Raw genomic sequence first — 71,337 nt, forward strand, 5'->3', positions numbered from 1 at the left:
GTGTCCTGTCTCTCTGTTAATCAGTTAATTTGTCCAACTCACTGCTTGAGATGTAAAATCAGTTGGTAAATTTAGCACCAGCAACTCTTTTTTGTATTTCACACTTGCTATTTTAGATTATTAGTCAAATATTTGTCACACTAAATCAGACAAGTTGAATTGTTTGTGTGCAGGTAGGACATGTTAGAGCACACGGGCCTCTTCATAGAAGAAGACTTGCAGGACACAAACTGGACTGACCCCAGCTGTGCATTTAGCTAAACTGCATCCACCTGAACCGTAGATTCATCCTATCCTATAGTTATTGTCCTGAAGCAGGTTAGACAAAATAAAGCGCACACCACACGCTTGCATCGTGTGTGTGTGTGTGCTTATTTGTGCCTACAGAGGACTCGGCTGAGTTCCAGAGCAGGATGTCTTCCAGACCACACCACTCACTGCTCCCTTTCTGCTCCCCGCTGGGTTTCTTTCCACTACTTTTTCTACGACGATTCCTGTTTGAGGCCGGGTGTCAGTGACAGCGCAGCTCACACACTCAGCGTCTGTGCAACAGCAGCGCAACACAGGCCAACCTTGCCTCCAGCTGATAGCATTGTAATAATTAAAACTAGATGCTGGGGGTCGTGCATGCCTGGCTGCTTGTTTGAGTGTGCAGGTATGCATGTACATGTTTCTTCCACGTTAATGAGGATATAACAGTTTCCCATCCCTGCAAGGTCGTGCAGAATGTAGGCGTGCTGTAGGGATTTACTTCCCGCTGTGTACTCATTCCATATGCTCTGAATACGACACCCAGATCAGACTGACCTTGTCACACAGGTGGGTTTCTGTCTGTGCAAGCATACTCACTGTAATCCACGCGTGGTTGCTCAAGGTGCGTCTTTCCCTCTCAACCATATCAGCTGATTTTACAACAGGAAATACATGTAGATAGATATTATTCCAAAAAGACACCTAGTTCAGATATCTGTCCTGTTTGGATGCACACTGTCAATCGCAGATATGATTGACAGGTCGCATTTTTGTTGTATTTTTCAATTTTCTTCTTTTTTTCTACAATTTAAGCTCATTTTGTTACCATAAAAAAGTGTTTCAACTATGTGGATGGATTCAGTTTCAAGAATTCATGGGAAAATACCTCAAATGTAAGGCATGTTGAGGAATTTGATGTGACAAAACTATTTTAGTATCAACAAATGTGACTATTCAGTTAAAAAAAATTAAATTGAGCTGTTTTGAACTGACAACAAGGCGATACTTCACCAAGTTACATTACAGGTCATTTAGCAGACGCTTTTATCCAAAGCGACTTACACTACACATTAAACCCATGCGCCACGATGACCCGTCGTTCACCCTCTAGGCCGGATTGCGTGGATGTCTTATTGGTTGTCTCCCCAACAGGTCACATTCAGTGATTGTGTTTTTTTGTGTGTGTGTGTGTGTGTGTGTGTGTGGAGTTGAGACTATTCCACACTAACGGCTAATAAGATAAAAACATAAAGTGACACGTTGTACAGACATGGAAGTAAACCGCAACATGCCACGGCGTACATCTCATACACGTACATCTCATGCGTGTGAGGCCGTCATTGCTTGTTTTCATATGTGATTAAATAGGTGAATGACAGGAATGTGAATTGTTAACGGTTCAGTTCTTCTCCACTTGAAGCAACTTGAAGCACCAGACAACAATCATACAATATTGACACAATTCAGCATTCAGTTACAGAAAAGAAAACCCAGCAATCCTGGCACGGCTCTGTCCTTTCAACAGTTGTGTTGCTGCTCTATGGCTGCCTCTTTAAGCCCTCCAGAATGGTTCCAAGGAGAGATTGCCATGCATGAGCTAATCTCAAAACCCAGAACCAAATCCCGCTCCGCGGCAAGCTACTGGTTGTCTGTCAGGAGAGATTCTTCTCCCTCTACCTCCACAACAAAGCCAACCGAGCTCGACCTCCTCTCCTCCAATGGAAGAATCGGATATATGCCAACACTTGCTTGTGTCCGTCCATGTCATTGCGTCTCTTCGAAGACTCTGTAATCCATATTTGTGAGGAGAGGGGATGAGGGATGCATCACAGGTCATAACTGCTCAAAAAAGCTCAAAAGCTGTTCCAGCTTTAGAATTGTCTTTGTGCTGAGCTCTCTCGGTTTCTTGTGGCTGGAATAGAAGCTGCTCCGTGGGTCAAAGTGTCCAACGTGCAGACCGTGTGTTCCTGCTGCACGTTCATTCTCTGTTCCACCGGATGTCTTGGGGATTCATTGCATTGCTCAAGGACACTTCAGCGGAACAAACTCCATGTTGTAGCTACAATCTATGCGCGTCGGCGTTGAAGGGTGATTTCCCTCGCCGGTGTGATTGATTAGGAAGAACTGGCTGTAGTAGATCGTGAGCTGTATCCAACACGAGCTGTCGGTTCATCCTGGTGGTGGCGGCGCGGGGTTAGCTCCGCTGCAGGGGGGGAACCGAGCGAGGGGGCGGTTCTAATCAGCCTCAGCTGTGATTAATCTGTGTGTGTGTGTGTGTGTCTCCCCCCAATAAAGGGCTGTAGTGTTTGCTTCATGTGGATGCAACAACAAAAGAACTAGTCCTAAAATTTCGTATTATTGACTCTTAATAATCAAAGAACTATTAAATTTCTAGGTTCCAGGTGCACTCATTCATATGTTTGCAGCACGCAGGCAGCAGGAGAAGGAAGGCAGAGACGTTATGTGGGAAGTTCACAGTCTGTTTCAGAAGAAGCAGACCTGCGGTAGCAAACTGGAGGCTTTGACGCATCCCGTCCCCCAAGTGTCTCCGCACGCTCAGGCGATGCACACGCTGCCCTGCGATACCCCAGCATTTGTTTTTCTGTCCATCCCACACGACTCCAGCAGGGCTCACTCTTTCTTGCCTTCCTCCCCCGTTTGCCCTGTCATCAGTGTAAAATTCCTCACCCCTGCAGACAGAGACAGATGGAGAGAGCAGCACCAGCCCCCTGCTCAGCTGCAGTGATTTATGCCACAGTAGCAAAGACACACACACACACACACACACATATGCATTCGGGCATGCAGCACGCACAAGATCATATATCAACGGATGAGATTGCATAAATACGCAGGAGCTCGTTGGTGAGACAGAGCTGAATGCGTGACGCCACCTGTCTTGTGCTAATGTTAAATGCCACAGCTCCAGGGCTTTTTAAAAGGACATGTGCATCTTTGAAGCAGCGGCAACAGAGTCTGACATAATTTGTCCCTTTTCTATGACAGTTAAAAAGGAACAGGCTGCGGGCACATTCCTCCTCCTTACTCCACCTGACTGAGGTGTCAGGCTTAAAAAAGCCGTTCTCCTCAGCTGCACTTTGCTACAAGCGTGGACTGTTGGGGAAGGAAATGCATATAAAGCAAGCTGTGGGGATTTTTGAGGGAACCTAATGAGCACATAGAAATGCTGCGCATAGAGCGAGAGTCAGTGGACCTGCTTGTGTGTTTGTTTATGTCGCGCTGTTCTGGAGTTGCAACAAGGACATGCTTAGTGTACACAAGGCAGCCATTTGTGTAAGGTCCTTGTACACAATGTCACCCCCTCCATTTAACCACAGACACACGCACGCACGCACGCACGCACACACACTCATCCATCTTCCTAATATTAATTATGTTGTGTTGGGGGATTGGAAGGTGGAAGGGAGGACGGGGCGCAGAGATGGGGTTGGGATTGGGAGTTGGGTGGTGGAGGGCGGGCGGTAAAGCGGGCGGAGGATGGAAAAGATGGCAGACGGGTAGAAGAGAGGAGGGCTGATGGAGTGAGTGGAGGGATGAAGGTAGAAGAAAGAAGGAGAGAAAATAATGGGGGTTGAGCAGTGGTGGAGGGGAAATCGTTTATCCTGCAGCCCAGGTAAGGGTGACCTGTTTGTCTCTGTCGGCCTCTGTTACTCCCCTGATGTCTCTATAATAGGACTGTGCAGCAGGTAGACACGGCGGCACAAAGCGGAGGCCCACAGTAACAGAGGCTCACCGGCGTGCTGAAGCTCCATTCCAACCTGGTCAATTTCAGTTGATGTGTAAAATAGCAGCATTTGTTAACTTGTTGTTAAAGGAGTCGTATTTCACATTCGGAACGTTGATATAGCAGCAAACAAGCTTTTGCGATAGAAAAAGTGGATTACAACGAACATCCGAACAAACGACAGGAAGTCGCTCTCCGTCCGTGTGTAATCCAAGCTTCTGCATCCGGGCCGGATGTCGGTGCTTTAAGGCCGGTGCATGCTTCTGCGTCTGCGTCTGCCTCGTTGCGTCAACGCACTTGTTTCAATTCATGGTTCTAAAAGTCTTGCGTGTGTTGCAGAGCAATTCACCGCCAGAACAACAGGCGGAGTGACGTGTTTCTGTTGAAGACGACCTAGAGAGTCACGTCTATTTATTTATTTGTTTATTTATCATAGACTTTATTGTCCCGTGCATCGCCACTGCTGCTTTTCATCGCGGACACATTTTTCCCGTATTTTCCTCCACAACTTTGTGCACCTCTCGACCGGCAAACCGGCGTTTGCGACGATCTCCCTCCGTGAATCCAACCCGCTTCTACAACCCGCCAATGACGGCTTGTATAAGTGGTCATATTTACGCATTTCTTCTGACAAAAGTTCTTCAATCTGATCCGTTCTCTTCGTTTTAATAATGGCGGTATCGGGCTGTGAAAGTGGAAATGTGAGACTCCGTGAAGGATGTAGTTAGCGGACCAATCACAGCCCGGTGCGCTGTGGAAGGCTTGCGTCGACGCAAGCCTAGAAAAATGGGTCGACGCACGCAAGGACGCAAGGAGGTGTGAAAAGACACGCAAGGGACACGCAAGGGGGGCTTGCGTCTGCGTCGCTCTGAAAACGCAGAAGCATAAACTAGGCTTAAGTGCACGTAAGCAGGTCCTACTTGTTAGCTCGCGGACGCCGCTGTGCACTACCTTGCAGACGGGCCGGTTGACCCTCCCGTGAAAAGAGCACTTTTCCAATTTTTGGTTCCCGCGCTTTTACCTCAGTGCGGCATGTTTGTACGAACCTCGCCATGCTTTTACGCGCATGCAGCAAAACAAATACGTCGAAAGTGGGCGCAAAAGCATTAGTACACGAGTCCCTGAAATGCTCCAAATCTCGGCACCCTAATGGTGCCATCATCGGGTCTCAATTTAAGACTAAATACCTGCAGTAACATCAGCCAGAGAAATCTCCTAGCCACAGTTGGTGTGGTCAAGAGGTCATTGATCAGATTTAAATGCTAGTTCAATAGAAGATAGAGGTGTTTTTTCTAAAACATCAGTGTTAGATTTTGGGGGAAAAAGACCTGAACAGAGCAGCTTCTTCCTAGATGTGCAGTTTTGCACCACTGGTCTACAATCACACAGGGAGGAATCCGATGGATGGTAAATATGTCAACATTTCATGAAAAACAAACTCCTGCACTCCGCTGAACCACACAGATTGATGACTTATAAACAGTGGAAGAGTATTCAAGGAGGAATTCTTTCTTAAGGCAGTAGCTATAGATCTAGCTGGCACTTGGAATAAAAGTAAGCCAGGCAGCCGGGTCTCTTTGATTTGTCTCTGCTCTCTTCCTCCTCCTGTTTTTTGTCATTGTCCCGTCCGCATGATTCAGTAATGACAGCCGCCTCTTCGCTTCAGTTACCTTCAATCAACTCAGTGAAGAAGATTTTTTTTATTACTTTGATTTTGGAAAAAACAAAACAATGGCGTGTGGTGGCAAAGTGGAAAATGAGCACAGATGAGAGGGAGAGACAGAGGGCGTGAACAAAGGGAGAGGAAAGCTTGGCCCACAGCGATGGAAAGTTGTAATAGATGTTGTGAGAGCAGCAGGAGAATAAAACGCATGTGGGCGTTTTTATGGAATTAAGACTTGGGTAGTCATGAGCATATTGTCTGAGACTTGCAGTTTTTCAAGGGGCTGCGTTGGTTTTTCTCAAATGACATCCCCAAATAATACCGTAGACACGCAGATGCACATATTTTTAGGCAGTTAATGCACAGATGTTGTTGTGCAACAAAATGCAGTTGTAGCATTGAGCTAAATGAGAGACATGATTAACAACAAAACAAAATCAGCAGTGCACTGCAGTATAAACGTCACAAACAAACTGTTTTCCAGGCAGATATAATGTCCGACCATCTGACCATCGACTCTCGACTCTCGACTCTTGTCCCCTCCGCCCGTCATGTGCATTTGGATCCGGTGATCCGGCCCCGACGGAGCCAGATCTCAGTCACCGACCTCCTGTTGCTGGGTTAGCCGGGTTACCGAGGAGCTGATTAGGTGGGAGACTAACCTTAGGGACTAGCGCCGTTAGCTTAGCTTCCATCCCGATTCTCTAAAGTCCACCAACCTCACGTGAATCTCCAATCACCACTTCCTGCTATGATGAGTGATTTATTAACATATACTTGAAGTGCTCCAGAGACAAAAACACGTTCAGACTGAAAGGTAGCAGCGTGTCATGAGCCGGTGATTCCATGTGCCGGCCATCATAAAATGATACTATAGAGGACACATCTAACAGTCCTGCCAAATGCAGACAAACCGTTTGGAGAGGAATCCGGCTCGCCTTTTAAAAGGAAACGAAAAGTGCATCAGCCGGCCCAAAAAGGCCAAAGTGAACAGAAAGGTCACCAACAAAAAAAAAAGTAGTATTAAGCCCCGGTTTGTGAATGGATCCCTCTGCTCCAGTGTGCTGCTCCCTGTCATCCTGAGCCGTCACTGAAGACACGTGTCCCACCTAACAGTCTGTCAGGAGCCTCCTGTCAATTTAAACTGACAGTTCTAGTCTCTGAGGGAGAAAAGTCTTTAGTGAGGTCACTGGGTAACACACAGTAGGAGGCTTACAGTTTAAGTTGTTGTTACTATTGATAAAATAAGTGTATTAAACAAACTTTCACTGGCTTTGTGCAGAGACGCAACCACATTCCTGTAACCTTGACTGTAAAGTTTTGGAAGAAAGTTTGTTGGTCGAAAACGTTGGTCGATTATGGAAATAATTGAAATCAGAACCTGCAAAAATCTGCAGTTCAAAAATGTGAAAATCAGCCAAAACAATTGCCATCGGTGGATTGTGTTCACACGATCGAATACGGTGAATTAATTTATCCTTATTGGGTTTGTTTACATGCCAGGATCAGGCTGCTACTCCTCACTGAACAAATAAAACAAAACATCAGTCACACGTGGGAAACATTTAGTGTGCATTTCGGTGATGGCCTCGCCGTCCAACCGGGAATCCCCGCGGAGAGCGAGACGTAAAGGAGACATCGGTGAGTGACGTGTAAGCGTTGTGTCATCCGAACCAAACTCACTCCATCTTCCGTCCAAACACCTCCGCCTGTCCGTCAGCGGCGGCTCCAGGGAGCAGCTGAGTGGGCGGCGGCTCGCTAACCTTCCTCCACCAGGCTGACTGACAGCAGACGTTCACTGAGCCAGAATAGTTTTCACTGGAACAGGTTGAGGAAATGAGCCTGTAGTGAAACAAGCGTGCTCATCGGTCAATGTAAGCAAGAAGAACAAAAAACGCTGCGCTCAAGAAATGTCTGGAGAAACCTCATGGTAGTACAGTTTCTACAAAACCAAACCTGGAAGGTTATACCTTTACACGCAACGCAGGAAATCCAGCTGTAGCCACTGGCTGAGCTGCTAAAAACAATTCATTTATTGGTTCTCATCCCAGAAATGACTAATTTGAATATTTTGCCATCACTCTACCTATTCGCTCGCGTGGTTGGTAGAGTATGTAGATGCACCCCAGGAAGGATCGCACAAGACACATGTGAGTTGAAACTGGCTACCAATGAAACGAGCTGCATTTTTGTAACCTTCACACTTTCTTTGATCGCGTTGGCCATGTTGGTGTAAGAGCAGCAAACGGACGGCGAACTGACGTCGTCAGCGGATAGAGGTTGCTAAATTAGCCCTGAAGTTGATGTACAGTCGAGCCTCTGAAATGGACCGGGACCTCTGCAGGCTGGTGCCTTAGGGATCGCTAGTCATATTTTAAAGATCTAATGATTTATGAACAGATTCCACCACATTCAAATGAAGAATGTTGTGAAAATAAAAAAATGTATTCTTTAAATCCAGCTGTACAGCTTTGTGCTTACAGCTGTGATGTTGTGTCCGATAGCAAACTTCTAATGGAGCTTTTTTTTTAAAATAAAGCAGCCTTTTTTCCTTTCAGCCTTTATGTCGTTCATTGTGGTTTGTACAAAATGAATGCTGTTGTTTGTGTGCACATCCTTGGGGGAACATAAAGCTACCTTTTGTAAATCAATAAAAAACCATTGTATTTTAATATATTCCACTAATCATGCTAATCCATCCTCTCCTATTAGCAAACATGCGTCCATGCTGGATGCGATGGCTCTTACGTAATTAATAGACACGGTGGGGCATTTAAAATCGGGAGGTTTGGCTTGCTGATTAGGATATTTCATGTACCCAAGGCTCTTATTTTTGTGCATGTTTCTGGCTATCTTCTTTGTTTGTACTTTGTTTCTTTTGGCTTCCTCCAGGAAAATGGATGAAAAATAAGCCTGGCTTTTGTGTTTTGAGTGCGATTTTGAGAGCGCGTACAAGACAAGGAACAGTTTCCACACTTATCCTTGACTTTTCCTTTACCGGCATGCAATTAATTACTCCCCCCGAATAGCAGCCCCGGGATCAGCTGCTGAGGAAATTAAAACACATCAGGGTAAACGCAAAGCCGGCCCACCGGGAGCGTTGTTGTGCGGCACGCTGAGACCCTGCACCGCCATCCATTGCAATGCAATCATTATCGCGTGAAAGCAGTGGTCTCTGACTCTATTCCAGAGGGGATGTGTGTGTTCACAGTGCCACAGTAATCCATATTCCCTCACTTAATTGGTTCAATTAGTTCTCTCAGATACTTTATGAATTTTACACTCTGCCTGTCCCCAGATAAAGTCCAGTTAACGTATTGCTGGGAAGAGGTTACAAATTGGTTTCCCAGTGGTGAGGCTTAATACGCAGAGGATTTGAAGTCATTTATGTGGTTGAGTGGGCTAAAAACTGTATTGCTCACACTGTGATAAGGAGACACAGGCATCTTGGCCTCATCATGCAGCCTTACGCAACATTAACCCTCGTGGGAATTCATACACGGACACACACGCGTCCGATATCAGACACAGATAACTAAGCACACAACGGGAGGTAGATGTTCGTACAACGCTGTCTCGCTCTCAGCCCTCAATGCGCTTAACATTTATTCTGTGAGGGATGTGTCTACAAGGGCACCGGTTGGCCGCCATTGTTGAAGTGTAACGTCAAAGTACATTAACCAAGGACATAGACTTCCCCTGTGACGATATCACTGAACAAGATTTAATTGTCAACACAAAGAGAAAATCAAATGAACAAGCAGCGTGTTTACCGCTTTATATCTTCATGTCAACTGTAACATACGAATGTGAAAGCACATTCACATTATTGAACGTTTCATGTCAGCCTCTAGACCTGGCAGCGCAATTAAGCGTAACAAGCTGCGCAAGCGACATTCCTGTTCTATTTTCTCTTATTTAAATTAGGCAATGATAATGTGTAATATCCTCTAGCTGCTAAACCTGCAACAAAAACAAAAGCTGTGCTGCATTTGAATGTTTATTTGGAATATGAATGTCAGCGTTATGAAGCTTTTGAGCTTAGAACCAGATGCTTAGACGTGGTCCTTGATACGGGACGCTTGACAACTCATCATATGTTGTCAACTGTCATGTTGAGACTGGTTACATCGGCTGGTGGTACCTGCGGTTGAACACCATTCCCACTGCGGAGGATCTCGAAAAGAGGATGTTTGTAAGTCCTTAAAATCCCTCAACACCACATTGCATGATTTAAATCCTAACCAACAGTAGAACTCTTAACTATTCGCTTCACCAACACCAAGGTCCCCTGGTGGACAGGTATGCAAGGCCAAACCCACACAAACAGTTAATAAACCTTTATTAAATCAATGTTGGCGTGTGGAGTAAGCGATTACGTCAGTGGCATGCTAAACTATGTGGCTTAATGGCCGCTCTCCTTTAACGATGAGTAAAAGCCCGGAAGTGGGGACCAGTTCTAAAGACACAAACACGCACTGGCGTGCGCACGTCGTCCGGCAAATGAGGCCGTTGCATTAGTGCCTTTCCAGTGAATGGAGATCGCATATCGATCTGGGGAAGGAGCTCGTACATCAGTGTTTTGGACGAATGCCAGGAAGCCGGAGAAGGAATGATGTAAACAGACGTTCCCACAGCTACTCTTTATTATTTCTTTCCCAGAATAAACTGGCTCAACTGCAATAACAATCTAAAATAATATTTAGATAGATGGACATGTTTTAACAGGCAAACTTGTCCTTTTCTCCAAAATATCATTATTTATCACACGTTTTGCTTTTCCTCCTTCTCTTTTTCCAGTTTTATTCACTTACCTTCCTTTCGTTGTATTACTTAGAACCTTTATTCCTGTTTTTCTGAACTGGTAGGTGTCCAACTGAAGCTCTTGCGTGGAAGTGGCCGTAAGGGCCGGTGACGGCGTTGCAGGCGGCTGGTTGCGGCTCCCTGCAGAACGTCTTATTTGTGCTATTTGTGGGGTCTCAGGGGGGAGCTGGGAATAGCAGGGTGATTCGGCACTACGGGGTCAGTATCTATGATTATGTACCATGGGGAACATTTCCATATAATGAACACTAGATCTTCTTCGGAGGCCCTCTTGAGGAACGGAGAAGAGGGCACACAAATAAAGAGGAACGGGAGAAATTTCAAGAATGAGAGAGAGGGAGAACAAAAGAGGAGGATTGAGAAAGGAAAGGCAGAGCAGTGAAGATAATGAGAAGGAAAAATTAATGGGAGAGACAAAGAAGTAGAAGAGAAAGTAGTAATGTTAATGCAGTGCAGCCAGCAGTTTGCGCTCCCACTGCAGCACTTGTGAACACTGCTGGCTGTGTGGAGCACTCGCTCTTTCACATCAGCCTCCTGCTGCTACTGTAAAATAGACGCATTGAGAGAAAGAGTTCTGCTGCATTTATTTATGTGGTTGAGTGTGTGTGTGAATGCACTTTTGCGAGGCCTTTTATCGGGAAGTTAATAACAAATCTCAATGCTGGCTGATGATTTGTGTGGATAAAATAAGCTGTAATGAGCCCCATAATGCGAGCTGTTCAGTGCCCCATTTGAAGAAAGCTTCCACGTCAGTCAGTCACACAAACTGCGTGACAAGGCCGGGCTTTTGTCTCCAACTCTGGAACAATGGAGCGAGACAGCGATGATGGACGTGCACCCACGCCCAACCCGCAACCACGCGTTGGTTAAACATTCATCATTCTCCTCTCCGTTGAGTTGCAGAAGAGGGAAAAAACGCCCGAACCAGACCGGACCAAGTGGCTGGCCCCTTTCGCGCTGCTGGAGCCGGTTCCACACGGCGCACAAGTGTGAAATTGGTGAGTAGATTATATGTGAGTGCTATGATGTGAGAGCAGCTGGTCTATCTTCACAGGTCAATACTGATCAAACATGGCTGATAATGTGTGCAGCGAGTCCATTTCTTAGCCTATCTGGGCAGATATCAGGAGACACCAGTGTACCCTCTCATTTGATATAAATTTTATTTATGGATGAAAATCCATGACAAGACTTTAGAGTATAATTTCCACACATTTCTTCCACATAATTCTAGTGTAAGGAAAACAAACACATTTCATATTTGTCATTGTTGATCCCTTGTGAGGAAAACCCATTCTCCAAATATACATAAAATAATTAAGATGATAGTCTTATAAAATGTAATATTATTCACTCATAATTGAAGTTTAGCCCCGGCTTTACCTATATAAGTGCTCAGCTGAGTGATCCAGGAACCAACGCCCTTACTGCTCTCTGTCAATGCACCTGGTCCGACCTATTGGTTGAGGTGGAAGGGGAGCAAATCTATAGCGCACTCCTCCGCTCTCATTAGATCCACTCTATTAAACCCTTTATGCATCCGTCTGCAGGCTGCTGGGAGGGGGTTAGGAAACAATCGGTGAGCGCTGCTGGTGGTCGCTGAGCTCAACTATCGCTGATGAACTGAGAAAAAAAGAAGCGCCGAAATGCATCTAGCTTTCAGGTTGTGCAAGACAACAGTAAAGGTTGTTCTTGAGTAGGCACATAACATTTGTGTTCTTCTGCGTGACTGCGTAATATTGCTACGGTAATCTTGCCGGACATTTTGGGGAATGCATTATTTTGCTCCGATATGAAGATCTGAACTACTCTCCTATGTATGCTGTAACTATGGAGCCAGTTAGCTTAGCTTAGCACTAAGACTTACGGTAGAAAACAGCTAAACTTCTCTAACGTCTAATGGTTTTATTATCTGTCTGCCCCTGCATTTAAGATAATTTATTAGCATGTTATATCTGCACATTAATCTTCACAAAAATCACAACAGTTTGGTGTTCTATGTTGATCTGATACAACGGTGTCCAGTGCATCGCCCCTTGACGCTGTCATTGTCATTTTCATGCTTAGATTTTTGTGCGGGTAAATAAACAAGAATGCTTGTATGCGGATCAATTTACATTTAAATGTACTGTTCCCTGTATGCTAAGCTAATCCAAACCCTCTGTTTGGCATTGGTTCCTGTGTGCGCGCGCTGTACAGTAAATGTGTGCAAGGTGTCATTCCGGGGTGGAGTTGAGGCGAACGGGGCTGTTGGGCACGGAGAGGTCAGGCATGGCTCCCATCTTCATCAAGGAACGCTCGTCTGTCACTGACATGGAGCGAGAGAAGGCAGGACGTGGGGGGGTCGGTGATTCTGAGAGGGAGAGAGGGATTTTTTAAAAATTGTTCCTGTTTCTTTTATCCTTTATTCTCCAACCCATTCGCCTTGACATCAAGATGCTCTTCACGTTATGCCATTAAAGCAGCAAATTGAAATTGACGGCCTGGGAGATGCAGGGAGAATTAGATACACATGACATGAAAGAAACAACGGTAAAGAGATAAACAGGGAAGAAAAAGCTGAATAGATGCTGAGAAGAAGAGAACCAGAGGGACAAACTGAGTTCTCAATTTTTTAAAGTGTACTCAACATCTGTGTTGTTCACTTACATTCCCATAAGTTAAATCCAAACTCATTGGTATTCAGCCCACACTCCCTTTTTATTAGGCTCTAGTGTAAATTACATCCATTTACTTTTTATTAGGGTGGATGAATGAGATGAAAGCTATTATTTGGGCTGTGCCTGACATAAACACAGTGCATCGTTTGGCCTGTAGGGAGTAATGGCGGTGCGGCGAGCTGCAGCAGGTTGAGCAATGACTGCAGATTTGTTGCAGCTTGATGTCTCTCATCATCACACACACACACACACACACACACACACAAAGAGCAAAATGCTACAGGCCACACTGGAAATTGTACCTTTGATATTGCTCACATCCAGCTGAGGTTCACCGTACTGACCAGCAGAGGGCATGGTGACCACACACCCACCCATGCACACACAACACGCACGCGTAGGCCGAGACACAGACCCCCACCAGGGCTGACATTTGCAGCTGAGTGCTGCAATGGCTTTTTATTTACGTTGAGAGGGCTGGTGATGTGGAGAGTTCAGCAGGTGGCTGCGTTCCACTGGTTATCGGGCCGACGCAGTGGCATTATCACTTCATAAGCCGGCACGCGCTCTTTTCCCCCTCTTACATCTGTCGTTCTGTCGTCCCTTTTTCTGGGCGCACCCCCTCCCGTCTCTCCCTCCTCACTGCTCCATGCGTGGTGAAATGGCTCCTGACTGATCCCTCTCCTTTTTTCTCTCCCACAGATGTGCACCAGCCATCTGGGTACTCATAGGGCACAGCTAAGGCACTAATGATGCGACCAGCCTCAGTCGCAGTCTGTTTACGTTTTATTTGTAATTCCGAGTGTTCTTAAAATGTGTCGCCCCATGACCCCCGTCCCCCAATTCCTCCACAACTCCGTCTGTTCCCACTACCTGATTAGCCAAAATGAAATGAAAGAATAATACTGTGCTTCAGAATTATGCTTCCAACTGATTATGCTGCTCTTTTCATACACTGCTACTTCCTCTCTCTACCCAGCTGTATTCTCTCTCCTACCCCCCCCCCCCCCAGTTTTGTCTTCCCTTCCCTCCTCTGCGGTATTTCTGTACAGTGCAGGTCAGGAGCTGAACTCACGTGTGTTCTGACTGGATTTCACTTTACTGTTGGTCTTCTCTTGCATTACTTGCTCGTACTCTCTCACATCCTCCAAACTCAGACCTGTGAGGAAAGCACAATACGCACACACACACGCGCACACACACACACACACACGCACATGCAAACACACGCACACAAACACACACACACAACTTCAGGACAAACCGTGTTTTACATTTCAGAAGGTGTGTAGGGCTTTCAACATAAATGCTTTAATCTATGCGATTAATGTGGCCGAGATTAATGCGATAAAATATTTTATCTTAGTTGAAGATGGAGAGATTTTTTTGCATTGGAAGTTAAACAAACAGAGGCGCGACACACAGCGGAGAACTGTGCAGAGGGATCCCTCCGTGTGTAAAACAGAACGGGGGTGAGTGGCACACGGACCACTTTACGCACTGCTAGGCTAAGCTAGATGCTAAGCTAGCTGATAGGCTACTTCCGACTCAACATCTACCCTGCAGATAGGAGAGGACCACCTCCGTGTCCCTAAAAGTCAGTGGTCTGGAAAACGTCCTGGCTAAATGTGGGGAGGTTGTTGGCACTTCAAACACAGCCGTTAAATGATGGAGAGTTAAGAGCAAAGTGCACGAGCACAGCCGGAATGTTCCACTCGGTGGAATTCTGCCTCCAAGATGATCAAAGGTGTATAGAGTTGTGTTTCAAATAACATTACAAATTAAACAACAGTTTCCAAAATACATGCTTTCTAAAGTGATTATCATACTTAGGAGAGAAACAAATGAATGGATCTGTAAATGTGCGATTAATTATTATTTTTATTTTTTAATCTATTGACAGCCCAAATTAAGTAAAACTGCTTTTTTCTGTTTTATCTTGTGTCTGTAATCTGTACATTTTGACATTGTGACCTACCGTGCCATTCGTCTATCCAGGACACTGCTTGCCTGTGGCCAACCAGAAGAATGTCCCGGATGATCTGGAATAATACCAAAAATAAACACATGGCAAGAAAAAGAAAATGTAAGTAAAAAGGCTCCACGGCGTCATTGTCAAGAATAAGGGTGATACATTTTTTAAATGGTAATGATTTCTATAATAGATACTGTAACTTATCTCAGCTTTATTTGCACTTATTAGCATTCATTTCGAAACTAAAACCACATTCCTGTCAATGACGTTGTTAACTGGGCACTCCTAGTTTTGTTCTTATTGCTTTTGATTTGTCCTTCAAAATGAATTACTTTGCTTCTGTGTGGAGGATACATGTGTCAGACCAAAGGGGATTTTTTTTTTTGGTACACCAGATTCCAGCTTGGCTTTGTTTATGCCGGAAGAACAGAGGTCCTCTTACTTCTTTTGTTGTATCAAACAATAGAGCAAGTTTTACAGTAAATGTAATCTAATAGTGTATTACATAAAACTGAGGTCCTCCAAGAGCCTTCTTGCCGTTGGCTGTAGTAAATTTACTAATGCTTGGAAATTAATGTCTTAGTGATTTCTTTGGTTAAAAATGCAACACATGGCACATTGGAATAACTGTGTGCTGTTGGATCACCATTTCTACTGTAGACACACAAAGACTCCAACATGCAGAAACCAACAGTGCTTCATTCAATCCAATTAGCTACGTCTTCAGATTTTGGCACCTTGTATTACACCTATAAGGGCTCATAACATTCATTGCATATTGTGTCTTTATCTCAATCAGCACAGGGGAAAGGCACAATGTGGAATACACAAACTCTCTCTCACTCTGTGTACGAACTCCTCAGTCCGGGTCTGCAAGCCGTACACCTCGAAGCTGCATTGCACCCTCTTATAGGAGCACATAATGGGCTTGTGGTTGTCTCTCCAGCCGTTCTCCAGAGGCCCTCGGCCAGTTTTACTTGACTGCCAGCGACTCAGATCCTGCACAGAGCAAACAGTGAGTATATGCCTTAGCTGCTGAGGCTGCAGAAACGTTGGCCCTCTGAGGCCAAATGTATGGTGTGTATGTGTGTGTGCATGTTTGTTATATGTGTGCAAGCAGAGCTTTGCTCAAATGATCCAATAGAAGGAAAATGTGATAATTCACATTGCAAAAGTGTTTGTTATGTTATGTTTTCACCATGTCACCCAATCTCTGAGTTGCTTTTTGTTTGTGTGAATGTGTATATGCGAGTGAGTTGATTTGTGCTTGTCTGGATGCGTTTGTGTACCAATGACCTTTAACACCTGAAGGGAATGAAAAACAATAAAACCGTGTGTCCCCAATTTTACATAATTTGAGAAGCAAAGAATTGCATTCTTCAAAATGACATTTTTTTGCAGACAGATGAGGCTTTTCCATCGGTTTGCTTGTATGGATAAACAGATCAGGTGGCTGGCGAATACAGTGCAGACGATGGGCGCTTATAATGCACCAGCTTCTCCCTAAAGTTTACCGCTGACACGAGAGGTCCATTTCCACCTGACACGCCGTTGGTATGCAGGGAACCAAGAATAAGAAGTGTGGCTAAACTTTGTGCAGTCAACACACACAGTGAGTCCTTGGCTGTTGTTCTGCGGTCAAGACAGCGCCTGCACTGAACCCCCACACAGGGGGTGGAGGGCTAATCGAGATGAGCTTGTACGTAACAGTTCTGTCAAATTGAAAAGTATTGGAAGTATAATGCGGATCATTAGAATGACAGGTCCCCTTTTAATGTGATCAATATAGTTTTTTTTCTACACAGTCATTTTGTTTTTGCCTCTATGTGGCTGTGACAGGACAGTACGTACTTCTGACTCTTTGTAGTGCTTTTCAGGGATGGGGTCACTCAGGATATCCAGGAAGCTCACATTCTCTGCTTGGGTCGGCGTGTCTCCAAACACCTACATCCAAACAGATGGGGGAGGTCACAGAGTGTAATGGCACTCGTACACACACGCACACACTCCATCCGTGCTCGCACACACATAAAGTCACTCACTCACTCGGTGGAGGGGGGATGCGGGGGGGTAACTGGGTAGAAAGCTGAGGTCACTCACCATAACACCCCACAGTATATCCCACACTGAGCCCCTTAGATCAAATCACAAGGACGCATAAACGACATATTAAAAGGGCGGGGGAAAGGAAGAGTAGTGAGAGCAAAATACACTTCTCCTTGAGAGAAAATGGGTAATAAGAGGAGGGCTGCTTTTATCTGACCTCGGTTTGAATGTGTTCTAATGCCCTCCTGAAGTTCCTCATTGCACGGTTGAAGACTAACAGATAAGGAAGACCCGCTGTTAGAACAAAGTCTGGTATGCTCCTGTGGTCTTTGTGAAGTTCTTTCTCCCTCCCATGGAATGCTGTTACATTGCTGGATGTTTAGTCTTGCTTTTTAGAATGTGCTCAGACCATTACGCTCTCACGGTTTCCACGTCGCTCTCTCATTTGTTTTATTCACACACAGATAAAAATGTAAAAAGCCTCAGAAGCTTAGAGCAGCCCAACTAATACCGCAATGTAAAAATGCTACATTACCATTCAAAGTCTGGTACAGAAAATGTTACTTAAACGTGTTGTGCGGGATTCTGAGCCTTTTGCCTCAGCAGTTAGCAGCTAATGAGGCTGTAAGCAGCAGTGCAGACTGCGGCAAACGTGCAACCAATGTTTAACTGAGGGGGAATTGATGGGTGGGGGCTACGCTGCCTGCAACGCATTGGGCCCAATGCAGCGGCCAATGGGGCGAGCTCACATGCACAAACATGCACTACATGCATTCGCTGCTGGCCAAGCCTTTTGTTCTTTTTTCTCTGCCCAGTTAGACGTTACTTCCATGTATTGATTTGGCAAATAGGTTCTGCTACATTAATTCTCTGAACACTGTATTTTGCACCTTTACAAGTGCATGTAAGAACATGAAAATGTAATTAAATGATCAAGAGTACAACTGCTCGATAGAAAAACAGCAACTGTAACAGTTCTTCTTATACTTATACATTAAATGAATATTATTTAATTAGATTATTATTATTTTTATTATTATTATTATTTTGCTTGCAACCAATAGTTGCACAAAACAACTGAAAAAATATAACATTGTGATAATGTCAAGGAAAAAATGAAAGTCCTCTCATTTGAGATCAGGAAAAGTTGAAAGAGGATGTTAATGGTTATCAAAATAGATTTCATAAACTCTTGGGTAGTTTAATCAACAACAAAATATCCTATTTTATAAGTCCTTAATTTCTTTTGTTTATAATAAATATTTGTATTGAAGTAATATAGCAGAATTAAAAGTACACATTTAGATATAATGATAGCAGACATATAGGTAGAATGAAGATAAATAAGTTTAAAAAGTAATCTAAAATGTACTGAGTAAAAGGTAAAGAGTACTTGGCTGATACAATCATGTGCATGCGTCATGTACGTTTCTATGCATCTGTGTTTAGAATAACGTATAAAACCTGTAGCGATACATAAAACAAGAATGGCCACATTTTTTCCCACGGCCGGAGCTGTAGATCTGCAAACTTTGACACGTTGGCTCTTGTTACTCAACAGTTATGCAGCGCAAATTAAATGGCCACATAGCAATGCAGTTGTTACTGCATTTTCGTGCTACTCGATGCAGGTTTGCCGTGGACAAAATGCAGCAAGGCAGCCACGCACACGCTGCGTGTCTGGTTAGATCTGCCAACACTGCATTATGTGCAACGCCTCTGTTCCTTGCAATGGGCACATGAACGTGATGAACATTTTCTTTGTGCTGAAGAGAAAATGGCAATTTCTATCCCTCCTTCTTGTCTTTCTCCTCCCCCCGCTCTCCCATAATCACCCCATCTCTCTCACCTCTCGCTCCTTCTCATACTCACATTACTGTTATCGCCGTTGTTGTTCTCAAATCTCGTCTCAATGCGGATGCTGAACTTGGGGAGGTACGATACCTACGGGGTGACAGGAGGTAAAAATTGAGGAAAAAGAGGGTTGAGAGCAGAGATAGAGAAGGTGGAAACAGGCTGCAGATTAGATTCACTGATACTGGAAAGAGATGAGCTTTGTTCATTCATTTACACTAAATGATGTGTGAGAATACTTACTGAGTACTCTGCAGCACCAGGGCCGTTCAATATGGAAAGGGGAGAAACAGCATTGGTTACTCATGCATGCACGAGCATGGAAGCCCTCTCACATGCATGCATGTTATCGCGGGGGAATACACGCATGTATGTGATGAATATTTGACACTAAAACACTAAAAAAATGCACCTGTGATGGTGTACGGGTAGAAGTTCCAGGACTTTTCCGTCACATAGAAGAAGCGCGGGACAAATGTTTTGGCCCATGCCGGCAGTTTACTAAACGCAGAAAGGATGAGAGGAGTCAGAGAGTCAGAGACTGAAAGAGGGGAACAGTAGGAGACCGAGATTATGGAGGAAGACAGATAAATCCTAAGTGGTTTCCGGGCCATTTCTAGCCAGATGACCTGTAGGCTGCGCTCACCACAGCATTCATTTTATGACTCACTCCCAATTACACCCCCTGTGATGAATTCCCACTGTAGCTTTTACGTCAAATGTCAGAACATGATTGAAGTGAAATACATTTTGCACTCACTGTACTTATGGATGTGTGGTGTGTGTTTTCTAGCATATCTTTACTAATGAGGACCAAATGTACCACAAGCACAGAAAGATTAGGAAAATCCTTCACAGAGAGAACATTCCTTTACTTCTGTGAGAGTTTATTGAAGGATTAGGCCTTGGGTTTATAGTGGTGATTAGAATAAGAGTTGAGCTTAGATTAGGGTAATGAGTGAGGTTTGCTTTCGGTTAAGGAAGGAAATTTACCACACCTTCTTGAAGTAAAATGACATGGACAATGGAAAATTCCTGTAGCTGAACAATACTTTTAGAAAAACATTGTAGTCCTGTCATCTATGACATACTTCCGTGTTTACTTTGACGACTGTAGCTGGAGGCAAAGTAAAGCAATTTAACACCCGCTCAGAGTTTATTGAAAGTCTTTACAGCACATTCTCATACCGTTGTAATTGTATTACGGACATATTTAAGGGTTTCCAACACACACCTCCTCTGCAGCTGAGAGCCACAACCTCGTGTGTTTGTAAAGCGTAGTCCCACCTTTTAACAGGGGTTACATTGAGTCACATATTGATGCTTTCAATTTCTATTCAGTAAACATTGGCTTCATGCAAAGGTAAATTAGGACATAATCTCTTCCAAGATAGTCGTGTAAAATGTTGGTTATGCATGTTTGAGCATTTTTATTTTTATAGCAACAGAACATGTATAGATTAAATTATCACCTGTTTAACTTCCTAACACAAGGTTAAATAGCTCATAATACATAACTTACAGTGCTAATAGTAAAATATGTTTGCATCCCAAAGCAATAATACAATTTATTTCCTGATCATTTGAAGTGTACCGTAAGTCACAACTAACACTATAGATAACGATAACATAGTCAAAAGATAACGTTCAGCATTTTGACAGTTTATACAGACCTGAGAGTGTTACTGAGTTGATCTAACTTGCCACTACGAAGCAATTAAGCACATTTCACAAGTGTTACTTAAAAAAGATTTAAAATGTCCTCACACCTACTTGTGGTACAAAACATTAAGTGTCGATACATATGTGATTCATGACAATAATATTTATGATCTTCTCTTTAAGGTTTGAAGCTTTTTGTGTCACAAGCATCCGTCTGAACAAGCTGAACAGAAATGTGTTTTTACGTCTATCGGGATGATGTGTTTTATGTGTTTTTCTCAGCGGAGAGTCGGTATTTCAGAAACACTTGAAGGCTTTACTGTGATATGAGCTCATATGCTTATTAACAGCTCTGGTGTAACCACGCAATGTAGGCCTCAACTTGTTTCTGGCCTCGGGTACTTGGACTTTGGACGTGAGCCGGGTTGCTCTGCCGGTATCGGTGTTTGAAATGATCCTTCATTGCTTGTCGGTAGTGATACCTGCAGCGGGGATGCATGGAGCGTAAAGCTCTGCAGAGAAGTGAGGGATCAAAGACGGAACACACGTCAGTCGTCATAGTGGCGGAGCGGACGGCTCGAGCGCGCACGCCTCACACTGCAAATCGCCACTTGGTTGGTTTTAAGCGTTTTATTAGCACAGCGACAAAAATTGAGGCGCACTTCACCTGTTGAGGTAGATTCGCTTCTCTGTCAGCTGTCCGCGTCCGTACTCGGGGTGAGTATCTGACTCGTTCTTCACCACCTCCACCCCTTCGCCCCCACCACTCTGCTCACAGCTGTGCTTACTGATCATGTACAGCTGGCCTATCCTGTACTGGAGCCACCGGGTTAGGTGCATGGAGGTGAGGATGGGGATGTGGGGTAGAGAGACAGACAGACAGAGAGAAAGAGTGAAAATCATCAGAAGCATCCAAAGTGACTTTTGGGTGCAGTGTTGGTTTCATTCATAACGTGTTTGGCGTTTTTTGCATTCAACAATGAAACTTTCAAAGTGTGAAATAAAAAAACAAAGCCGTGTTCTCGTGCTGACTACTTGCATTCAACCCGTCTAAAGCGCTGAGTTTTAAGGCCTGTCTCTTTAAGCCCTCCTCCAAATAAAGCCTGAGAGAAAAATGTTCTTGCACCTTTGAGCGGTGGTTCTCAAGCCATGGGCATAGACGTACTGGTACGGGATAGTGTGGCACAGTGTGTACGGAAAGGCGTCACAATACCCTCATGTTTACACATATGCAATGCCAACTTATTTGTAACAGTTCTCCAAGTATGACTGTGACATATTCCATTTTATAACTGAACGTTTGAGCGGTGTAGTTATAAGACGGATTTAAATCAATTCGATGAGAATGAAGTGCGATACCGAGCTACAGTGGACTGTTGCTTCGCACACACACACCTCTTTTGTGACTAAAAGTTGTGTACATTCCTATTTTGTTTTACAGTAGGAAAGAGTGCAATGGAAATATTAACGTATTTTGTTAAAGAATTGAAGGTGAACCGATTTTTTTCACCACTGTTGTAAATCTAAGCTAAACATGACCTTGGGTGTGAACTGATAAGGGTTGCATCCTTAATTCATCTCTACTTTAAGGATTTAGCGTAGCATTATTTTCAAGCCCTTTGAGGAAAGTTTGTGATTTTTAGTCTTTGAAAATTAAATGACTTGACTAAACCTTTCAGAAGTTCAATTGAAAGATGAAAGAAATGTTTATTTATCGCTGGCCACAAGGTAATAAGGGATTGTATGAACTTTAATAACCAATCAATACAGCAACACCACTACTACTAATCAATGAACATTCTAATAACCATCCACCACTGAGGGGAAGTAGTGGCAGAAAATGGTCCTGGCAGCAGGTTCAGCCGTTCTGTGGATGCTGAGTCAGACTTTGTCCCGACAGCCACTTAACTCACTGCTGCTCAGGAGCACGCTTCCTTATTTGTCCTTCAATTTTTAAAAATAGTCTCCTGCTCTGTATTTCGCTTTCCCCTCCAGTTGCCATAACTGACGTTGGAGTTGAGTTTTGCCAGTGAGGATGAAAGCAGGAGTCTGACTTTCCTCCTCGCCGTTGTTTCTGTGTGCAAACAGGGTTTGCTCTTTTGAAAGTTTGCATGAAAAAGCAGTTAAATTATACTGCAAATAACTAAACTGTGGCCCTATATTTATGTGGCACTAATCAAAAAAAGAAAGGGAGGAAGAAAGAAAGAAGCGGGCATATCTCTTGATCTGACCGTTTTCTTTCACATGACAATCATTTCACATTGCGGTTGCTAACTACCAGTTGTAATACGTTTCGTGTAGCTCTTCTGCCCTTAAATAACTATCACTATGGACTCAGTGTGTATTTTACGCCTTCTGTATTTAAAAAAAGAAAAGGCAAGGATGGTTTACAAGCTGTGACTTGGTCATTGGAGTGTAATTATAGCTCATCATTGCAGATGGTGCCAGTGTGACGGCAACTGAACATGAAAGAATTCAAGATTAAAGTAAAGCTCATGGAAACTTTTCCACTGATTAAACGCCAAGAGCAAAGCCTCGAAATAGTTATGTAACCCTGTAACAAGATGACAATGTGACAACAGTGAATGCTTGTAATTGGTCGGCACGGCTCCAACAGGTTGGACGCCGGGATGCATTGGAGGCTTGCTTTGTGCGACCGTACTAAGCCCCCGACCCCCAAAACAGCCCCCACCTGGCAGACTTTACAGCAGCAGAACACAATGGTAAACATTCCTCAACACAGCTGTGTTGTGTTGTGTTACAGAAGTACCAGTGGATGCTTCACACCTGGAAATCTGCACCGTTCTATTTCTAAGAGGGAGGGTTAGGACGGGGTTAATGTCTCTTTCTGAAAGGGAGGGTTAGGACAGGGTTAATGTCTCTTTCTAAGAGGGAGGCTTAGGACAGGGTTAATGTCTCTTTCTGAAAGGGAGGGTTAGGACGGGGTTAATGTCTCTTTCTAAGAGGGAGGCTTAGGACAGGGTTAATGTCTCTTTCTAAGAGGGAGGCTTAGGACAGGGTTAATGTCTCTTGCTGAAAGGGAGGGTTAGGACGGGGTTAATGTCTCTTTCTGAAAGGGAGGGTTAGGACGGGGTTAATGTCTCTTTCTAAGAGGGAGGCTTAGGACAGGGTTAATGTCTCTTTCTAAGAGGGAGGCTTAGGACAGGGTTAATGTCTCTTTCTGAAAGGGAGGGTTAGGACGGGGTTAATGTCTCTTTCTGAAAGGGAGGGTTTGGACGGGGTTAAGGTCTCTTTCTACGAGGGAGGGTTAGGACGGGGTTAAGGTCTCTTTCTACGAGGGAGGGTTAGGACGGGGTTAAGGTCTCTTTCTGAAAGGGAGGGTTAGGACGGGGTTAATGTCTCTTTCTGAAAGGGAGGGTTAGGACGGGGTTAAGGTCTCTTTCTGAAAGGGAGGGTTAGGACGGGGTTAAGGTCTCTTGCTGAAAGGGAGGGTTAGGACGGGGTTAAGGTCTCTTGCTGAAAGGGAGGGTTAGGACGGGGTTAAGGTCTCTTGCTGAAAGGGAGGGTTAGGACGGGGTTAAGGTCTTGCACCGAGGTCACTTAAGATGAACTTGAAAGACGATTGTCTGCCAGCTGGAGTTCCTCTGGGCCCTGATCCTGTGTCGATAAACCTACGAGGGCCTTTGTTTGACTTCAGATCCTGTAAAGCCCAAAACCAGTCCGACTAGCTTTGCGCTGCCAGGTGTGCTGAAGCAGGCGGCAAAGGCAGATCATTTACAGGTACGACGGCGGCCAGGTGTTGTGCTGCGACCCCCCCGTCAGATTGGCCCCATCGCTCCTTGCAACCGCAGAGCGCCAAAAACTCCCACGGAGCCGTGGCGGGACGTCTGTGTGCTCTGTTGGCACTTATCTTATCAACACATTAACACTTGCAAGATTGCAAGTTAAAACAACCCTTTGCCAGAAATAAACTCCTCTGTTGTCCTTTCAATTTAAAGTTGTGGGAAGGTTGTGTGTGTTTATCTGTGTGTGTGTGTGTGTGTGAGCGTGGGAAAGACAAACACACTTACCTCCTCCACGGTCAGTGGCATACAAATGCGGTACTCTTTCAACAACATGGTGCTGTCACAGAGAGCAGTGTGTGTGCGCTCGGGTCTGTTTATCCCAGCGGTCTTGGTGGAATAGTGGACTGCTGCTGGACCACCGTGACCTCTTTCCTGACGCTGGACTTCCTTTCCCGTTTCTCTGATGTCAGTAATCCATTGAGTTGGGCGCCGTCCTCTCTTTCAGTGAGTGTCTGTTGGTCCCCCGGTCCTGTCTGGTTCCTCTTCCTCAACACATCTACCGGACCCGACTTTCTAACCGCTGTCCCTCCCTCTCTTTTCCTGTTGCTTCTGCTTCCTTTTCTGCCGCCTTCAGCCGCCCCTTTAAGTGTGCAGTTTTTGTTTTCTCTTCTCACTCCAGCTTCCGTTTGCTTTCTTTCGCCGCAGTAAGAAAGTGGTAATTAGCTGCGAGGCAAGATTTAGAAGCCGACCAGCTCCACCTGTCCAATTCCCTCCTCCCCGCTTGTCTTCTGTGCTTTGTTTGGTTTCTCGTCAAAGCCTCTCAGGTGAAACCTCGAGACGTCTGCTCGCCGCTCCCTTGCCCTTTCCCCTCAACTGCCCTCCGCTGCTTTCAGTTCTTCACTAAATTCCTTCGTCTGCTCCCTCCTTATCTCTTTTTTTTCTCTCCCTCCCATACTATCCACTCCCCGCCCACCGTACTTCACTACCTCCTCAACTGTGTCACCCCCCCCCTTCTCCCCCTTCTCCCGTTCTCTCTCTCTCTCTCTGATCTTTATCTGTGTCTTTCCCTTCTCCCGGGGCAACACTGTTGTCAACAATAACTCTATCATCTGTCTATATTTGGCAGCAATAAGTGACACGGACCTCAGACACGACCCCCCCCCCCCCCCCCCCGCGCAGGGCCAGTTAGGGTGGGCCATTGGATTAAATATTACCAGAGCAAATGAGAACTTCCATTAAAGCACAACACCAGGGCCGGCTTACATTGTATTTCCCCACGACCTTCAGCCGGGTTTAATTGAATCCGTGTTTAGTCAATGAGCGGAGGAATCGGAGCGGCCAGGATCTCTGGGCCGTGTCCGTCCTTGAGCCGCGGCGCCGCTCCTCCTTTTGTGCGGAGAGCCCGGGGGCCCGTTGCCGCCAAGCGCACATTGTTGCCTCGTCATCAAATGAGAGGAGCAGATGTTTGGCTTCACCGGGGGGGGGGGGGTCAGTCCGACGGGCGCCAAAACCATTCACGGAGGCCGCCGGTTCTCGTGCTCCGTTTTCATTTTTATTAGCACGTGCCCGCGGAATGTTCTTAACGTGGGGAAACCCGCCTGTAGACGCTTTCACTTTGCCGTTTTTCGTTTCAGGTGCGTCATGTTCAAAGGACAATAGATAAATAGTCGGGTTCAAGGCAACATTTTACGCTTACAGTGACATTGTGTGCGACCAACCTTCCACCTTCTCCCTCGCCCACCTTCACTGAGCGACTCGCTGCTCTGTTCATAGAATTTGTAATTGTCTCAGTCATCAGCGCAATAGGAGAAGTTTTGTGAAAAAATGAAAAAAGATTGTTCTTCCCAACATGAATCCACACAGACGCCAACAAAACCATTTTTAAGGAAAATGAAAACGTTTATTATGTGTTGAATCAAAAACAATGGACCATTGACAAAGAAGGCTTTGATTTTGTCGAGTTTGAAAGAAGTGAGTTTTGACAATGAGTGAGCTAAAAGAGTCTGGTGACATCGAGGAGTTCAATCTCAGATTGACTTCAACGCATCGAGCCTGGTGTCACGTCTCCATTGCCGACCGGAGCTGGAGCAAATCATTTCCCGTGACTCCTGCAGTCAGACGTCCTGAGGAATAAATGCTGATTGTACCCTTTCCCACAAACGGCAAAAAAAAACATTGGCAGGGTTTTTTTTGCAGGAGAGGAAAGAAAGAAGGATATTAATGCATCCTTAAGGGCCAGAGTGGCTCTCCGCGTGTGTTCGCTATCATCCGCTCAGCGGTGAAAACAAATTCCTGGTGGGCTTTGCTCCTATCGTATCAGATCAGTGTTTGGAAAGGGGAAGCCACTTCGGAGAGCTGGAGGTGTGCTTCTCCCTTCGCTGCCCCCATTCTCCCTGGACTCAATGCCCACTGTTTAAAGGACAACTGGTGCAGATTCAGATGTTGCTGGAGTCGTTGATTGCTTTGATTGAAAAGGTAATTGTGCTTTGAGGATTGTTTGTCGGTAACCATGGTGGGAATTATTGGGGCTCTGGGATCGATGACCCTGTGAACTCTATGGAACTTATCAAAAAATAATAATTTGTTGTAGATGAGACGTGTGTTTAGTGTAGATCTATACTGTGCCTTCTATAAAAAAAATCAAAGTCACAGGTGGCAGTTACTGAAAAATTCAAACAATCCTTTTTTACATTGATAAAGTATTTTCACTCCTTAATTCGATGTATGACTGTAGAGAGATGAACAGAAGTGAATGGAATGAGGGACACGTGAGCTTTATCTGCATCTTATCTCCGGGTTCTTGCATCAATAAGCGCCATTATTGTCTTGACAGGTTTGTCTGGCGACACTTCAATCCAGTCTAAAAATACAAACTCGTTCGCCGTCACTGGCGGACTTGATAGATTGAGTCAAAGTCAAGTCTTTTGAAAAAGAAAGTGGTTCAGCTACATTCACATCCTGCTGGCGGTATGAATGACGATTTCACTACGTGTTGTCTGGCTGATTGCACTCAGATAACAACGTGCTCGTTAAAGCTGATCAGGTTAAGATAGACTGACACTGGGGAAATGGTAGTTTCTGTTTGGAAGCTCCGGCCACGATGGGAACCCAGCAAAGGACAGTACGTTCTTTCACATAGAAGGTGGTGCAGTGTTCTGGTCGTTCGCATTAATCTTTGACAGCTACGTTGAATTTTCCACAATCCCAAAGCTGACTATGTGAAGGAAATCCTGAATTGTCTCAATTCTCCAAAATGATCTATAAATATTCTTACAAGTTAAAAAGATTGCATTGCTGTGATTGTAAAACCCTGATGAATCTTTCTTCACCTTCCTCTTTTCAATGTCAAACATGCAGCTGAGGAGGCTGCGCTGTGCTCCCCCCCCCCCCGAGTGAAACATTTTGAAGCTGCGCCTCCGGTCGAAGCTGCTCGTCCTCGCTTGGTGTCCGGCGGGGATGGGGGAGCGGGCGGTGACGGAATTGGAGGGGACTTCATCACGGTGCTTACACCTATCACATCTCCTCACATCATCAAATACAAAATGAATGGGTGCACTTAAAAAGTGTTGCGGCGTTCTCTGACCTCCATGTTCCCTGCTCTGGTTGTGTTCATTCACGGGCATGTGTTTGTGTGTGTTTGTGTGTGTGTGTGTGTGTGTGTGTGTGTGTGTGTGTGTGTGTGTGTGTGTGTGTGTGTGTGTGTGTGTGTGTGTGTGTGTGTGCGCGTGTGTGCGTGTGTGGCTTAAGTGTCGCCGCTGGCACTACGGATCTGTGGCTGGAAAAAGGAAGAAGCAGATCATTAACTGCTGGGCTCCCTGCCATTCCTGCATTACTGGCTCTCCAATCTCAAGATGTGGTCACAAGCCAAGGTCAAAGGTCGTGTAGTGTCCCCTCCGAGCGTGTGAATGATGGACACCCCCCCCCCCGCCCCTCCTCCTCCCCTCCGGGGGGGCCGGATTAACGGTGGATTTTTCATCTCACGGCTGGGGGGGTTGTTAAGACTGGAGTGAGATTAAAGGTGACGAAGTGCGGATAATGTTCGACTGGTTCATGAGCTCCGCGCTGCACACGTGCGGTTAGGTAGCGCCGTTTCTCTGCGGTTGTGCGTGTGAATCCCCCCCCCCCCCCCCCCCCCCTTCCTTCCCCTCCACTATCGCGACGAGCCCGCCGGACGCCTCTGATCCCTGTTTTCGGTCCAATCATCAAAAACCTGAAGTATTTAGGTCAGACTTTAGCCCTAGCACAAGGAGAGACAAAAACAACAGTGAAGAAAGAGAGAAAACACACTCACTCATTGGCCCTCGATTACGGAGCGTCTCGAAGCACAAACGCCGCCAGATACAACTGCTAAGCAGACAAGGAGGAGGCTGGTTGTTGAGCTAACGTCTCTGTGTGCTGTGAGTTGGGGGTCTTTGTGCGAGCAATTTGTGTGGCTGTCTCCTCTGTGTGAAGTTGTAAGCTCAGCCTTAATCTCCCTGTAGTGGAGCATCAGGCCTGTGCTGAGACATTGATTGGACCAGCTCCTTAATTGATACCAGCGGAGGGCCGCCCGCCGTGGGGGGAACGGGGTAGTGAATCCTCCCCCACCCACCCCGGTGACTGGATGAAACGGAGCGCTCACTTCTCCTTATCGAATCCCGATCTCGTGCCGTCAAGCTGCGTTCCTGCTGGGAAACCCGAGCGCACGCCAGCGAGGCAGATGAGGTCTTTACCGGACGCCGTTAGGGGCTCCAGAAAGCGTTCCACGCCGATCAGCGCAGCACCCCAACATGATAACGAGAAGAAGTGCAACGGCCTTCGTTAAATCTTCCAAATGCACGCACGCACACACACACACACACACACACACACACACACACACACACACACACACACACACACACAGGGGCAGGCATCTTCCCCTTGTAATTAAATCCTGAGACTCCAATTATAAAAAAGACTAATTCACCTGCAGATTTTATCCACATTCAGATCCGCAATTTAGCCTGAATTTCCCACATGAATGACAGATGTTATTGGAAATTGTTGAAAGTCCTTAAATTTCATCATTAATCAGAAACAAAGAGCAAAATTTACCAGCTGTTCCACTCAGGAGAAAGAAAAATGTCTCTGCAGAGTTTATTTGTACAAAGGAAAAGATACAGGATCCAGATGTGTTGGTTTGCATTATCCCTTTGTGTATTCGTGGGTCTGAGACAGTGGGTGAGAGAGAGGCGGGTGAGGGAAGGAGAGAGAGAGAGAGACCTCATGCGCATGGGAGGCAGCAGAAGCCAGTGCGTATCTAAAGGCGCTCGGAGCAGGATGATCAGAGGGTGACAGCCCAACACATTCATCAGCCCTCTCCACGGGGACAGAAGTCGGGACGCACCACACAGACGAATAAGAAATGCTGCGGACCGAAGAGAAATAATTTATTCCAGCTGAGTTTACGGCTGAAGTGGAGGGGATTGTGGGCAGAGGGATGGATTCGGGCTGCGTTTTGTGTGTGTGAGATATAGAGGCCACCACTGTGGCCCTGAACTTTTTCCCTATTCCACCACTGAGAGGAAATTCAATTGCCACTTTAGCTCACTCTCCGCCCGGTGTATGAGATCTGGAGGAAAAAGGGGAAAGGGAGATGGGCTCAGAGACTGAATGCACACATAGTGTAGTGGGCCAGGTGGGGGGAAGCCAAAGAAAGTTGAAACAGCATATCTAGCTATTTTAAAAACATGGCTATGCTTAACTGAACCTCGTCCACAGTCTCTGTCTCCATCTCATCCAACCAGCTGTGAAACACCCTGTCCAGCCCCGTGTGTTTTATTGTGAGTGAAGTACAGTGCATGGCAGGCAGAGGAAGTCATCCCGAAAGGCAAATGCAGTTCTCCAAAATAAAAATAATTTGAGTGAGTGTACAAACAGCTTTTTAATGCAGCAACATGTGGAAATCTTACTTCTGTTTGTTTAACGACATCTACGGCAGATGGAGGAGCTTACAAGTCACACTGAGAGGAAACAAACGAAAACCTTCAGTATGATGATTAAATGACTTGTATGAACACAGTATATTTTACAGATTTCAGTGGAGCAGCCAATGAACTCCGTCCAAATGTTTTGAATGAAAAGTATTTTTGGGTCCAACAACATATTGATTTGGTTCTTGAATTGTTTTGAATGAACAATTTATTTTTATTCTTTACTTTAATTTTTTTTAAATTTTTTTATTTGAGGTCTTATATATATTTTTTCTGCATGTTTCCTATTTTCACATTCAAATCTTACTGTATCACTTTTAGATCGTATTCTTTCACTTTCACATTGAGACGTCCCTGATCAGGTTTAGGGGGCGCGGCCTCAGCTGCGGGTAATCACGAGTGAAAGCTTAACAAAGAATGTTGAAAACGTTCCTCCACCGTGTTGCCTTCAGGGGCCGTAAGCATGGTGACAATTATGAATTAACACTTTCTTCACACCGTATTTTCATGATTGTCAGCAAGACAATTTAAGCTAGAGACAAAGTCCTGCTTACCAGCCTGTTTTGGACTTGGAGCAAATCACAGAAAAAGAGCAATACACTTATGCCAGATTGTACCATTCAACAACCACACGTGAAACTCTGAGGTTCAGCACGCCCACATACCACCGAACGCAGTGTGAGGCTGATTTATTTATTAAATTGGAGTTCTACTGGGTGAAAGACGTTGAATTTTATTGCAGGAAAACATTCTCAGCCTGCAGGACTCCACATATATAGATAGGTTTATTTCTCAATGGGATATTTACAGACATGTGGAATTATCCACAAGCAAAATCCATTGGAGTATTATGAAACTAAAGCTTTAAGACTGAACATCAAAACTCTGTTCCGTTCTCTTGATATTGACTAAAACTAAACAAAATATGAAAAAGCATTGTATTGTAAATATTTGCTGGATTTATTTACGCTGGGAAATGTAAACATGCCTGAGTATCCTGTAAATATGAATTGATAATAATATAGCAATAGTCTTAATGTTTGAAACCTTCACTACATGGGAGGAAAACGAAAATGAATCCTGCAACTCCCTGCCTTCACTTTTCATTTATTTAGAAACCAAATCCACTTCTTGGAAAAGAACATGTTAGACACTCATCAACATTCAACCCTCTTACGGAGCCGGAAAATCCGCTTTTCACTCAAGAGAAACAAAACACTCTTGTATGAACATGCACCATTTCCACGTCTGTTTGTTTAATTTGTATTATGCCGTGCAAGCCGTGCACGCTGGCTTATCATCTGTCTTTAGATGTGTATGTTTCAATGAAATAGAAAGAGAAGACTTGCAGTTCCAGGCAATGGACCTTCTCAACAGCATACGACTGCTAGGTTGGGTAAAAGTATCAATCCCTGCTCTTAAGAATACTCGTAAGTAGAAGCCTTGCATTGACGACTGGACTTCATCTTACTTCATTCTGCGTCGATTCCGGTGGCCTCTGTGGACAACCGCTGTAGTGTTTCCAAGGGAGAAGTGCCTTTGATAGAACTCACATTTTGCCGCAGCGGGGTCTGACAGCCTGCCCCCATGCTGGGTCTCTTGTGGCCCCCCTCCCCCCAACTCCCGCCTCCTCCCCCTGTCTCCTGTGGGCCGAGCTTTACAGCTTGGGTCTGCAAGACGTTCTACTTCAATACAGCGTTTGAGTTAATGTGCCAACTCTCAGTGAGCTTCATCAATAGGTGGTGAAATTATTGAGTGGTAAATTTACAGCTGTTAAGTAGATTGATCGATGGATTAGCTGAGAAAATTAACTATTTTGATAATCAATAAATCGATAAGTTTAATCGTAAACCATAGTATTAATAGATAAAATAATAGCCTTTTCTACCTCCGGCTTTTCCAGTGTGCGGATTTAGGGCTTTTCTTTGTTTTATATTATTGTAAAGTTAATCCCTTGGCTGGGAAATTGTATTTCTTTTTCACTTCTCTGGAGTCCACAAGCACACGAACAGCCACACTGACATTGAAACTTGAATGGTGTCACATTTCTTTTGCTATATTCAGTCTCAACCCAAATATTGTTGCTGCTGGCAAAGCATTGTTGCCTCAGTGAGTTGGTGCCTGCGAATCTCGTTTTCCATATTATACTTTTACCGAAGTAACACTTTCAATGGACTTCTACCCAAAATGTATATTTAATTTCATCAATATGTCTTAAAACAATAAATATGAATAGAAACATATATATAATACATATTCAAGATGTAATAAAACTATTTCAACATTAAATGTTTCTGTGTACAGAGTATACTGTCTGTGTGTGTGTGTGTGTGTGAGAGCGAGTGAGAGGAAAACATATTGTTTGATTGTTAGCTCAGAGCTAAACAGATGCGTAAATAGAGATAGTCACATCAGATTAGACCAAACAACAAAAATCAAACTCTCTCACTCGATCTCTCTCTCACACACAAACACACACACACACACACACACACACGCTTGCACAGACAGTAGGTGGAACTGTGAAAACAAACACACATTAGCAAAGCAACGGTATTTTGTCTCCAAAATACCTCCAACTTGTATTAACCACACAAGGAAAAACATCACGTAGATGTACTCGGGTACTGTAGCTTCGTGTGCGCTACAGGAGCACGCCGACACACACCGAGGAGTAAATACATGGATGACGCATGCCATCACATGCCTCATAAACCCTAATGTTACCACTCCAATATCTCCATAGGGCCCCGGGCAAGACGGAGAGACCGCCAAAGAGACAGGAAGGACGAGGGAGAGAGAGAGAGATGGAGGTGCACAGAGGGTGAGCTGTGATGATGGATTGATTGATGAATGCAAATGAAGATGAATACATGTGGCAAATACAGATAACAAGACGAATGTGAGGAGCAGCGCGGCTGCTTCACCTTTTAGCCGTAGCAGAAAATACGAATAGCCGATGTGTATCTGGCCTATTAATACCAGAGCAGCGACAGCGAACGCACCGCTGAACCAGATATGGATCCATTATCACAAATCGTATGGCGCAGAAACAGCGGCCACCAGTCTTTTTATACCATCCGGGGCCTAATTGCCGGGCTGGGGGTGCGCAGGTCGGCCTAATCGCCCTACATCCCGACCTTTGTTGCCAAATGGACTGAGTCCTAGAGCTGACCATAGATCAGTGTACCAGCAGCAGCAGTTTATGTTCCTAATCGTTTGTTGGTGCAGCATCACTGGCGTGGCTTTTCGTGTGTCTGTGCAACGGCGCAATGAACTGTCGGTCGGACAAAACACGAGAGGCGTCTTTTTGGGCTTTCCACCGTTGTTGATGGTTTATTGGGAAAATAATCAGTCCATTGATCTAATAAGACAGACGTCCATAGTGTCGTCCTTATCTACGCACCGGTTTGTGCAGGTTGACACCTCAGCCTGTTCTCATTCGTGGCTGCTAATATAAAAATGAATGTGTTGTAAGTGAAGTCATCGTAGATTCATCTCACGTATTTTTCTTGTACGGCCCCATTTCCGCAGTAAATTTAGCCCCAAACTACAATCTTTCCAAAATCTTACTTGTTGTTGCGCATATAGTCAGTCCTGTGTGGATGACTGTTGAGTTGGATTAAGCCGATGTGTCCATCATTTACCAAACTGAGAGGTTTGCCCTGCAGGTCCAGCACTTAAATTTAAGCCCTCAATGTATTTCCTTCTCTCCTTCTCTCTGTGTGTTTACACTGTGTACTTGTAAGTGTATTCCTCTGCCTGTGATCACGAAAAGCCACGAACGGTCTGATGAAAAAGGCGAAACCCCAATAAAAAGAACATTTACCTGCTGCGGATGTGGGGCTGCTCCATTGATTAGAGATGATCCCACATTACACACATGCGTATAAACCGTCATCCTGCAGAGACTTTCGGACAGAAGAAGAGCAAAGCCTACTGCAGCATGTTCTTCAACAAATAAAAAAGTCACTTCATTATAAATATCGTATTACAGCTGTGAGTTCACAAACTGAGCTGCAGTGTTAATACAGCATGCCCCTCACACACACACAGACACACACACACACACACACACACACACACACACACACACACACACACACACACACACACACACACACACACTCTGCAAGCTGCTCACACATGCTCCCTGACATGCTCTGTAGTTTCTCATTCGCTCGCGCACAAACATGCACACGCACACTCAGTGGCACGCGCGCTCTCCATGCAAAGACGCACCGGGCGGCGCGACACTCACATGTGGATCCGCAGACGCCGGTGTGGCGCCTCGGTTTTGCTTGGAGAAGCAGAGAGAGGCGATAGGAGGCTGGAGAAAAAGGCAGGACGGCGAGGGAGGGATCGCAGGGAGGGAGCCAGAGATGGATGGATGGATGGAGGGTATAGGAAAGGGGAGGGGAGGAGGGAAATGCGGAGGGAAGCAGGGGGGGGGGGATGAGAGGGCTGAGTGGTTCTAGTAAATATTTATATTGCAGTATGATACGCGCAAGAGTGAAAAAGAGAGAGGGGACCGGCAGAGAGGGGGAGATATAGAGCGTCCATCCCTTTATTAATTTTATTCCGGACCGCTAAGTTTAGCATTCAACACGTGTCGCCAGTGATGGAGAGTGGGAGGGGGGAGGGAGAGAGAGAGAGAGAGAGAGAGAGAGAGAGGTTGACGGTTGCTAGGTGACGGGGCGCATATACTGAATTTTAACAAAAGAACGGGGAAAGAGGGAGAGAGAGAAAGAGAGGGAGATCGAGAAAGAGGGAGAGAGAGCAAGAGAGCGCGCGCGAGAGAGAAAGAGAGAGAGAGAGAGAGAGAGAGAGAGAGAGAGGAGAGAGATGTAAAGAGAGAGACCGGAGAAATTGAATACATGTAGAACATATATATATGTATATATATATGTATACATATATATATACATATATATATGTATATATATATTTAGATATTTATATATTTTGCCAGCGTGAGTGTCTGTGTGTGTGCGTGTGTGGTGGTGGCGGTGGTGGTGGTGGTGGTGGGGGGGGGGGACACCCGCAAAACGGATACCTCAAAAGGGAAGGATGTGAAAAAGGATGGAGGGACGCAGGAAAAGAGGGGGGAAAGGCTGGTGAAAAACAGTAAGTACAATTATTTCTAATGATATTTGCAGTGCGGAGGCATCTTTTTTTTTTTTTCCTCCTCTTGCTTCCCGGCGCGCACACACACGTACACGGACTCGGTGCTGCTGTGGATTAATTGCGGCTCGGGCACCGAGAGGCTGCTGCGCGTCACCGAGACGGGAATAAGGGCGCTCGGGTGTCGGCATCTGCACGGCCGCCTGCGGTGGAGGGATGTTCGGGGACGGAGAGAGGGGGAAACGGGCTTTGACCCCTCTGTCATTGCTGCGGCTGACAACTCACAAGCCCCCCCTTTGCACCCTTAACGCATATGGTCCCCCACGCCCGCCGGGACACGTATTCCATGTGCACGCCCGCAGACTACCGGTAGTTCAATTAATCATAGACTTAAACCTTTGAGCACATATTGTGTCTGCCAGGAATTGTCTATCCATTAGTTTGGGTTCCGTTGAAGTGTTTAAACACCAGCGCTGTGTGCAGCCCCCCACCCCCCCGACCCTCGTTCCGCTGCGGATGTATTATTTGAGGTGATCATATCTGTTGATGCTCATTTTCTTGGGCTGCGTGGTCAATGTTAGTGTGCGCGAGTGCGTGCGTGCTCGTCCTGTATCCACCGCTAAACCCGCAAGATTACCGATCAGTTTTTCCTTCCTTGATCTATTTATATCCCGATACGCTGAATATTTGGGCGTATGGCAGCACGCTGTTGCCCCTCTGTTGCCACCGAGGAATCTTCCCCCAACGGACTGACTTGTCTCAAACACTCTCAGACAGCTGGGGCACATTTTTTAAAAATTTTTCTTCCCGTTGGGTGAGACGTTTCACTTTTTGGGTAAAAAAAGTGAAATCTAAATCTGCAACTCCCTGTGGGCTCTGAAATAAGTTTTTTGTTTTGGCCTGGCAGTACTTCAATATAGAGGCGAAGGGAAAAACAGGTGGAAACACAAACCACCAGCATCGCTGGCTTTGCACCAACCAAGGGTCCAACATCCTCCTGTTGAACCGGGGAAAGGATGTGCATTACATGCATTGTGTGCTTCTCTTGCATATGTGCTGCAGTGATTGTGAGTGCATGCGAGATCGAATGTGTCGGCCTGCTGCGCGAAGGCCACTGGATGCATTAATCCTGGTGGAAATCGGAATGAATGTGTGTGTTTGTTTTTGGCGTATTGGTGTCTCTCTCTCTCTCGCTCTCTCTCGGCCGAATTCTCCAGCTGATATCCATTTCCATCAGCTCTTTCACCCACAGGTGACGTGCTCCGTTCAGTTGATCATTCTCCCCTCGCGAGCCCTGTGAAATGTACACGCAGGCGTACTGCAGCAGCGTGCTGCATGCACTGCTGCCCGTGGCCTTCGCTGTCAGCAGAGCCCCCTGCCCTGCAGACCCTCAGACCCTCGTACAGTTACCCAGAGCGAGATCCGTACTGTACCAGCTGTGAGTAAGGGGTAGAGGGGGAGGTGGGGAGGGGATGAAAGCGAGAGAGAGAGAGAGAGAGACAGAGAGAGACAGAGAGAGAAGGTGTGGGGAGGAAGAGGAGATGGAGAAGAAGGCCGAGGGGAGCAGGGAGGTTGGGGGAAGGCTGTTTGGAGTTGAATGGAAAGGTGCAGGAGATGAGAGGGATGGAGTCAACGTTTGTGTGCATGTTTTCTCTAACCCCCCCCCACCTCCCCCCCATGCTCTCCATCAATTTCAACTCATTGATTCATTGACTTATGCACAGAAACCTTCACACCGACCCCCCCCAGCCGCCACCCGCCTCTCTCTCATTTCTTCTGCCAATCCCCCTGTTTCTTCTCGCCTCGATCCTTTCCGTCTCTTCCCTCACTCCTTCTGCAACCTGTGACTTCCTCTGCACTGTTTCCTTTACCCCCCCCCCCCCTCCCTCACTTTCTCCTGCCTCCCATTTCATCATTTGTTTGATGCAACATCTGTGAGTAGTTTCCTCAATCCCGCCGCCCAATCGAAGCGTTTTCCCACCCTCTCCACGCGTTGCACCCAGTGTTCTTTTTAATACCACGAATTAAGGTAAAGCTCGTTAACACAGAACATCAATTAGTGTGTAACGAGATCAGAGGCTGATGTTTTGGAGCGATTACACCGCTCCCGTCTCCCGGCGTTCCTCCCTGGACTCTGGCCCACGGTGTGTGGCTGAACGTGTTACTGTTCACGTTGGGAGGATCAATTATTTGAAAATAATGTTATGTTACAATTCCTGAACGGTTTCATCACATCATTACAAAAATAAGTCGTGAACCACAAAATCCATATATTTTCTCCCGATATTCTCTCTGACAAGTGTTCGTTAAATAAATAAATCCATATAATTTCAGGGAAGAATGCCCTCCATTGAAATCAGCAGGGGTCACATTTATCCACTTGGATCTTCTTTAGAATTGAGCGCTGTAATTGCACACTATCATCTTATTTAGTACAATAACTGACTTTGTCTTTAAGTGACAGGCGTTTAAACACCATGATATCAAAAGGCAGCAGTTGTGCCTTAAAACTAAATACTTTATTCAATTAATACTGTACTCTCTGACACATTAAAGGAACATACAGTTTGAGATCAATGTTAAACAGTAATATTCTGCCCGTTTTAGAGAAGAAATAGCGACTCAGTTCTCTCAAAGTGTAAAAGTTCAGAACGCTGAAGGTGGTTTGAGTGACAAAGCCAGTAATGCTTTATTGCCAATGTGGACTTTTTGAAGACGTGGGGGTTCAGTTGGTTGATTAGTAGATTGTAGATGTGCAATGACAAAATGTAATAAACTGGTATTTTTACATGAAATAAATCGTTTCAGATAGTTGTCAATAAAAAGAGGCTCTCTTTTTATTATTCTCTCCACTGTGTTCTGTTTCACTGTGAACTGAGTATTCTTTTTAGATCACACCTTGGAGTGTTTAATATTTATGCTTCAATTTCAAATTGCTGAATTACCTCCCCTGACTTTTAAATTCCTTTTATTTAGTATTGATTTAAACGTCAGGTTGAAATCATGCTAAGTAAAAATAATAATGTTGGATTAAAACCCCCTAATAGTTTCAATACGATACGATCTCAACAATATCTCCTTGTGAAACTTTAATGGTAACATCGTGAGCTGCAGCAAATCTCTGCTGATATCTTCTGTCACAGCAGTCAAGCTATCAGGGACATCTCAAAGTACCCATCGCTAATTAGATATAATAGTGACATTATGAAGTATCCCATTACGGCATGCAGCAGGGAAAACTAAAACGATCTGGCATCATTTGCGGAGCTCTGTGCAACACAAGTTTTCAGAGTCGTGGGTCTCTGAGTCGGCGAGAAAAGCCGTATAGAGCGAGAGCTCTGACATCACAAGACAGAAGCAAACAATAGTTTAGTCGGCGCGACTAAAAGGCAGCTTTTCAGTCAAAACAAAACGGTATAACTCAGATATAACGTACATGTAAATACCCCACATCTGAGAATTATTTTCAGTAACGTGCCCCTGAGGTGCTGCCCCCCCCCCCACTCCCCCGTAACCCCCACCCGTAACCCCCCCCTCCTGCCAGACCAGACCGAGACTAGCGGACAGTCAAACACACACTGTGGACGGGATGACAGCAAGTCATTTACCAAACAGGTGGGGTCGAAAACAGACAGACATATGGACAGGCTGGCAGAGAGACACGGCAGTAACACAGACAGGTTCAGACGCGCGCACACACACACACACTCACACACACGCACACACCTGAGCCAAAGCCCCGCAGCTTGTTTTGGGAATAAGTCTGGAGGCTGCATTGAGGCACAGAGCTTCACATGGCTGCACATAATACACAGTCACACAGACTCTCTCAAAAAGTACATTCAAGCAGATACCCATGGGAATGCAGACACACACGCACACACACACGCACAAGCAACAAGAGCATCCAAAAAGACACACTCATTGAATATCATACTGCACACTGATGCACGCTTATAGTCACAGTTTGGGATGAGAGAGGACCTCAGGACGTTGCTCATGGGATCCACAGACACTGCATTGTATATACATATATGTATGTAACCCTAACGCTGTACACATGCTCAGCAGAGGAGAGGAGGATGAAGAGACGTAATGACAGCGGATGGAGAGATGTGCAGGAATGTTTTGCGGCATGCAGCGCTCTGCAGCGGTGTGGTGCGGTCCGTCATGATGATGGATGGGGCAGGAAATGACAGCATAAGTGGTTATTAAAAAGAGGAAATGGAAGCATTTATAAAAACTATGTTAGCCTGTGGCTGCGGCCATGTCGCGCGTCACCCTGGGCTGCTGTGTCATGCCTCCTGATCTGTGAGACTCCCCCGCGGTGCACGAGGGCCACAGCTTTGTCCTTCTCTTCTCAAAGGAGCCAGACACTGGCATTTAAAGCAGGCTTTGTCCCGGAGTAACCGTGCCGGATTTACTAGGCGCCATGTGCGTTGAAGTTGAAGCTGTTTAACTGCCTTATCATTTCATATGAGAATAGCTCAGCTGTTCTTTGATGATTTAACTGGGAATTCCTTCATAAACAGGCGCCGACTATACAGCTGTTACAAATGCAAACACTCGCTTTTGCACCTGAATGGAATTGGCGCAGCGTGTTATCTTCTGTACAGCAAGGAAAGCAGAGGGATGGAAGTAGGAAGGAAGCCTGTGATGGAGATAGTTGGATGTTCCTGGATTTATTTTAGTGTGCTTTTTTCTCTTACGTGTACTGTAAGTAGCTTCTGAAATGGGCCTTAAGATTCAAAACTGTCTATCAAATCCTCTCCTGGTTTTCGGACACTGAATAGAATGAAATGTACAATATGGTCCGGATGCAGGAACTCGGGGTCGGAATTCATTTGTTCTCAATTCAGGTTTCATTATTCAAATTAGACCTTTTTTTTTTTACACTTCAAAGCCTTTTTAGTCCGTCCCCTGAAAGGTGATTAGGAGGAAATACTCTCTTTTCAATTATGTCAGACCAATTTCAATCTCATTTTTTTTAATGAGGCAATAAATACCCCCCCATCTTGTTCTGATGCATGATCAGGATAATCAATTTTGATTTTTACGTGATATGTGTACCGTGTTAAGTGTGGCATATTCTCCATTAAGGGCTGCAGCTTTTGGAAAGAAGAGAGACTCATTGAAACATTTTGCACAGAGCAGTGATCAGAAATGGCAAAGAGATCAATTGTTGGCGCTGAATGCTCCGTTTCACGTACGTCCTCATATTAAGAATGCTGATTAAGTGTCCGTTCATTGACTTGAACTGTCTTTGTGACGAAGCACCGTTCTTTGAGTCTGTCTGCATTCATACATCACGTTCTTGCGGTGTCGTTTGACCTTTTGTCTCTTTTCAGACGCTTGATAGTCAATAAGGTAGAATGGATAGTGGTACAAACAGGAAAACCTCTCGCTGCTGCGTCTCGGGAATGTTCACGCGTTACTTGCTGCATCACACGAATATAGTCAGGCCTGAATAAGCTATATTCATTGTGCTACATACATTTAGCGGTTCATTAACAAGTAAACGATGAAGTGCATTAATGAGCTTTTGGATTTGTATGTGCGAAGACAACACAGCGGCGTTCCCACACTCCCCGTCACCGGTCTCAAGCCTCGGATTCCTCTCCCCCCGGTCGGGCCTCCGCCTGCACGGGAGTGCATTTCCTGAGCAGACTGATCCACCATCGTTTATAGGATAGGCTGACAGAAGTGTTTCTAACACCTTTGGCTATGAGCGGGGGCAGAGCCAGATGTGCTGTGAACGCAGCTGAAACCTGTGCACAACATTGGGACGTCGCCGCGTTCGATTTCAAGCAGCATGTGGCACCTGCTGCTGGGAGAGAAAGAGAGAGAGAGAAAGAGAACTGTGTTTCTCTTATTCTCAAATTTGCTAAAAAATTTTTTTTGCCTAGGTGCACATTCCTCCGTGCTTCAAATCGCGCACACGTGCACGTCCGCTTGCGTGAGCGCGCCTGCCCGTGTGTGACCTTGTAGAAAGGCCTGACGGTTATTAGTAAAGGTTTCCTGCACCATGTTTCATCTGTTTATCCACAGAATATGACTGTGAATCACTACTATTTAGAGCCGGGTGCTTTTTTCTCTGCTTAGAGTCGCTAGCAGCTTTTCAGGTGTTATAGAATGTTTCACCTCACAGGTCCTGAAGCGCTGGAGTGCCGGGTGCTTTCATCTTGGTTTTATAATTAGTGACTGATTTTGATCTGAGTAGGTGATCCTGGTGTCTGGCCAATCAATGAGGGAATTAATTGAAGCGCTGGTGCGAGCAAAGCAGAGGAACACTGTAAGATTGGGACTAACAGCTTGAGAGAAAAATATTTCATTTAACGTTATTGTTAAAAACTGGGTTTTTCTTCGTGCCGTAACATGATTCAAGTTGATTCTTAATATTCCCAGAGTTATTTTTTACTGCCTCTTCCCATCTGCTGAACATCTTACACCAGATTTGTTCTTGATTTCAATCTCAATGCTGGTTTCGTAAAAAAAAAAAAAAACACACACAACAATCAACCAAGAATTCAGTCACGAATGTACATTATGTAATAGCACAGCTTGAATGCATGTTTATTCTTAGATGATTGCGCTGCATCGACAGCTCTGTGATACTCAAACTATTTCCCCCTGAACACAAAGCCCCTCACAGCTCCTGGACGCCTGTAAAAGGGTTGAGCAGGGAGGGATTCTTCTTTTTAAAACAACTACTGTCACATCCTGACAGAGGATTCAGAAAGAAAACCAACTACAGAAAACAATTTATACCAACATTGAATTTGGCAGGTTTGGTGTGTATAGTCAACCTTGGAGGGCCGGCCCTCTGCTCCCATCTGCATTCGACGCCAGGTGTAGAGGTGGGGAAATGAAACATTCTTGCTCCTTGGCCGACCTTAAGGTAATCACTTATATTATACAAACATTGGCAGTGGGTATACAAGCCTTGTGTTCTCCTCGTGAAAGCGTTTTTATTCATTCAAGTACAGAAGCGTCGGGCTTACTGAGGTATTACGGCGCACGCTGTTGTGTGAATTCCTGATTCAAGATCCCCAGACACCGGGCTTTCCACGTGAAAGCATGTGACCTTACTGAAACCTGTGTCCTTGCACTCCTCCAAGGGTAGTAATCCATTTGTAACTGATGTTTTCTGAATGGATGTGTACATGCTGTGTGTGTGTCTGTGTGTGTGTCTGCGTGTGAGTGAAAGAAGATCAAATTGTATTGAGACATTCCTGTGCGTTGATTTGCCGGCTGTATAACTATTAATATAATGTGTCATCCCGTGATGTTCTGATGATCTAGTGGATGACGGGAGGTTGAAAGATAACACACACTCGGACAAACAAAGTGAATATTTCAAGATGCCGTGGCTTTATCACACAGCAAAGTGAAACAACTGACAGGCCTTTATGTCTAACGATTGAATGCAGCGTTCTATTCCAGGTTATATCGGTTCATTTTGAAGCATAACTGCAATTACTAGACATTGAAGAGAAATGAAACAAGTTCTCCTCTTTGGTAATTATACACCCTGAGCAGAATGCTATCCATCAAACAGATGAGATGCAGTAATGTCGAATACATAAGTATCAGTCATCCATCATGAATCCTTCTTTTTTGTGGAAAAATGAGGTCAGAGAAATGTTAGTGCTATGCAGCAGGTCAGCTTCACGTCTTTTCCATCAATCCATAAGGGAGGAGAAACAAGGAGTGTCCCCCCCCCGTTCAAGTAATGGCATTTATGTCCTTAATGGACGGAAGTGAAGTCCAATTAATCGGCAATGTCTCTGGGCAAAAGTGTTTAATCTGAACCCATAGAAATGTTTGGGGGCAAAAAGGCAAAATACTCTGAACTTTGGAGTGAGGCATTCGTTTTGAACGACAAAATGGAAATTAAATAGACTTAAAATGCTGTTGAGCGGCTGAGAAATGTTAGATGTCAACGTGAAAACATTTCGTGACTTTACTTTCCTCATCCTGTAACAGTACATTTTATACAAAACATTTTTGCATGTTCTATACGGGAAAGTGTTGTTTTATTTTACACCGTAGAATATATTTGTTATTGAAATAAGAGTATAACAGCGATTTCAATCTTTTAATCTTTCAAAACTTCTGATATCCGTGAGCTGGTGTGTTTCATTTATCTCAGATTCGTAATCCCCAATTTCATTTTTTCAGCCAGCTTCTAACATGACACAAAAAAAAGAACCGTTGCCACGTTTCTGAAAGCGACTGGCTCCAATCTGGCTATCAGAGGCTTGTGTAATTCACAAATAGAATGTGTTACGCCTCCCCGTGAGGTCACGAGGGTTCGGTAGATGGCTCCGTTGTTGTGTCCCTTGAATGGCTTATGATCGCCACGGCTATCGAGTCCGAGGGAGGCAGCAGCATCAGCATCAGTAGCAGCATCAGCATCAGCATCAGCAGCAGCAGCAGCATCCGCAGCAGCCTTTACTACTGCTGTTAACAGCCATGCAGTAAAAACACACAGCGCCGCACGCCCTGCTGCCGCACGCCGCGCTGCTGCTCGCTGTTCACTCTGCTCCCCCCGTGCACAATGGGAACAAGAGGCGCTCGCCCGCCTGGTGGCTCTTCTGCTCAACGGGGATCAAAGAGAAAGAGTGAGAGACCGATATGAGAGGAAGTGAGGGAGGGAGGGGAGGAAGTGGAGAGTGAAAGAAGTAAAGGACAAAGACGTGCGTGAAAGGGGAGAACGGGGGAGGAGTTGTGGGGAGAAGAGGGAGAAAGGGAGGGCAGTGGGCAGAAGTGAGCTGGTGCAGAGTGAGGCGACTGAATGGATGGATGAATGAAGGGAAAAATGAATGAACAAGTGATTTGGACCAAATGGAGTGGCCGAGTGAGACACTCTGTGTGTGTGTGTGTGTGTGTGTGTGTGTGTGGATGAGTGGATGAGTGGCTGAACAAGCAGCAGCAGGACAGAGAGAGAGGGAGATGGGGTGGTGTGGGGAGAGAGATTGGGGATGGAAGAAAGAGAGGGAGAGAGGATATGTTCAGTCAGAGAGGACACACTCCACTGGCTGTGATTGAAGTATGGGCCAATTAACACGAGGAGCATTGAGCCCCAGCTGCACTCTTCTCTTCATTCCTCCACTCCCCCACACTGCCATATTACCCCCCCCCATGACACACACACACACACACACACACACACACACACACACACACACACAAAGACATTGATACACTCACATATATCCACACTGTGGGCACCACACTGTGCTGCCACTTTATCTTATCTTTTACTATAGCACAGTTCTGGAGCTGAGGAAATTATAGAGGCCGCGTGCAGCAGTGTTTCTCGAGCACACTGCAGCCTTAAATGTGGACGAATGAGAGGAAAAATGGATGGAGTCTTCATCTTCAGGCCCGGAATTCTCTTTCACGCCACTCCCAGTGACTCACAGAGCCTCTCTTGCAATTTCTCCTGTACGGCGTACAGTAGACATAGTCTGCATACATTCCAGATGTTCTGTGTTGCTGCGGCGAGCTGATTCAGTGCAGCCGGTGCCACAGGCAGCGGGGAGCGGGTCCATTACTCCGCGTGACAGAACGGAATGAAGCAGCACAGCCCCGACGTTTCGGGGGGGGGGGGGATAAACACAACGCCGAAACGCTGCACTTCCACAGCGTCACACTCCAGACTCCTTTTCCCCCGTTCCCATTTTCCCCCTGCAGATCGGATGCAGCACGCCGCCTCCATTGGCGCTGAGCGGGAAAGGGGCTCAGAGGGCCGCTTAACTCCTCTCTCCCCGCGATTCACTCTCCACCGCGGGCGCTCGCCGGAAGCTGGAGCATCGAGGGGAAGTCGGGGATCTGATGCTCTAACACGTTGGGGGTTGTTCTCCCACCATCGCACTGACAGCCAAGAATCAATTTTTCATTTTGTCTTCAGAGACTATGTAACTTTTCTGTTTCTTTGGAGTTTGCAGGATGAAGGGCATGTACAGTAGGCTTCAATCCTGCACAAAGGAACATACTTTCAAAGTGGTTGAGTTGCCTTCAGCTACGCAAAACTGCAAAGCCGCGTTCTAAGCCAGCGGAGCTCCACGTGCGGCACTCATTAATACCTGCGTGTAACCACAGTGGACGTGTAACGCGGCGTGATGAAATGGTCGAGCGGCGATGTGTTGGGATGTGTTTGGATTGTGAAGTATTGACTGGCACTTTTGAAAGAGGAGACGGGCTTGTTTTCTCTCTCTCCTTGATTAGCTGTCTCTGTCGGCCTCTCTGCGAATATTCCTCAAGGTGTTTTTAGTTTGCTTCAAACGGTCGCTGGCATCTATGCCGGCTGTAAATGCCACTTTCTTTGTTTAAAGAAAAATAAAATAAACAGGCTCAGACGCAACATAATGATAGGTACAGAAAACTGCTTATTAAAATGATCAAATTACTCTTATGAAATCCAAAGGCATTCAAGAAAATAAAACATTACACTATTTATCCAACTAACGCAAACACTGAATAACCAAAAGGAACATATTATCATCCAAATGTTACACTGCACATTATATCAGGCTGCTGTGCCTATTAACTAAGTGATTCCTTACCTTGAACCCTGCCCAGGGAAAACTAACATCCTTTTGACTAATGAATTCTAATTTAAGCTTTCCCTTGGTTATAGACGATCCTTTGCAGTACTGAATAAGAAAACTGGAGAAGATCATTTTTTTTTCATAGGGAAGCGAAAAAATATACAAAAATGTGAACATTGCATTTCAACAAAAGATCCATTTATGGTAGAAAAATCAAATGAAACCGTAATCTCTTTTCTCCTTCTCTCTGCTTTCCCCTCTCTGTGTGAGTGTGTTCCGGTGTGTGTGCGTGAGTTTGTGCGCGTTCGCTGGTTGTGAGCCATCTCGCCGCGCTCGTTATGTGATTCAGTTTGCAGTATTCCTCCTATTGGAGCGCGTAATGAACTGCAGGATACATAGGACACATTGAGACGATGATTGGATCATTGCTTTAGTTGTACTTGTGCTTCGCAGTGGCGGGACTCTGTGAGGTCTTGGAACAGGACACTTGACAGGGAAAGTGGATGTTGCACATATGAGCGCACTGTGTTCGCACTTCCCGACCAGGCTCACTGTGATGGAGAAGCGCAGGCTGGTTGAGCAGTGCAACGTAAACACCTCGTGGTGGTGTGGGGGGGATGCAGCGATGGGCCTCACAGCAAACGGCTCACAGAGTCGTCACAGTGGAAAACCGCTGACTGTTTTCCTGCAGCTTCGTCTCTGTCCTTGCCATCGCGCTCCGCCGCCTAGAAGAAAACAACAACAACAAAGACAAAACAAAACAACAAAAGCCCTGTTTTTCTCCCTCTCCCCTTCATTATTACTTCTCCCCCCCTCCCCTCCTACTAACAGGTCTGTCTCTCCCTACATCTCCCCAAGTCTCTTTTACTTACCCGAATCTGTCTGCCTCCCTCTCATTCCACCTCATTCCTCCATCCTCCATCCTGCTTTGCGTGTAACTCCTGCACCACACACACACACACACACACACACACACACACACACACACACACACACACACACACACACACACACACACACACACACACACAGCTCTGTCACTCAAAACAGGTTGTTAGGCTTACTTTTTTAGGCCATACACGTATACACATTGCAGTAATCGATATTTATTTTCCTACTCTCCTCATATATTTTTCCGCCCTCTCCACCTTCTGCTACACTTTGTCCTCCTTTCCTCCGCTTGAAGCTGCCCCCCTCGCCTCCATCAATCACTCAGTCCTTGAGCCATTTACGCTGCCTTTTCTGTGCGCTTCATTTCACCGCATTCTCGTTTCTCTGCTCCATTTCTCATACTTTTTTAGACTTCTGTTTCTTCTTTTGTCTCCTTGTCTTTGCTACTTTCTTTTTCATTCCGAAATCCCGATCGCGTTGAACAAAAATTGACAGTCTGGGACAAAAAAGTCGGATGAAGACGGAGCGGCAGACACGGAGAGGAGCAGAGGGGAAATGGAAGCGCAGGGAGGGAGAGTGGCTTGGAGAGAATATTATGTGTTAATCAATGCAATTGTGTTTGGTACCTGAAGCCGGGAAAATAGGGAAAAGAGACGGGGACGTCTACGGAGAGACGGCGCGGTGAGAAAGTGAGATGGGAATGGAGAAAAGGAAGGGAGGGCAGTTGGCACCAGAAGTAAATTGAAAATGATGTGCTGTGTTTTTGTGCGTGTGGCTCACATATTAACCCAACCATCTCTCAGGTAGTCATTATCTTCCCATGTGGGTGTTTGTTGTGAGTGTGTGCATGACTATGTGTGTGTGGGAGGGGGGGGGGGTGTATACGTGTTTGCGCTCACCGCATTAACCCTCGTGTCTCTCTATCATTAAGCTGCTCTACGGGCGCAGGGCAGCCGCGCATTCATCTTCAGCGAGCTGCGTCTGCTTATTCCAGCGCTTACATGCGTTTTATGTGTGTGTGTGTGTGTGTGCGTGCATGCAGCTGTGTGAGAGCCGGTGTGTTTACAGGGATCTTAATTGTTATTATCAGTCATGCAGCACAATAACCACCTCCGCCCCACATCTTTGTCTCTGTCTGCTCTCTCTCTCTCTCTCTCTCTCCCTCTCACCCTGCTTCCCTCCGACGGCCAGATTCTATTTTTCCTCATATTGTTTCTGCTCAGCCTGCAGCCTAAATAGCACCCATTTCATCTTCTCTCTTTCTTTTCCTTCCCCGCTGCATTCCATATTCGTCCAGCGTTTTCTCTCCAGCCAAAGCGAACTTTTATTACCCCGTGATTGGATTCAAAATTCATTACTCCATCTCGCCTGTATGTATAACTGATCAGTCTTTCTGTTTTCCCCCACTCCTTCCCTCTCGCTGGTCCACACCTCCTCTTTCATCTCTGCGCCTCCTTCTTTTCCTTTCCTGATTTGCTGTTGTCCGTACCCGACGTTAAAAGTCAAACTAACCGTTCTACTCTTTGCTGTCTCCTCTTTCTTTCAGGCATCCTGCTTTAGTGCGATATATATATCTGCCTCCCCCCCTCGGCAGGTTGCCATGGTCGCCATACCTACTCTCTCTCTTCTATTGGTCCTGGCAGAGTGGGCAGGTCTGGTGGACAGCTCCCCCCACCTCCTGCTCCGGCCCAGTACGCGGGAACGTGATGCGGGGGCCATGATAAACTTCAACATCGCCGTGATCCACGCCGGTGCTACGGTGCAGGCCGAGGCAGCGGTGGCGGCGCCTGGGGGGAGGGTGCTCTACCCCGGCTTCGGCCGGGTATATAGCTCCCTGGGGGAGAGCGTGGTCACCCAGTGGGAATCTGCTAACGTCATCTGGCTACAGGTTGGATACTGTCTCCTCCACCTACCGCTCATCCAGCCTTTCTTGAAGAAAGGGAATAACAATGACCATCCATTATTCATACTCACTCCCATTATTCGAGCTGAAATGAGCAACACACTGCTGCAGTTGTGTTGGCCCTGCTGAATGAGCAGGCGTCCGCCTCTGCTTTTTGACCACAGTTTGTATTGTTGGCCACACATGTCACGCATGCTACAGACGCTTTCCATATGAATAACACAAAGTCAAGATGAAGAGTCCCCGGCTGGTCAACTCTTCTTTCTCTCTTGTCTGTCTGTTCCTCTCTGTCTTCATGGCGTCTATCATCTCCCAGGTGAATGACAGTAGCCCTAAGACGGTGCTGTCCCAGCTGTGTGAGCTGCTGGCGGCGCGGCCCCTGCAGGGACTGGTTTATGAAGAGGCGAGGCCCCCTCGCACGGCCTGGGGTCCATTGGCCCCAATGCTGGAGTTTGTCTCCGCCCAAACAGGACTGCCCATAGTGGCTGTAGGAGGGGGAGCGGGGCTGGGGAGGATGCCACAGGTAGGAGGAGGGAGGTTGGGATGGGGGTGGGGGAGTAAAGAGCACGTGTTTGCAGCCTGTGTGTGTGTGAGGTGTGTGGGGGAGGCGGGGGGAATCGGAGGATTACAAGGGGCCAGATGTCCCAGTAGTTTGATTCTGTAGCTCCACGTGTGAGCGCTGTGAACAGTGTGAAATCGGTGCGTGCTGTATACTAAAGCAGTATGGATTGACAGCTCTAGGAATAGAGTATAAAAGGCGAGCTGCTTATATTGCAGTAACAACTTACAATGTCAGAATGTTGCGCATCCTCTCTGTGAAGAAAAGCTTTGGGCAAGTGCCGGTGGGACGGAGGGGAAGCTGAAGGTCAGGGTCGCTGATCTGCCAAAACTCTGCAGTGTTTGATCTGTAAATGGCACCAACTGGGGCTGTCGCTCTGCCTCTGATGTTCCTGGGAGGGAGGCAACGAGAAGACATGTGTGTGTGTGTGTGTGTGTGTGTGTGTGTGTATGTGTGTATTAGTGTGTGTGCACGAGAAAAAATAATGTCAGATGGTTTTTACCACCACATGGGGTGTAAAAGAGAAACCAAAGAGCGTAGCATTTGTACTTACAAAAAACTGCTTTAACCATTTACTCTTGAAGAATTAAATTGTAGCACTTTGATGAACCTCCTTTGAAGACCAACCCTCGCCTAGTCCTGCACCCCCCACCCCCCGCCCCCCCTCCCCTCCCCTCCCATCCTGTGAATAGACTTTTTAAGAAACACTCCCTTCTGGACGTCAGAGGAGAATTTGTGCAACAAAGCTGTTTTAGCCTTCCGGCTGCACGAGTGCTGCCGCTCCATAAAAACTTCACGCCCTGCGATGCCTCCATGTTGTGCATAAAGACGGAGCGGTCCAGAGAGTTGTAGTCCCTTCTAGTGAAAATGCTCTCTGTTACTGACTCTTTTTATTGCAGCTGCATTTTAGATACTGTACAACTGCAAGAGGATGAATGTTCCACTGAAATTTTCAACCGAATGTGCTGCTCTCTTTCCCCAAATCAGGAATCAGGTTCCATCTTTCTCCAGTTCAGCTCCTCTACTACCCTACAATTAGAGGTCATCTTTGAGGTGCTGGAGGAGTATGACTGGACGTCTTTTTCCGTCGTGTCCACGCGTCACCATGGCTACCAGGACTTCCTATCTGTGGTGGAGGGCCTGACGGACGGCTCCTTCATCGGCTGGGAGAAGAAGAGTGTGGTGATCCTGAACGTGACCGATGACCCCGGAGGGGCTCGCACGCGCAGGCTGCTGAAGGAGAACGAGGCGCAGGTGAGACAGGGGGGAGGGAGGGGGGAAATGGGGGAGGAAAGGGGAGGAAGTGCTGCAAATCTCGTTGGGGGCCCCCTCTCTGACAGGTGGCTTCCGAGCTTTTTCCTTCCTTCTTCGTCTCTCCCTCTGTCCCTCCACATCTCTCTCTCCCCTCTCTCCTCTATCCCTCTGTTCTTCTCTCCCCCTCCCATCGGCCAGGGCATGAAGAGTCCAACGGTACAACACAAACCACGAGTCAGTCTGATTGGCTGGATGATGGTATTGTAGAAAGAGTTATGTGCAATGGGCTGCAGGAGGTAACCACTTAGCATACAACCCCCCCACCCCCCCTGCTTTATTCTACTAAAGTGAAGAAGAAATAACATCTCGTTCTGAACAGTCTGTCAGTCTCACACACACACACACACACACACACACACAATGAGCTCTGTAGTATTTTGCATCTGCGTGTTGTAGCTCTTCATTGAATCGGTGAATGATGTTTACACACAGTGGAACATTTTCAGGAAATATTTGAGATGTCTCGTGCATTATTTTATACCCGCAACCCCCTCCCCAAAAAATTCAGGCTTGTCTCTATGGCAACTCTGAGGTCTTTCTCTGTGTACGCTGTCTATATTTTGGTGAAAAAACATTCCAAAGTGAGTTTGATCCATTGATGAGCAGAACGACTCGTGGTTTTGGCTTACCTCTAGTGCGTCTTGTTCTGTCGTGCCTGCTTCCTCTGCCCCGGTTCCTTCCCTTCCTTTCCTTACTTTTTAAGCCCACAATTATCATCATCATCCTTTAAACCTCCTCTTTCACCCCATGATCCTCCGCTTCAATTTGTAACTCATCTGTGTGTTCTTACTCTCGCTACTGGTCCTCCCCGTCCTCCCCCCTCTACCTCCACTTGTGTGTTTCTTTGCCTGGAGACAGGCTGCCTTCCCGTTCACCTCCATCTTTCTTTCATTCCTTCGGTCCATCCTGCTTCCTGCACGTCTACTCGCTCTATACGTTGTGTCTCAATGTCATAATGTCCCAAGCATGGCCGCTGCAGCTCTGCGTGTGTGTGTTTGTGTGTGAGTGTGTGCGTGTGAGTGTGTGTGTGTGTTGGTTTGTGTCACTGTTAATATGACATACAGCCTGCAGCAGATCGCCTGTACGCGCAGTGCTTGCCTCGTAACCCTCGTACTTTTTTACAACAAACCCGCTGCTTTAGCTTTTTACAACTGCAGGGCTAATAAATGCTTGTGATTGCTCAGTGATGCTGTGGATGTTTGCATTATGCTCCCTCTCTCTCTCTGTCTCTCTGTCTCTCTCTCTGTCTCACTGCCACATATGGTAATGCCCTCTACGTCGTCGATGGCTTCATGCAGGTCTGCGGGCCAATTTCTACTCAAATCTCACAATGTCTATCTGGTGTTTCATTCCTCTTCCTGCTTCTGCTTTTGTCAGTGTTTCTTCTGCTTTCTCTCTGTATTTTCCTCTCTTTCTCCATTTTCCCGTCTTTGGACATTGTGTGTGTCTGTTTATAACTCTGATTCTCTCCTCCTTCCCACCACGATTCAGTCTGTTGCCTTCTTTCTCCATCCTGCCCTCCTTCCTCCTCCTCCTCCTCCTCCCCCTCTGTCACTCTCACTCCCTGCCTAATTCACTGGAGCTTTATTGGCATACAGGCAGGATTGTTTTGCCAAGCCATTACAGTTCAAAATTCAATGAAGGCACAGTTCTCAAAATGTCTGCCCCCCCCACACACACATCCATGAATCAGTTTTCCCCCCACTTTTTTTCTCCTTTGTCTCTTCACTGTGTGATCTAAAGACTCACACTCTTTCATTCTTCTTATGTATCTTTGTCAGCATTTCCTCTTTATGCTAAACGTTAAGCCCTTGAGACCCTCTTTGGTCAATTTCTACCCCCCCCCGCACCCCTCTTTACCTCAGCACTTTCTGCTGAGCGCTCGTCCACTGTCACAGCTGCCTTACTCTGTTGTCTTCTTACTCCCCAGCGCCACTCCATCACCCCCCCCCCCACTATTCTTTGCAAATATCTCTCCAGGCGCAGATTTGACCAAAATATCTCATCCTCTGCCTTCCTTCACCCCCCCCCCTACTTTCCCTTCTCCAAGGAGTGACTTTTCTGTTTTCCCACCTTTCATTACTTCTCTCTTTCCGCATCAGCCACCTCCTCCTGAAGTCTCCGCGTCTCTCTTCCGCCCTGCTTTTAATAACATATGTCAGCTTAACTTCTTCCCCCTTTCTTTTTTCCCTCAGGTGTGTTTGGTCTTTAACTGCCTCGCCCATTCCCCCCCCCCCCCCCCCAAACTCTCTTCCTCTCCGCTCTACCGCTTACACTTGTTTCATTTTCCCTGTCTCGTTTAAGTCCTGTTTTCATTATTCATAACTGTTTCTTGTTTCATCAGGCCCGAGCTCATTAAGCGCTGACCCCCGTTGCCCCCCTCCCCCCCCGTTCACCCTTCTGGTTAGCATTCATCACATGCGGCCATGCGTTATTTTTGTCTTGAATCATACGTCCAACTCCCACCAACCTTATCACGTCAGCTTACAGCTATCTCCCCTCTCTCCTCTTGCCGGCCCTCTTGTCTCCCCCCCCCCCCCTTGATCCGGCCGTCTCTATCACCTCCACGCCTCCCGTTGAGCCGCACCTCTGCTCCAGCTCCATCTTTCTCCCCCCTTGATCCTCCCACCCTCTGTCTCTCTCCACGTCTCCCCTCCTTATCTCACTAGCGTGTATCTGTGTGTGTGTGTGTGTGTGTGTGTGTGTCTCCCCTCGTCCCTATTCCCTCCCTGGCTTCCTGCTGTCCTCCAGGTACGTTTGCTGTACTGCTCCCAGGAGGAGGCTGAGCTGGTCTTTCAAGCCGCCTGGGCCGCCGGGCAGGCTGGAGCCTCGCACATGTGGTTTGCCGTGGGGCCGGCTCTCTCAGGTCTGAGCATGGACAGCCTGCCCAGGGCCGTGTTTGCCGTGCGGCCCCAGGGCTGGAGGGACGAACCTCGACGGAGGATCGCTCGCGGGGTGTCTGTGCTGACTCATGCGGCGGTGGCCATGCGCAAGGATTACGGAACCACGGGTGGGCCGAACTTTGTCACCAACTGCATGACGGACGCCAATCAGACCCAGAGACTGCGGGGCAGGATGAGGTGAGAGAGAGAGAGAGATAAGAGGAAGGAGGAAAGCAGGCAGTTGGCAGGCTCCGGACAAAATGTATTGAGACGGCATCAGGTGTATTCTGTGAAACGAGGTGGTTTAGCGCCAGAATGAGCTGGAAAGGGAAACGGGGGAGTTGGTAGATTCAGTGTCAGAGAGCAGGCGCAGAGGGGATATCTGAGTTTGGAGCTGGCTATCAATCATGCAAAATAGATGTTGTTGGTGCATGTAGTTGTGAGTTGGCAAAATTACCCCAGCGTCTGTAGCAAGTGGACCATGTCTCATGTTTATTAATGAGCCAGCTGTAATTTATTCCTTGTTGGCTGTGCAAACAGGCAGCAGCAAACTCTAACAGGTAGCTCAACTGGTTCCAGGTTATCATCCTTTTTCGTTTCCAACGGCATTTATCCGTGCTCCAAATATTCAACAAACACATAACAATTGTATTGAGAAGTTTGGTCTGTGTAATAAGTCCAACCCGAGTTAATTTACAGTTTTTTTATATTTTTAAATGAAGCACAAACAGTCTGTTTACATGAATGAACTCCTTGTTAGTAAATCCAATCTAGCATAAGGAGTAAGTTGTTTGTATTTATATTTATTTATTTGCAGTGCTGCCTACTGTTCACTTTCTGAAACTACAAGCTGCCATCCATGTACGTCTCCTGTCATGTAAAAATCAAAAAGCCTTCAAGTTTTTGTGTTTTGAAGCCAGCAAGATGACACGAGGAGACAATTAGTACGTCTGTCCCGTCTGATAATCAGAGGAACTATGGAGCTCGCAGGCGATGCACAGAGCAGCAGTTGTTTGACTTCAAAGATAACTGACAATTCCGTGTGTCTGATCATTTGTCTGTAGATTTGATCAACACACAAGGCCTTTCCGTCACCACAGAGGTGCCGTGATTTAGTTTTCAAGTGGCAACGCTCACTCTTGGTTCAAAAACAGCCTTACGACTCTGTATTTTCTCTGTATTTTCCCCACAACAATTAGTTGATTTACTAATTGCATGTGTTTTCTGTCAATTTCATCCATTGCGAAACAGGTATTTCAGCAACATCACGCTTCGTGGTCGAGACTATTCCTTCAATAGTGATGGATACCTGTCCAACCCCTTCCTCGATGTAATCTCCTGGACACCTGGACGTGGATGGGAAGATGTAAGGACATGACGTTAGTTATTGATGTCTAACCATGAGTTCTGAGTCTTATTTGAGAAGAGAAAAGAGCATCAATCCCACGATAGACTTGATTGATCACTGTTTGGTTGTTTGAACTCTGGGATTTGTGAGAAAATGCACAGAGCAGATTGTGTGCTGATCGGTATTTGAGTCTCAATTGCTCCGTGTAAACTAGAGGAGCAGATCCATGCTGCGTTGGTATTTGAAATAAAAACATAGACCTGCCAGTGAGAAAAGTCATGGCGCACGTGTTCATGTTCATGTAAAGTTCAGTTGGCTGTTGGTCCCGAGGCAGAGGGGAGAGACGGGCTAGTGTGCTTTGTGTGCTCCTGTGAGCCTGTTCTGATTCAACTGTCTCTCTCTAACTCTGATATTTCCTGGATAAAACACACTCACGCAACACCAATTCACAAACAAATGCACAAACATCCTCTGGGGTCTGAATCAATTAAATTAAAGAATGGGTTGATATGTGTTGATTCCCTGCTACATGCCCATGTGTCACTTTGAAGATCTATCAATGTAATCTTCCCTCCTCTGCTGGTTGTGAAGCAGTACATTCCTCACTTTTTATTATTCTAAGGTAAGTGATGGAGAACATAATCTACAGTCTACAGGCTGTGTTTTGTATAAACAGACAGACGCACTCTATCGACTGTTGGACTTTCACGTAGTCTTTGTTGATTTTTTCCTTGCATAAAAAAAAGAGGTCTGTGGGTTTGGCCCCCTGCATCTGTTACATCTTTTATACATATAGCACACATGGGTATGAGAGAGACTTTGAACTTTAAAATTTGAATTTAAAAAATGTGAACCTGTCCTGCTTTCGATATACTGTAATAATAATAAGAATGCTCTGATGTTGCTCGATCAATTTGTGCTGTTTTGCTGCTTGCGTTTTCAGATTGTTGGTGTCATTACCATCTGGTTGCAGACCCACCATTGTTTTGTGTGTTTGTCTTGTATGCGTGTCTAAAGCACCAGTACCCCTGGCGTGTCATGCATATTGTATTAAGCTGAGGTTTGTTCTGAAATCCTTAATACGACACCTTGTCACCTGCTGAAGATGTTTTCCCTTTAATACGCTGGGATTTTGCCCTTGTCAGTGTCAAAGGAGAGAGCGGCGCTCCTTTCCTCAACTACGCGCCAACACCTTGAGACACTGCACACGCATAAAGACACGCGGTACTCTCTGAACAACCCTCTGCACCGGCACACAATCACAAACCCTGCACTAATACAAATACTGATGCACCCACACACGCTTAAACCTACACACACACACACAAGCATAAATACACACATTGGTGGTTCTCAGCCTCCCGCTGATTTTAACAGCCCACCAGAGTCCAGTCTCAGCGTGTTGTAACATGCTGACTCCTGCCATATATCTCAAATCCCTTTCAATTAGAAGCTCCTGTGCTGGTCCTTCGACTCTGTGCAAACCAAGGGTGAGAAACCCGCCCACACACACACACACACACACACACACACACACACACACACACACACACACACACACACACACACACACACACACACATGCTTAGAACTCACATGCATACATCCACTTGTGTGTGCTTGCAAATGAGAGCTCATACCGATGCTTACATACATATGCTAACTCCCTTCTTGCATAAACCCGGTTGCATTATTGCACACAAACACACCCACGCACACACAATGAGGATCAGACGCCTGTATCTTCCTATTATGCACATCCACGCTGTTGGCTCCCCCTGAATATTTAATGTTCTCTTTACAATCACTGCACCATTACCTAAAGCCTGGGAGCACCCAGCTTAGATCAGTGAAAAACTGCCTAGTGACTAGTACTGAAGATTGTCCAGCATTAGCATAGGCAGGTTCAGCTACGGATACACAGGGAGCCAGATGTTGCAAGATATTACCATAGTTGGAGGAACATGCATTAACGGCACTTGTGGCAGCTAAGGTCTTTGTATACTGGTTCTTGGCCCTAAAACATTTGCCCAAAACCAGAATACTTTCCCTGCCTCAAAATATTCAATTTGAGTAATCTGAGGTGTTATGTTTTGGCTGTTCTCCTACTGACGTTTGCTTGTGCATTTTTCTAGGTTTTTGTCTGATAGAGCATACAGGAGAACACACTACTCTCTATCGGTTTTCTGTCTGTGTTCCCTGAGTGTGTTTTGATGGAACGTCGGTTGCAGAGTTGCGGTCAAGTGCAGTTGAAATACTGTCATTGTTGCCACCGTCTCCTCTTCTCGCTGCCTTTTCACAGGCTTTCCACAGACTGGCAGGCGGATTGTGTGTGTGACTTCAAATATACATATGGATTTCTGTTTGTACTGTATGTGCATGAGGGTACGGTACGTGCGCAAACTTTGTTGCCTCGGTTACACTTGGCAGGGCTTTTATGGTCGATCGTGACAACGCGTGTCAGGAAGGTTCACAGCGACAAAAACAGAAAAGTGTGGTTTTGCCTCACGTTGCTCTCAAAAGTCTGAATATGCCGAAGATCCAGCATCCAAAACTTCCAGAGAGCATAGGCAAGAAGAAGTGGAAAACAATGATATAGTCAAAGGGGTGTTTGACAAGCAGAGGACACAATCTGGGCTCCAAATATGTGGCACGAAACGCAGACTCAGTACTGGCTTACAAACTAATGCTACTATTCTGAAATGTACGTCCTGGCTAAATGTTGGGAGATGGTTGGCACTTCAAACGTAGCCGTCAACAGTGAGTACTCGTTAATTTATAACATTTAGTCTAAAATGACGATTAATATCAATAACATTTTTTAAATCCATTGACGGCGCTATTTAAAAGTATTGAGCGAATCTCCTCAAACCTTCCTCTACTTGCTCTGTGTTCAATAGCTCCATTGACATTACCTGGTTCTGTTTCTCGTTATAAACAAAGGGTGGCATCTATCAGCTGGTTGTGGTAGAAATGCATGTGTTTTGTGATGTAATGTTTCTCTTTTCTCCGTTCCCCCAGGTAGGCTGGTGGGAGAACGGTGTGCTGAGACTCCGTTACCCAGCGTGGTCCCGCTATGGGCCGTTCCTTAAACCACCTGACGATGCCCAGCACCTGCGCGTTGTCACGCTGGAGGAAAGGCCATTTGTCATTGTGGAGTTGGCAGACGCCGCATCTGGGACCTGCATCCGGGACTCAGTGCCTTGCAGACGACCGCTTAATGCCAGGTTTCAATTTTCGGGATTTAAGACACAGATGTGTTTTAATGTGGGATTTTGTGTTAATGACCTATTCCATGGCTTCACCGCAAACTATGACTTTTCACCAGTGGTAATGAAACAAAATCAAATTGTTAGATATCGAAGGAAAAAAATATAAATAGTAACCTCTCTACCGTATTTAACAGTGTTGTGAATGGAGTTCCTAAGCTCTCAGATGCCGTCCAATCGAGGTGACATCAATCACCTATCAAAACGGTGGTGTCTTCACTCCCTGGTCACAATCAATAACAGACTGCTCTCCAGAGGATCAGTGGAATGACTCAGGGGTCTGGGATCAGATATGATCGCAGTGAAGCTTTATGGTTCATCAGCTTCTGAGGGGATGACAGCACCTATCCTACCCTGGTCGATCAAACCTGTCACCAAGTGCCGGGCCACAAATCCCGCCGCTATGACCATTTTCTTCTGTTTTGCTCATTTTCCTTTCACACCATGACACACCAACCAGGATGCCGTTTATTAGCTTTTGCTTGGATGTTCCACTGATGTTTTCCTCTCTGTGACTCCTTCAAAGTGCCATCCATGAAGGTGTGGCTCCCATGAAGCAGTGCTGCAAGGGCTTCTGCATCGACATCCTCAAGAGATTGGCCAAGATTGTCGGCTTCACCTATGACCTTTACTTAGTGACCAACGGAAAACACGGGAAGAAAATCGATGGGGTTTGGAATGGCATGATTGGAGAGGCAAGTATTTTGTTTGTGTGTGTGTATCTGTGGTTCTGCCTGTCAATGTGTTCTCAATGTTGATCGTTCGTCACTTGCGGGGGGAAAGGGGGTTGCGTGAGATTTTTTGTTTATATCAGTGCTTCTGCATATTTTATGTTGCATTTTTTGTCTCCTCTGCCTATTGTCATGTGTCCAGGGTGAAAAGTTAAACACCACAAAACATCAATCGCTGTGAGAGCCATGGCCTCTCAACCACTGCCAGCCGTCAGACTGCTGTCGTTTATTACTCGCACAAACACAAATGTGCAGACAAAAACACTGTAAAATAGGGGGTAAAATGCACAGTTGAGAAGGAATGAGAAGGCAGGCTAACGTATGAGCATTCGCCTCCATTCCCCACAATATGTGGAGAGACACATCAAAGCGACTCACACATTGTCAGACACCCCCTGGCTGGTTGTGATTAGTCCTTGAGATTTTCTCTGCAAGAAACGCAGGTTCATGATACACCGAGATGCTGGAAAACACAGCGCTCACACGCACGCACTGAGATCGGAACGAGAGGAGGAGGGGGAGTGGGGGCTGATGTTTCTATCTCTATCTCGCTGGTTCCTAAACCGTTACGCTGCTTTCTCCTGCGCTCTCATCGATAACTTGAGCCGGGCCGGTGTTGTCTGTCGGATGTATTTTCACAAGCAAAAGGCCAAGAGAATTTTGTTTTTATAAAACTAACGTCTGTCTTTTGATCAGATGTTTCAAAGCCTGACATTCTTTGATCAGGTAATCCGGAGACTTGGCAAAGTTGAGAGGAGGGGGGGGGGGGGGGTGCTTTGCTTTTCTGCTTTGCTTCATTTTTCTGCTGATTTGCTCTGAAGAGCGGATGTGCCATGTCTAATGTAGATTAACATTTCACTTGTACAATCAGCCGACACAGCGGTTTTAAGGTTTCCTGAGATGGTAGCGCGGAGGAGAAGGGCCCCAGCTCATTTCGTATGCTAAAGAGATGCACAAGAGACACATGTACCACTTGTACCAGATGGAATTCTTGGCCTTTCACATGCAGGCGCATTTGAGGATGTACAAAGGGTCAGGGTGTAAGAATGTCACTATCTCACCTGGAAATAAACCTTAGTGAACTGTGAAAGATGTTCTTTGTCCTGTCTTTCTTTGTCCCCGCCACAGGAATTACGAATAATTAGATTTCTCCCTTGTCCCCATTAGGTGGTATACAAGCGGGCCGACATGGCCATTGGCTCGCTGACTATCAATGAGGAGAGGTCCGAGGTCGTGGATTTCTCTGTCCCTTTTGTGGAGACGGGGATAAGTGTCATGGTCTCCCGTAGCAACGGAACTGTATCACCCTCGGCCTTCTTAGGTAAGAGGCTGTGTTTGTGTGTGGCGCCATAGCTGATGTACGGAATCTAATATACAGCACCAACGCCAAAGTGTTGAGTTTGCACAAAAAGCCTCGGCCTTCGGCTGCTGATCCTTACATCTAAATTAGCCGTTACTTTTTCCTTAGCCGCTCGTGTCTTCACAACTTGTAGTTTCACCCCCGTCAGCAGACTCCAGGCTCCAGTGGGAGAGCATTTATTGGCCTATAGACTGCATTGTGGTGATTGTTAAAAAGAAAAACAGTCTTTATAGACTTCTGGGGAATATGTTTCTCCAATGTTTATTCTGCAAACAGAGCTCATCTTTGTCTATACGGTACATAACGTGCTAGGATTATGAAACTTTACCGTCCCTTCTGGTGATAATTATAATGATTTCATGATTCAGCACAAAACCACCCTTCTGTTGTGTGTTTGTTCAAATCTTCCTTTGTTTCCCTACTTAGAGCCCTACAGTCCGGCGGTGTGGGTGATGATGTTTGTCATGTGCCTGACCGTAGTGGCTGTGACCGTCTTCATCTTCGAGTTCTTCAGCCCCGTGGGCTACAACCGCAGTCTCCAGAACGGCAAGAGTGAGTGATGGATCGAGGCCGTCTGTCTCTCCCGGTCTGATGGATGTGGCTCCATTGCTGTTGCTGCACGGATCAAATAGATAATCTTGCACACTCCTGGAATTTGGTCACAAGACAAAGTCAAAATGATCCGGTTTCTGTTGAGTTTGCTTCCATGCCTTCTGATCGGTCAGTTTTCACATTCATTTTCAATCCGCTCCCCTGAATCCTTTACTGCGAGTGTGGGGAAGAGGAAATTATACCTACAGAATGTTGAACTGCATCCAAGTATCCTCAATATTGAAACGGCCATTTATTATTCAAGAGCATAGTTTGTACCCCAGTGATATTGAGTGTGCGTGATGCCTCGGTCCAATACCCAGCACGACTCGCCTATTTTACTGCATGATTGCTGTGCTCTCCATAATTTTACCTCTCTGTCATCCTCCCTTAAAGCCCTCTCATTCATCCTCCTCTCCCTCCTCCCTTCCTCCTTTACTCCTATCGTATAAAGGAAGGAGTATTTGAGCCCTTTGAATGGGGATTTGCACTGTGTGGTTTAATCATTTGTAAGATCACGTAGGAGATTAATTGAAAGCTGCCATCCTGGAAACATATAGTCACCGTCTTTCAGTTTCCGTATCAAAAAGCCTGCAAGAAGTATTAATACACAGTAAACCTTTTTTACAGATCATTAGGGGAAGTTTAATTAGAATCAGCTGCTGTATCTGCAGTCAGACACTACTGAATATACTATTATGCGGTTTACTTGCTTGATTGATGTCCACAAAAGAGTTAGGGTATTAACCGCTCATCACGCTCTCTCTTTACTCTTTCTCTCTTTTTTCCCACGTCGTCATTTTGGCCAGAGGTCGGAGGGTCTACCTTCACAATAGGAAAGTCTGTGTGGCTTTTGTGGGCCATCGTCTTCAACAACTCCGTGCCAGTGGAGAACCCCAGAGGAACCACAAGCAAAATTATGGTGCTGATCTGGGCCTTCTTTGCTGTCATCTTTCTGGCCTCCTACACGGCTAACCTGGCTGCCTTCATGATCCAGGAGGAGTACATTGACACGGTGTCTGGCCTCTCGGACAAGAAGGTACCTCACTGCTGGAATATTTATAACAAGTAGGCAGAGCAGAAGGAGAATTGATGAGAGTGAGCCAAATCCTGAGCTTTTGAATGTAAAATTGATTAAAGCACAGAAATTTAGAAAGGAGTGAAATCTCAATTCAGTTCTAAGTACTATTTTAAGTTCATAGACTTCTCACAGACTGTACGACTGTGCACGGATGGAACAGAAATAGGTCAGACAGATTGGTGCACAGCCTTGTTGTGTCTCATGCCCCTTCCGTCTCCCTCCCTCCCTCGCCTCCCTCTGCTCCGCTAGTTTCAGCATCCCGAGGAGCAGTACCCACCTCTGAAGTTTGGCACGGTGCCCAACGGGAGCACAGAAAAAAACATCCGCTCCAACTACCCAGGCATGCACCAGTACATGGGCAAATACAACCAGAGAGGAGTGGAGGACGCTATACTTAACCTCAAGGAAGGGTCAGTCTGATGCTACATCAGCTTGTTCATGTCCTTCTACACATGCTCTCACAAGTGATAGTTCATCAGGTCACGCTTTCCTAGGATAACATTAACTTACATTGTTATTTAATTGTGACATGATATTTTCGGGACTTGCCTGTGTAAGTTCAACAGTTTAAAAACGGATCCATTTTAAAAGCTCTTTTACATTACATACAAAGGATACAAGTGGGAATGAAAATCTGTTCAATAGGAAGCAAATTCTGTACTAAAGTTCTTATAGAGGTTTGACATGATTTAACTTTCAATAGGAATGGTTTAAAAATGGCATTTGGCCATGACAAATCACCCAACATGTTTACTACATGACTTAGTTTTTGGCAGAGTCATCCTGACGTTCCATTCCATGATTATATTGTTTAGTTGTCCTCACCAATGGCCATCACACACATTCTTGTAACATTTCACATCTTTTGTCGCACTTTACCTCACAGAAAAAACAGTGCAAGTAGCATTTAGATGTATACATATATCAAAATGTACCATATATGTCCTGAATCTCGTGTTGAATAATCCCAGTTGACTTCATCCTGAGCCTCTCATCATTCCTCCCCTTTGCTTTGGCACCACCATTCTAACTTTGTGTTAACACACACATAAATGACAATCTCTCTTCCTCAGTGCTTATCTTACGCTTCCTCTTACACCTCATCTGCCCCCTTATCGTACCATTTCTCTCTTTTCTCTTTTTTCAGTCAATTCTTTCCCCACCCAGTGTGCTTTCTCCACGTGTCTGTATTTAAACTTTATAATCCTCATCTGTTCCTGGCTCTTTCCCATGTGTTTTCCGCCTGAGGTGTGTAAATCTTTCACCCCTCTCTCTCTCTCTCTCTCTCCCCCTGTCACTGCTCTCTTCGCACCGTATAAATCCCCATCCTCTTCCCCTCCCCCTCCACAATGCACCATCTTCCTGCTCCCTCTTACTCACCCTGATCTCTACCTTATTTTATTCTCCTTGTGGTTTCACTCTTCCCACCGAGCCTGCTTCACTATTCCACCCGTCCTCCCTTTTCTTGTTATGATTTAACTTTTCATGCCCTCTTTATCATTCCCAGCGCCCGTCTGCAGTACATTTTTGCACCATAACTTTCTTCTCAGGTACGCTGCAGCGATCCACCTTTACACCTCCTCCCCTGCCTCAGCCAGTCTCCCCGTCCCTCCGCTCCCTCACTCCCATTAAATGATGATTGAATTCTCCCTTACAGGAAACTGGATGCTTTTATTTATGATGCTGCAGTATTGAACTATATGGCCAGGAAGGACGAAGGTTGTAAGGTGAGTGCGAACCCTCGCAAGCACTTTTTCTTTACATACTAAAGTCATGTTGATCCGTTTCTTAGTCAGTCATTTTTTTTCATTTAACTTTTTTTTTAAATCTGCATATTGTCCTTTTTCTAAGGTGATGACCATAGGCTCGGGGAAGGTTTTTGCCACCACAGGCTACGGTATCGCCCTGCACAAAAACTCACGCTGGAAACGTCCTCTTGACCTGGCACTGCTGCAGCTGGTGGGAGATGGTGAGAACTGTGGGGAGGGGAGAGAAGAGGGGAGAGATAATTAGAACACTTGAGGGGCAAAGGGAAGGTTAGGGGTAAAATGACAGCGCAGACAAACAAACGACACAGTGGCACAGGGATGGGGGGTGTGGGGGGACACAGGGGGTAGATGAACGAGAGGATGTTGTGAAGTGGATGGTGGGAGTACGAGGTGTGGAGACAGCAATGGCTGTAAGGTGGTTTCAATTGTGAGGGAATAGTGGAGTGTAGGAGGGGGCTAATGGCGACGGTTAAGAGGTTTGTAGGTATCTGCTGGAAAAGTGGGGAAATGAAAGGGGAGTTGGGGGGGCAAGAGGAATATTATTTGGTTTCAGACATTGCCGAAATGACTTGATTCGGATGGTGAATGTGCACATTACTGCCCCCCGTTTTCCCTTCTCTTAATCCATCAGACTTTCACTCTCTTTCTCGTCTTCCCGGTTGGGTTTATAAATGGAAAATAACAGGATTTACGCGTGTGAGTCAGGTTTGCACGAGGAGATGATCACAACTTGTGTGGTGACAGATTTACACACATTACAGATTCTGACTCTGGAAGGGAGAAAAAACACCAGAGAAATGCCTGAAAAGATCCTAAACATGAAATGAGTGAACTGAAACAAAAAAACAGATGTATAACAGGGATCAGATAATTGATTATTAGTAAATGTATGAGCCTGATTCATTCGCTGTTGTTCACAATGCACTAATGCTCTACATTTTACAGTCCGCCACACGCATTTATTGTCTCAATCGGATGCTGCTTGTTTGGCTGTTCCTTGTGTTTTAAATCAGCTTTGCTTGTGGCGCGGCGGACGAAAGCCCTTTAGCGGGGTCTGGCACACGGACCCTTCGGCTGCTTGCACGCTGATAATGCCAATTTGGTGCCAAGATCTATTAAACAAGACTGGTGTCTGGAGCTGATTTGTTGGACCTAGACCAACTTGTGTGTGTGTGTGTGTGTGTGTGTGTGTGTGTGTGTGTGTGTGTGTGTGTGTGTGTGTGTGTGTGTGTGTGTGTGTGTGTGTGTGCACACGAAAGCAGAGAGCCCAGACGCCCATGACTGTTGTTTCCTTTACTTGGAGGCACATTCCCTCGTCCTTGCCTCCGCTCTCAGTAGCAAAAGCTCTTAACAGCAGCTGTGTGTGCTGGATGGATCTAGTGTCCAATGCTGAGGGTTATAGTTGTAGGCAGGTATTATTGGAGTGGATTACTAAGGAAGAAGATTAGTTTGTTTTGATGTAAGGGGCCGAAGTTGGGGAGGGGGGCTGTCACATTAAGGGCGCCCTGCGGCTCACAGGATTCGGCATCGCACCTTCAGCCAAGCTAAATCATGCCAAAGTGTTACATCATTATGTACCGTGCCATGTTGAATCATATCATTTTACAACTGCATTAGAGGGGCACAGGAGAGTAGTCCGCCACTGCTTTGTCAACCCTGGGAGTGTATTGTTCTGCTCGTCGCTGCCTCTGGTGATTCATAGCGCGGCTTTACAAAAGGTCCATTGATCGCACTACAACTTGTACCGTGAAAAAGTCAAAAACTGCTGAGTGGGAAGATTTCCCTTTTCCTTCTTATCAGATCCACTTCTCTTTTTTTTGCACAGTGTCAGGATTTTGATTCCTCGTATATATTATTCAGTGAATAGATATTTGAGAAAATGGGTTTGCAGTTCTCGGCTGGAAGTTTTCTTTTTTTTTTATAAAGAAAAGCAATGAATTCCAAGAGGTTTTTCATGTTCTGATAAAAGCACAGGATTATACAGGTCATGGTTTACTTCTCGACAATTGTGGAGCCCATCATCTCTGGACGTGTCTAGCTTCATGCCGTACCTGGGAAATGCAAGCATGCCTGCATGCACATTTACGCAGACACACCCATACAGTTTGCGGTGCGCCAGCTTTGCCTGACCTGACCTGCCAGAAACGACAGAGGTGGAGTGTGGATTTGACACACCTGTCAGATTTGGCAGGACTGAGCTGGCTGCGACTGAGAGGTAGAGACAACTACCATCCCAGAGGTCCAAGGAGGGGGAGGGGCGAGAAACCACCAGAGTAAGAAAAGAGTCGGATTCTGAAAGAGGGAGACGCAGGAGAACAAGATGAATCACTGGAAGTCAAATGGCAGGAAAGCCAGGAGATGAGAGCTCACGGCTTAGAAAAAGGATTCGTCTGGGTCTTTTGAAGTGGAGGACAGACATAAGAAACCTGTTTATCCTTCTTCTTCACCGAGACACTTGCTGTTTTCGCATCAGGTTCCTGTTTGGACACAAAGCTGCAACTAAAGGTCAACGGCACCGTTGAATCCTCTTCAATGGGGCTGTGCGCGGGAGTTAAAAAAACAGACCTTTTGTGTCTTGGAATGCATGTGTGTGGAATGAATGTGTGACAGGAAGTTGTTACCTGAGTCCGCCAGTAGCACTGTGTCCATCTGTTGCTGTTGCTGGAGGCGACGGCTGATTGGCTAATGATGCTCTACTGGAGACCATTAGCCAGATCACATGGATGACTGGCTGGGCTTCATCTACGCTACGCAAGCACGGCTAATGATGGCGCAAGTGAAAAGCTACGGCTCGAGTCTTTCTGCAGAGCAGTGTGGTGTTGCGAGTGCACGCATGACTTGTTGGCTTTTATAACCTGCTTTCACAATTTCACTTGTTAGTAAAATATCACGTCATAAGGAGTTCTTTCGGAGCACACGGCTCTTTAATTCCACAAAGCATACGCCGCATCTTCTGGCTGTCCATTGCTATGGTTACACCAGCAGCCCGTTCAGCCAATCACGGGTTTAGCAGGGCAGCTTGGACTCGGTATGAAAAGGTGGGTAAAGGGGTCTTGGCTGGTTCCTTGTAGTTCATGGAATCTTGCATCTCCCGGAGCATACCACCTTGATGGAGATTCTGACCACCCCTCCACCACAATTAAATGATTATGATCTTCTCCTTCTGCTCTGTCCCTTCTCTCTCTCTCTCTCTCTCTCTCTCTCTCTCTCTCTCTCTCCCACCACAATTCTTACCATTTTCTCCCCCCTCATCCTCTCCAAGCTGAGGAGTGTTCCCGCTGTTTGTCATAATGACACAATCTCAGCCTCTCGTCCTCCATTTCTGCTTCCCTTGTTCCAGCTCCCTCTAACTCTCTCTGTGTCTCTGTCTTATTTCCCTCGATGCGTTCGTGGACAGAGAGACAATACCGCTCCCTCTCTCTTTTTTTTGTGAGACATTTTTCTCAACTCTCTCATTACCCCTCTCCCTCTCGTCCATGCTTGTTCAACCTATCAAACCATCTCACTGGGGCTCCTGGTCTCCCCTTCTCCTCTCCTCATTTACTCTGTGTTACAACGTTGAGATTAGGTTGTCTGTGCCATTTTATTTCTCAGTGCTGCTTTATTGTTTTAGACTTTCTCTCTCTGTCTCTGGCTCCTTTCTCTTTGTTGCTTTGGACACAGTGCTGCTTTTTGTATACTGACCTGTGACCTTGAGAAGCCACATTGGATAATGGGCAAACAGCAACCAATACCGTAGACCTGTACTTTAGTGCTTATTATTAGCCTTTCCGTCTCCCTGCTTGGCCCTGGTCACTATGTATTGGCCCTGTCTCTATCTCTCTGTCTCTCTGTCTTTCTACCTGTCTGTCTCTCTAACCTTGAAATAACCCTTTCATTCTTTACTTTTACCACCTTTAAACCTCATCCTTTTCCCTTTTCATTTATCTTCCCCTCCCCATCCCCTTTTACAGATGAGATTGAGATGCTGGAGCGCCTTTGGCTATCAGGTATCTGCCATAATGACAAAATTGAGGTGATGAGCAGTAAACTGGATATTGACAACATGGCTGGGGTCTTCTACATGCTGCTGGTGGCTATGGGCCTAAGTTTGCTGGTGTTTGCCTGGGAACACTTGGTGTACTGGAAGCTTCGCCACTGCATGGCCACCAGCTCTGGCAAATTAGACTTTCTCCTGGCAATCAGCAGAGTAAGTGTTTTTATCTTTGTGTGTGTGTGTGTCTCTGTGTATGTGTGTTTTTGTGTTGCGTGTTTTTAGGACTGGCACACCAAAATATCGTTTTTCAGACATTCTGTTAGGTGTTTTAGAACCGATGCGGATCCACATTTTTGCTGCCAATGTTTAACTTTTAACCCATTAAACCTATTAAAACTCCTACAATTTAGTGCAGTCATACTATTCTACACTATAAAAGGACAATATTATTGGAACAGACATGTTGTACACTCACTGTGTGAGAACATGTGTGCTCGTGCCTGTCTGCCCTTATCTGTTACTGAATGTGAGTGCTGGAAAGTGTGAGGTCCAGGGTCAATTCAATTCCACTTTGTCACCTCGAGAGATTAATTGAAATTCAATTCCGTTCGCACCCTGGATATCCTGTTCCTTTGACAGTGACCTTGACTGAAGAAGCCCCCACCATGTGCATTGGATTATTGTAGCTTCACTGATAACAATTTTTCACCACTGTGGTCGTAATTTATGCATTTCTATATGCAATTCCACTAACCAAACAATGCACAACTGTACTATTAACAGGAATAGATAGCAATCTTGCAAGTCTTTAAAACTGAACAAAAAAAACACTTCTGTATTCTGTATATTCCTATATTTGCATTTAATGTGTTGGACATTATATTCAACTAAATACAGTTTATTTTATTTTATTTTACTTTGCTTATAAACTCTGTTTCTCTGACTCTGGTCTCGATTTGTTCTCTTTTTCTCAGGGCATGTATAGCTGCTGTAGCTTTGAGGATGAAACGGCACCAGGTGGAGCTAAATCTTTGCCCACTCATCACCACACAGCGATGGTTACAGTCCCGTCCCAACCGCACGTTGTCTCGACATCTATGACCAATCCAGTCATTGCCATGGCGCAACAGCAGCAACCTCCGCAACAGCAGCAACCGCAGCCCGTCTACAAAACGCCTCTACCGGGCTCTCCTCCCACCGTGGTGCATTCTGGAGCAGCACTGGGTCCCTCCAACACCCCCATTGCTGGTGCACCCCTTCCTTGCTCCACCTTCCTGCCCCGGCCAGACCGCAGACTGGCAGTGGTGGATCGCTGGAGGCTGCCCAAATCTGCTACAGCCACCAACCCAATGGCTGTAAGGGGGACAATCACTGACATGGGACCCTTTGCTCAGAAAGTCCCACCGAACTGGGCTTCAACAGCTGGAGGGGGTGGGGGACTTGAAGGCTATAAAAGATACTATGGTCCCATTGACCCTGAGGGACTGGGGCCCTGCATGGAGCAGCAGGCAGGGTCCCAGACCCCCAAGACTATGCCAAGGGGCCACCCCCAACCCCCTCCAGCCAGTGTGGCCTTCTATTCAGAGAAGGGCATGGACCACGGGGTGGGGAAGAGGGTGGTGGGAGGTGGCAGTGGAGGTCAGGGGAAAGGGGCCGGTAAACCTCTGGGCACTCCCAGATTGCCGCCTAAGAGTCAGGCCCCTCTGCCTCCTACACCCCCGCTGCCACACCCCTCTCCCCCTCTCCCCTCATCCTTCTGGAGGAAGCGTAGGCCCAAGAAGCCCAAAGAGCCTGGAGGGCCTCTGTATGAGAACATTCTGCCCCTGGGGCAGAGGGGAGGAGCACGAGATGGAGTGAGGGAGGGAGGAGGGAGGAGGGCACGCCCCCTCTCTCCCCCGCTCTCACTTCCTGTGCCAGTACCCCTCAGCCCCTCTTACACCCCTCCTTCGCCCTCTGCATCTTTGCACTATACGTCCTCCACTTCTTCGTCAACCACCTCGTCCACATCCACGTCCTCGTCTGCTTCATCCTCGCGCTCCACCTCTCCCACCTACTCTTACAGCTCCTCTAGGAGCACACGGGACAGGACTGGAGGAATAGATGGAGAGGACGATGATGACGACGAGGAGCTGACGGAAGAGTCCAGCCTCCTCATTGGTAGGGGGAGGGAGAGGGAACGCTCAATTCTTCAGCCTCGTTCCCTCAGCCATGGGCGCCTGCCGCCACCCATACCCCCCAGGAAACCACGCTCATCCTGGGGTGACAGAGAAAGGGAACGAGAGAGGGAGAGGGGGGGAAGCCAACTGTCTCAGCTCCAAGAATGGTGGGCCAGCTGGAGTGAGCGAGAGAGGAGTGGAGTGGGTGGAGATGCTGAGAGGCAAAAAAGGGAAAAGAAGAGGAGGAAAGAGAAGGAGAAAGAGAAGAAGAAGAAGAAAAAGAACAAAAAGAAGAAAAAGAGGGAGGAAAGGGAGAGAGAGCGAGAGAGGGAAAGAAAGCGGCGAAAGGTGAAAAAGAAAAAGAAAAAGGAGCTTAAGACAAAGAAAAGGAAGAAATCTATTGGGGGAAGACGCTCAGAGCCAGAAGAGGGAGATGTAGAGCCAGAGAGGGAAGGGGAGGTAGAAGGAGACAGAGAAGGAGGAATACAAGACTACTCGTTCTCTACGCAGTATCGTAACACATTTGGGGAGAAAGGACGGGATTCATGGGAAGGAGACAGGGAGAGAGGAAGGAGAGAAGGAGATGATGGCAATGACAGGGAACAGGAGGACAGCAGCAGAAGCAGGGAGAGGCGTCCCAAATCCTCCCGTTCCCATTCTAGGCATCTTATCCCCAATAAACGTTACCCTAACCTCAACAAACTCCCTGCATCTGTGAAGTTTTGGGTGAATGGAAGAGGTGATGATTCTAATACTCCTCCAGCTTCCCTCCACCCACTCCTTCCGTCCTCCAAGCGGAGAAGAAGCAGCGGGATGGACAGAGACGACAGTGGGAGAGTTGGCGAGCGGCGTCCTTTGTTAATGCATTATGAAAAAGATAAAGCACGGACAAGAGAAGGGCTTTCCTTCCCTGAGTGGGAATCGGAGGATGGCGACGAAGATGAGGATGAGCAACAGGAGGAAAGGCAGAGGGTGAGGGAGAGGGTGGGGGAGAGGGGTAAGAGAGCAGGTAGGGGGGCAGTGTCTGAGTCAGAGAGAGACAGGGCCAGGGCAGAGGACAGTTATTCAGACGATGGCTCGTCAGGGGAGTTTGGTCGTTTTGAAAGATACTGGGAGGGAGGTGCGAGGGGAAGCAGCGCGGGGATCGGGGGCATAGGGGGAGGAGGCTGGTTCTTTGGCACCTACCCCTCCCGAGAAAAAGGGGGCAGTATCAACAGTCGGGATGATTCCTTACTGGGAACGCGGGCGGAGGGATGGATTGGTGCTGATTTTTGGGGGCCAGGGACAGGAGTAGGTTGGGGCTCAGGGGGAGGGAGTGGAGGGCTCGGCTCACAGTGGCCGCCACCCCCCCCGGCCTTCCCTCCTCCTAGGAGGTACTGGTCGATGGACAAGATCCCTGTGAAGGGTGAGAAAAAGTGGAAGAGTGGAGGAGGGAAGAGCAAGGGA

At 46.3% G+C, this 71,337-nt stretch overlaps 2 protein-coding genes across 6 annotated transcripts in view; one reads left to right on the top strand and one right to left on the bottom strand.

Moving 5' to 3' along the window:
* Positions 1 to 11,628: 11,628 nt before the first annotated feature.
* Positions 11,629 to 25,343, bottom strand: pitpnc1b (phosphatidylinositol transfer protein cytoplasmic 1b). Of its 3 annotated transcripts, none has more exons than XM_078094896.1 (10): positions 24,713 to 25,343; positions 21,349 to 21,497; positions 19,432 to 19,520; positions 19,263 to 19,270; positions 19,038 to 19,109; positions 16,971 to 17,063; positions 15,963 to 16,118; positions 15,123 to 15,186; positions 14,220 to 14,303; positions 11,629 to 12,837 (listed from the first exon to the last, which is right to left on the bottom strand). In XM_078094896.1, the coding sequence occupies exons 1-10, from the start codon at positions 24,758 to 24,760 to the stop codon at positions 12,701 to 12,703; spliced, it is 900 nt and encodes a 299-aa protein (XP_077951022.1). In that variant the 5' UTR covers positions 24,761 to 25,343; the 3' UTR covers positions 11,629 to 12,700. The 3 variants fall into 3 exon arrangements, with proteins under 3 accessions (XP_077951022.1, XP_077951023.1, XP_077951024.1); XM_078094897.1 differs by having other exon boundaries at positions 21,349 to 21,492; positions 24,713 to 25,329; XM_078094898.1 differs by having other exon boundaries at positions 19,432 to 21,193; positions 24,713 to 25,329.
* Positions 25,344 to 34,868: 9,525 nt separating this feature from the next.
* Positions 34,869 to 71,337, top strand: part of grin2db (glutamate receptor, ionotropic, N-methyl D-aspartate 2D, b) — a 42,572-nt gene continuing 6,103 nt past the window's right edge. Inside the window, exons 1-16 of one of the 3 annotated variants that reach the window (XM_078094899.1) lie at positions 34,869 to 35,508; positions 48,499 to 48,840; positions 49,172 to 49,378; positions 50,402 to 50,668; positions 53,480 to 53,808; positions 54,862 to 54,976; positions 57,980 to 58,185; positions 58,754 to 58,922; positions 60,126 to 60,279; positions 60,745 to 60,870; positions 61,719 to 61,948; positions 62,240 to 62,400; positions 63,648 to 63,717; positions 63,842 to 63,959; positions 67,713 to 67,948; positions 68,710 to 71,337. The exon at positions 68,710 to 71,337 is cut by the window's right edge and continues 6,103 nt beyond it. In XM_078094899.1, coding sequence (XP_077951025.1) covers positions 48,553 to 48,840; positions 49,172 to 49,378; positions 50,402 to 50,668; positions 53,480 to 53,808; positions 54,862 to 54,976; positions 57,980 to 58,185; positions 58,754 to 58,922; positions 60,126 to 60,279; positions 60,745 to 60,870; positions 61,719 to 61,948; positions 62,240 to 62,400; positions 63,648 to 63,717; positions 63,842 to 63,959; positions 67,713 to 67,948; positions 68,710 to 71,337 — 5,304 coding nt within the window. In that variant the 5' untranslated portion in view covers positions 34,869 to 35,508; positions 48,499 to 48,552. Of the gene's footprint in view, positions 35,509 to 48,498; positions 48,841 to 49,171; positions 49,379 to 50,401; positions 50,669 to 53,479; positions 53,809 to 54,861; positions 54,977 to 57,979; positions 58,186 to 58,753; positions 58,923 to 60,125; positions 60,280 to 60,744; positions 60,871 to 61,718; positions 61,949 to 62,239; positions 62,401 to 63,647; positions 63,718 to 63,841; positions 63,960 to 67,712; positions 67,949 to 68,709 lie in introns of those variants that run through there. The other 2 variants (XM_078094900.1, XM_078094901.1) reach the window with 2 other exon arrangements.

The sequence above is a fragment of the Gasterosteus aculeatus genome, chromosome 20 (assembly GCF_964276395.1).
Source record: "Gasterosteus aculeatus chromosome 20, fGasAcu3.hap1.1, whole genome shotgun sequence".
In the NCBI taxonomy this organism is placed as follows: domain Eukaryota; kingdom Metazoa; phylum Chordata; class Actinopteri; order Perciformes; family Gasterosteidae; genus Gasterosteus; species Gasterosteus aculeatus.

Coding starts and splice junctions, on each gene's coding strand:
- pitpnc1b (XM_078094896.1), bottom strand. CDS start 24,760: ATGTTGTTGAAAGAGTACCGCATTTGTATGCCACTGACCGTGGAGGAG. Junction 21,498..24,712: donor TGCCACTGACCGTGGAGGAG/GTAAGTGTGTTT, acceptor CGGTGGCTCCAG/TACAGGATAGGCCAGCTGTA. Junction 16,119..16,970: donor AGCACTACAAAGAGTCAGAA/GTACGTACTGTC, acceptor TGCTCTGTGCAG/GATCTGAGTCGCTGGCAGTC.